Genomic DNA, 68013 nt, shown 5'->3' with positions numbered 1-68013 from the left:
GTGGAGGGTGTAGCTGTCTTTCGTCTTTCAGGATTCCTGAATCCCCCAAATCGGTCTAATGTCTACCTTGATGATGGAGTTCACCTTAACGAACAAGGGCACAGAAAGTATTTTAATAACACCAGAGCTGTGGTTGTTTCAACCCTCAAATATCTGCACAGTGGTGGGTAAAGTTAATTGCTATGATTAGATGCTTATCCTTATAAAGCAGGTGCTAATTATCAATGCATATATTAATGCAAACTATTCTCTTGTTTTAAAAACTTTATTAGTAGTTTAATTTATTATGGATACTTGTTGGTGTATCACCTCTATATGGTTGAGGTTAGCACTGAAGGTTTTTTTAATTGCATTAATATTCCATGTTGAATGTAAGATTCCATTTAACATACCCCTAAATGGTGGGGGATTCTTTAATTTAATTGCGTATTCCTATTCGCAAATTTTTCAATGGATTTTTCCATCCATACCCCTATATGGTCGGGGTTAATTGCATCATATGTATATGTGTATGCTGAAGGAACAACCCATTGTGTGAATATTTTTGAACCCCTATAAAGTCGGGGTTATTGTCCTATTAATACACACATACGCAGTTTATTTATGTCCCGTTGGGCTTTTAATATATACCCCTATATGGTCGGAGTTAATTACATTTTTGCCATATATGTGCAAATATTTCTTAACTGACCCATTTGGTAAAGGTGTTTATACTATACCCCTTTGTCGGCCTATATGGTTGGGGTTATATTATATGCAAATACCCGCTTTTTCACATGCTTCTTCGTGGTTTCTGTTGAAAGATATCCCCCTTTTTTTTAAAGCAAAGTTTAAATCGCATTTATAAAATATTTCCAGATGAATTCCAGTGGGGAAGGTAGGAGAAAAACAAGGACTAGACCTCCCGCAGCAGCTGGATCAGCCACACAGATGAAGGCGATGATGCATGAGGAGGCAGGTTGTAGCTCCCAAAATGCTGGTCAGCCTGGTGATGTTTTACCTATACAGCCTGTTTCAAATTTGCGAAAAACAAAGCAGCGTAGACTCTGGTTAAAAAAATTAGTATAGGTTATGATAGAATCATGGACGATGGCATAATTATTATACACTAATTATATTTTTTTGCGGCCCATTTGACGCGTGCGTCAGTATGTTTTCTGGTTGAAAATATTGCTAAAGAATGTTTTTTCAAGCGTGAAAAGAAAATTCTAGGACTCCTTGATATACGATGTAGCATTTTTGAAATGAATAGAACTGACAGTTCTGGCGATATCTGCTAATTACACCCCCTCCCAAATAAAATAGTAACTAACCTGTAAAGAAGCCTTAAACTTGTTTGGAAAAATGACATTGTCCCACTTTGCAAAATAGACCACAAGATTAAATAGGAGAAAATGAAAGTATTTATTCGGATGCTCTAAAAAGGAAATTAGGACGCACAAGTTGAAATTCAAAGAAAAAAAGGGAAAAAATGATTTTGAAGCTGCTATATTTGAAATTTATGTAGGGACAGTAACTGCATGAGATGTTACAGCGCCAATTGTGGCAACCTCTACGTCACAAGCATTTAATTTTGCTTTGATGTCTTTAAGCAACAAAATAAAGGAACAACGTAAAGAAATAAAGAGTAGAAAACTTCTTTGTGAAGAAAAAAATAGAGACATCTAAACATTTCGCGCAAAATATAGTCTAAGAAATGACAGAAAAAGAAAAAAATTAAAAGAAGTGGTTGATGAATAGTAAAAACAAAAACAATAAGAGAACTAACAAAAAATTTTAGGAACTTGAGAGATAATGCTAAACTTTGCTAACAGTAGAAATATAATAAAACTGCATGTTTAATGAAAATTTCGTACTGGATATTGTTTTATCGATTCTCTTGAGTTTGTATTAAAAGAAATTCTCAGTGGTTTAAAGGTATGAAAATGAAGGGGACATATTTGTAAATTTCAATTCTAGACGCAGTCAAAGTGCAAACTTCAGAAATATCTTTAAAAAAATTTATATTAGAAACTTTCAAAAGCAATACATTTTCAACCCTAATAGCAGATTACATAATTTAGAGGCACAAATATTTTAATCTCGTAATACCATTTCAAAATTGGCTTGGCATGTCTATCTAAAGGCTCTCTTTCCTAATTTTGTTCTTTCTTATGGGGAAGAATTGGGTCTGCGCATTTTATGTCAGACACGTCCTTTATCAATGAGACTTCTCATTAAAGCATCGGCTACCTTTCGAAATCTGGAGAATTCTGTGTTTCTCTCATTTAAAAAAGTATTGTTGTATACTTCTTCGTCGCGCATATGTCTTAGAAGGCTACAAAAATTCAGATCCGCTCCGTCTTGTTTTTCCTTATTTCCACCTCCAGCCAGTAAGCCATTGTTTGAAAATCCATAAGGTGATATTCGAGAATATTTTCCACCCTTTTCTCGAAAACATTGACGGCATATTTAGTGTTGTTTTATTTATGTTTGAATTATCCTGATTTGACATGGGATTTTTCAACTGTTCCTCCGTTTCCGATGTCCTATGCGCGTAGCTAATATATCGGGTTGCATCTCGGGTTTGATGACAAGCTCTTCGCAAGTGTTCAAACCTACACCAAAATCGCCGTAGCCACCTTCATTTAAATTCAGACAAATCACACATTCCCTCAAAGGCCAAATTTTCATTCGCAATCGTTTTGCATTGGCCTATTTGATTTCATGGTGCAAATTATAAACTGTAATCTAAGCTATATTTGGGCGAGAGTTAGAGGGCGGTTTCGACCCGAGTCTATTTCTAGCGGATTCTTTTTGGAACCATGTCATCATCCGATATATTCCAGCAACGAATGTCAGAAATTCTTGGAAACATCGATGGAGCTGATGCTATAATGGACGACGTTATAATGTACGGGCAATCCAAAGAGGAACATGACGAGGGTATAGACCGTGTGTTGGACAGAATTCAGGAGGTTGGGTTTAAACTCAAAAGAGCCAAATCCAAGTTCAGAAAGCAGATCATTGAGCATTTTGGACACATGATTAATTGAATTGGGATCAGTCCTTGTCTTGAACGTGTGTGGGCCATCCGAAAACTTGCGGTTGATTGGTTTCCGATCGAGGCATTCATGTTGCACGGACTCCTTCATGCATGAACTACACATTGTAGTAATATGTTTGAAAAAAAGAAAACATTATAAAATACAAAATAAATTTATTCTTAGAAAGAATTTCTAAGGTAATTGTATTATTTTGCACCGATAGTGCAGCCTTACTTCACGTGCAGTGTCGTTAATACAGCCTGAATCACGTCTGCACCTTTTTGAAAAAACCCCGGTGGCACTACATCCAACATAGTAGTTAAATGATATTGAATTCTTGGAAGTAATGTAATGTAAATTTTGTATTTAGTGCCACCCGGTAAATTCTAAACTTTCATGTATAACTTTACTATTCAAATTCAAATACTTAACAAAACGCTTTAAAATTTTCTTTTTCATTCTTAATTTTGCTTATCTTTACTAGTTTATTTTAATAACAAGGAAGATTCTGTATACACGTTTGACACTGATTTTTTTCAATTTTATGGCCTTTTGACCTATTAATTTTTAAAATATTATAGCCATTTTATTAGCTAAATAGGTGATAATACTTTAAACTGTTTAGCCTCAGGCAAGTCGGTCTTCCTATTTGTATAATTTCTTACGTAAGATTAAATAAAGCTTTAGTGCAAATTTCGGAATAAATGTTTTGTATCACATGACTAAAATAGTGTGTTTTGATTGGATACTTGTTGGTCAGTCGAAATTCGATATGTATACTCGCGCCCAACTTTTGGCTCATTCCATTGCGAGCTCAACAAATATACGTATCGACAAGCCTTACTCCGACTTTGTGTGTTATTTGCAGGTATGTTATAAATTGTTATACTATTTGATATTCTGATCTAAATGTATTATTATGTTAAATGTTCCGTGTGTTACTTTAGGTTAGAATTTGTTAAATTTACAATCATGTTTATTTTTATTATTTATAAGATAGTAAGGAAATTTATTAAAGATAACCGTTTTAGTATTTACAATATTTTCTTTTCAAACTTTTGCAATGTAATGTTTTGTAGTTTTAATACATTTTTGATGAAGCGTAATATTGTTTGATGTTCTGTAAAAATAATTGAATTTCGCGCTACTCTGAAAGCTCTACAGTACAGGAAGATACAAATCTCATAACTTTTCCTATTTCGAGAACAAGTTTAAGATATTGAAATTGTGAACACGATAAATATATTTTTGTTTAGTTATGAAGAATAATATTGCTAATCATTTTGTGTTCTCTTGATGAAAACCTTTAATGATTCAATGAGAAACTTTATTGTTAATTATGATAAGGATATAATTTAGTTACTGAACTCTACTGTAGTGTAATAGTTTGTACATATAGTCTTTTCTTTAAAATTTGTTGATCGATTAGTACTTTGTAGTAAGACGCATAATACTGACACTCTTCTGAGAAATGAAACATAAGTGATATAATTCAATTTGATTAATTGATAAACCATGTTATGTTTCAACTTGAGAGACAGAACTGTGATGATGTTATGTAATAAATTTTTGGTTATTGTCTCAATGCAAAGAATTGCCATGTCATGTACATGTATAATGCATTGTATTAACATGTTGTTTTGTATATTCTTTCCATTGCGAGCTCAACAAATATACGTATCGACAAGCCTAATTCCGACTTTGTTTTTTGCAGCTAGTACACAAAGACAAATCACGTCATTTGCATCGCACGAACAAAACGTCCGGATTATTTGAGCCAAATTCCCGACACAACCAAACAACAAAACTCAACAACAAAAATATATTTTTTTCTGGTGGAGAATCTTTAAGACCCTAACCTCAAAATGAAGCCTACAGACACCAGTACCGAAGACAGAATGACACAAGACTTCAGTCTGCGAAGGAACGGATTCAAACATGCTGATCAAGAAGGACGACCATTCGTTCCCTTTTCTCCCCTACCACCAACCCTGATTGCCAGAGCACTGGACGAGCAAGTGAATCTGGAAATACCTCTACTCAAGCCAGTGGCCGATTAATCGAAATGGGAAATGTTCCTAATCAAACCAGCGGACGATCAAATGTCAATGTGGCGAATACAGTGCCAACACACAATACCATTATTCACAGCCACCAGCATACAATAGACTTACATCGCCCCTCCAATGGTGGATGACATTCATGGCGTACGTCAGTCTGTATTCGCTGACAGATGGACAGGCCCTGGACATCTTTCCATATAACGCCACAGATTTAGTGAGGCATTGGTTTCTCACTTTGGGGGACCAACTCAAGACAAACATGAATGTATTCAAAGAAGCATTCTTATAAAGATTCAGGGAGGACGGCTGTGAGTCGGACCTGGACGTTGTCAAACAAGAAGACCAGGAGTCAGTTGACAATTTCATTCACCTGTTCCAATTGGCAGATTGTGATTTGGACTTGAGTGAAAAGCATTTGGTCAGCAGACTGTGGAACACGGTTTGATGGTTACATCCTCCTCGTCTTCAGTCAACCTTAATGAGGCAATCCAAGCAACAGTGAACGCTGCAATGATCCAGATGGTGATGAACAACACCGGAGACCATGCAACTGTCGCCAGATATGATATATACTGCTGTTGACCTCTTCAGCTATGATTGCTGATATGTACTTGGCTTTCCAAGTTTGAGGTTAACAATATCCACCTATGTTTGCAGGTACGTAGCTAATATATATTTCAGCTATTATGAACATCATATATATATATAAATATTATTTGGGTGGCTAGTTCACCTTATGTCACAGTTGGCATTTTTAAGCGATGTGATTTATATGTTGTCTTAATTCTATATTTTCTTAGAATTTTCAGTGATGTATGTGATTCAGGATTTGCATGATAACACAGGTAAATCCCACTAACATTTACATTATTACTGATTATTGTTCATATTGCTGCGTTTCTCTCAATAGGATGGCGTCAAGACCTAAGCGTAGGAAGACCTCTCGGGTACAACTTCCCAACCCTCCTACAACAGCAAGCAGAAGTACAACACCTGCCATGCCACAAAATATAAACACTGAAAGCATGATCCAATCATGCATGGCACACATTCTTCCCAACACCGAAAATACATTCCGTCAATACATGGAAAACTTTCATACGCAACAAAGGAAAACTGCCAACCGATCTACAGAATCTATAGATGTTAACTGTCCACCACCTACCAGGTACTACTATCCAATCATCTGCTAAAAATATTACTCCCCCATTTGGCTCAGTATCTCTCACTTTGGGCATTGATGTTTAAGGGCTTAGATACATGTTGGGGATTACATAAAACTCTCCTCCCTTCTGCAATCAAACTTGACTACTGAGAATGATAAATACAAATCCGTTGAAAAGGATGGTCAGCTACTCTTTCTTAAATAAAATGAAAAGGAGAGTGTTAAGACTATTGCAAAACGGATGGAGGCATTCCACATATTTGTGGCAATTTATGCCGAGAAACATCCGCAGGAAATTAGTTACTTAATGGATTACGCACAAATTGTATAGCGCGTTTCAGATGCTTGTGGGGACGCAGCAGCACTAATCTATGACGATAAATTTAGGAAATTGGGAGAAAATGACCCTGGTTCTTGTCCATGGCAACTAAAGAATGTCGAACTTTGCCAAGAAGCAGTTTTTTTTGGGCTTGACTACAAATTGAAAAATAAGAAACAGCCCTTTCGTGCCACCCCCCCCCCCCCCCTCCAGACGCACATGTACTGCTATTCATTCAATAATCATGGCACCTGCCCCAAAGGGCGAGCATGTCCCCACCCTCACATCTTTCAGCACTGCCAAGGGAAACATTCCAAACGAAATTGTACTAGGCACCGACAAGCCTCATTCCCCACCCTTACATCTGTCAGCACTGCCAAGGGAGAAATTGTACTAGGCACCGACAAGCCTCATTCCCCACCCTTACATCTGTCAGCACTGCCAAGGGAAACATTCCAAACAAAATTGTACTAGGCACCGACAAGCTTCATTCACTCAACAAGACGGGACAGACTGTGATATAATCTAATAACTTATATTAATTTCATAAAATCATATAACGATTAGGCATTAGCCATTCATATATTTAAGAACATAAACGTTAGACAATTTTACACATACCTCGGATCTAAGAGTTCCACAGATGCCCTAAAGTAGATGTTATAAACAATGCTCACAAGTAAAACCTTGCCAATGATCATTTTGTTCAATGCATCATCAATTGCTGACTGCCTTTCTTGAATTATTTCCCAACAGGTTTGTTTAATTTGACAAAACTAGCAAGACGACGCTGACTCTTTTGTTTTAATATTGGTTCTAATTCACCGCCATGTTCGCTATCGATGGCATTCGAAAATTCGTCGTGTTCCCTGAAAATCGTTATTGTTATCATTAGACAATAATAGAGTCATATAAAATCAAATTATTTGCTCAAAAATCGTTTCGTTAACTGAACTTAGATTGGGAATCATCCGTCTTTTTAAAAAAGTTAAAGAACTTAAATCTACCACTATGCCAAACTGCATTACCGAACTATTCTTTAACAACAAAGAGCAAATTAGAAATATGTGCAATTTTCGATTTATTCCAAACCAAATCGCAACTTATCGGGCCTTTCCGGCAAGCTCGGAAAAACACCTCGAATGTATTACGTAAGCGTCCATGACAACCCCCCTTTTTATAAAACTTGATATAGATACAACATACTTTAATTTACTTATTCGTACAGTTAAACGGAATTAACATTTGATTACTTATTCGTACAGTTACACGGAATTCACATTTAATGACAAAGAAGGTACACAACTGCGCATACGTATAATGATCAGAAACACTTCATGTACAGTCTAATAAAATCGATAAACCCCAAAGGTATACTCAATCGTTCTAAAAGTATTTCAGGTTTATTTATTTGATATCACTTAACAAAATTAGTTATTGTTGTTATTACCATTATTCATTAAATTGTTTGGAGACGACATTTAAGTAATTTCTGCACGAAAAGATTAACAAAAATTGATGGTATTAACCTTTTTAAAGAAAAAGACAGTATACGTTAGTCTAGTTAACTCGGTCATGATTGTTTTCGGGTAAATGTAACTTATCATACGTATCAGACATATATAGAGATACTTACCAAGGAACATTTTTTGTTGTTGTATTATTTACTAAGAAACAATTCTTTAGGTTGAAATAAAAAATTGAGTCCATATTTGTTACTTTAAGAGTATCCATTGTTCTTGCTTATTTGAATAATCAGAAACACTCCACGTGCAATTTAACAATGTTAATAAACAGGTAATTATTGACAACTCGTTCTTAATGTTAATCGGAATCATTTTCAACAAATTCATGTTAATTACAAGAACTTTGTCGTTAAAGGGAAGATCAGGTATAACACATCTCTAGTGAAATAGATAAACAAAACTTTGTTTAAAACATCCACCATATACTTTATCTCATGATTTCATCTTAAGCCATAAAACTCGGTTTAATTAAATCTCCTGCAAGCGCAAGGAGGCTGCTTTGATAGCATCTTTGTGACGTCAGCATACCACTTCCATAAACTGATCCACGTATTGTATAACATTACTCTGCAAGAATGGCGCAAGAAAAAACATTTGGGATAGTACGCTATGCATTTAAACCTGAATATACTGAAGAAGTTGAAAATCTCCCTGCCAATAATAAATCGTTAAGTCCAATTATTCCAACATTAGAGGAATGGTGTTCCTGTAGACAGTTTGAGGTCATGCCCACTGCCGAGGAATGCATGTGTTGTAAACACTGCGATTATACAATAGAAAATATGGGAGAGATAGGTTGTATAACTTACCATGACCAATTTGATCTTCTAATTCTTAATCCAGATGTTCTCCTTGTTACTATTTCTCAATTTATGATGTTTAAAAAACAACAAGGATGTATAACTTCCCTAGACACTGACCACACATGTGAACTGTTAAGAACTGTGAATGGGGTATGCTGACATCACAGAACATTTGGAAGTTATCGGGATGCTGCGATAAAACCCGATGATAAGCCACAACATATTTAACTTTAAACAGTGGAGAGCATCAAAATGGCAGCTCACATGACTTTGTCAAACTTTGATATTCAATCGGTGATTGTTGCTGAATTATGATCATGTTAAGAAGAATTTAGTGGTTGACATTTTTATGGTAAATATAAATATTTCAACTCTTCATTTTTTGCATGACCTTTCCCTTTAAAACGACGTGTTTTATTCAAAACAACATTGAAGGACGCATCATTTTTAACTGCAAAACTATAAGTTATGAATTTTGGAGTCTCATTGAGATTATGAACATATGAAAAGAAATGTTATTTTGCGCGTCTTATAATATTGATGTAAGCAACACTTAAACAACCTAATACAATAAAATAAACTTTAAAAAAACCAAACCTAGATCTTTATTAACATACTATGTTAAATTCTATCTAAATTTGGTTACATGAATAAAATAATACGTTATCATTTGTGAATAAAATTAGATTATAATGGCAATTTGCATACTTTCAATAACAAAGCCTTTAGACAGAATCATAAAAGAAGAAACTCTCTCTGTTTACAAAAATACCATTGTATATGATAAAATAATGAGCGCATTGGTTGTCTGGCGGATACATGATATTTATTGGGTTACGGTTTGTTATTTTTTGGTCTGCGACAAGATTTTTGGGAGATGTTTTCAGCAGAAAATTTGGCAGACTTGGCGATGAGAGGTGCCACTTCAGCAGAAACCATTGTTGCTGTTGGATAATCAGTATAATTGTGTTTGGTCTGTCCACCGAAGGGCTCCTGCTTTCTGGTTTGTAATTTTTATCAAGGTGCCAAGGAGAAGCAGCGAACAATTATTCTTTCCATTTCCTGAACTTTGAATCATGGCATAATTAACTCCACAGGTGTTCGCAATATTCTGAATGGTTTAGGTACAAGTCATTAAACCACCGTTTCCCTGCGGAGATTTTTCAGAGTAAACCGCTGCAAAAATTTGAAAGGTTTCCATTCATTTTGTGATGTTGATGGATATTTTATCACTTTTTTTAAGGGAAGGGGCAGAAGGTACTAAAGATGTTTCAGCTTTAACTCCTGCGAATTGGTTAATCGCCAACTAAAACTATGTATATACCAACCACTCCTGGTTGTCTATTTTGTCTTGCTGCTTTTGTCTTTGTCTTCTTGGAAAACAAATTCACATCTTCCTCCTGGAAAAGGAACTTAAAATGATTTTTTTTTCAAGCTGTAAATCTGACTTCATATAGACATATACCTGCTTTAAATCACAATTATTTAATCATTCAAAAGGTACTTGTGTAAGCGTGGGTCTGACGTGTCATTTCTTTTCATATTGATTGATGGACAATTTCTTTCAACACTGGTGCTTTTGCCGCCAAACATAAGCTAATCATATTATCCATTAATGAACTGTGTCGACAGTTCAGGATCGACAATCAATGCAAGGAGAGGTTGAGGCATTAATCGTACTGTCCACATGTGGAACGGCCCATTACCGCATCAGACGTTATACTCGCACAAAAAATATAAATATATGTATAGAGGAAAGTTAATCTACATGTGGGGCGCCCATTACCGCATCCGACTTTACACTCTCACAAGAAAATATAAATAGTATGCATAGAAGAAACGTAATCTACATGTGGAGTGGCCCATTACTACACCCAACATTACACTCGTACAAGAAAATATCAATATTCATAGATGAAAGGTAATCTACATGTGGATCAGCCCATAACCGCATCCAACTGTACACTCACGTGGGAAAATATAAAATATATTCATAGCAGAAAAGTTCACTACATGTGGAGCGGCCCATTACCGCATCCAACTTATCATCAATATCTACACCCTGTAGCGGTGCAACATCTGCCCAGTGATTATTATTTTTACCTGTCTGTCATGTAATGCATTAACTGTATGCACATCTTCATCACACGTATTGCATAATGTGGAAACACATTGTTGACACCTTTTGATAAAGATGTATATTGTCTCAAATACGTACAATATTTTATATACTATATTTACAGTTAAATGAACACAAGCATACAATTTTTTACCAAAATAGTCAAGAATAATTCAAGGTCATATACATGATTTGCATACCTGATTAAGCAGTCAGTTGGATTTTGGCATTTACAGCATACATGTACAGAAAGAGGATCTGAAAATTTATTCAGTTTTTATTACTGCCTCAAATAAACAGTGTCGTATATTGGCCCAGTTTTCAGTTTCACGCTGCTTTCTCTGTTTTCCCAACTGGTTTTGTCATTAGATTTTGTTGCAATCCTTAACTGTTTGATCTTGGTTTTCAGTTCATCAACTAGAAGTTTTAAAATCATTGCATGCAACTTTTCTTATTCACACACTGTATACTGTATAACTTTTTCATTAAAGTTTTTTTGATATGATAAGTTAACATGTTTTCTGTTAAAATTTAACTGGATAGTGAAATCAAGAATTCTTATGGCAATGTGAAAAAATTTACATACCGGTACATTAACTATACATAATACATGATTTTGATACGTTGGCATTAATCATGGACATCAAGCCATCTTGCTGAACAAAAGATTCATTATTTAGAGTCAAATTACCCTCCTCTGTAATTGCCAAGATAATGATTTTTAAAAAAAATACAAATAAAATTACCTCTACATGTGTATTCTAATTACATGATTTAAAGGGTAAAGATTAAATGCTGCAAAGAAAACCTTTATTCTCTTGTATATGAGATTTGTGGTACATGTACCTTTATTTTGGTCTATTTCTGCAAATTTTCTCTCTTAGGTTTTTTCTTTGGAGGTGCAAACGTATTGATGTAAGATTTTAGCTTTTCTTGATCAGTTTTAATTTGCCTCTGCAACTTCACTAACTTTGCTAGGTTCTTTGTTTTATTGTCATTTTCCATGGCTCCCGCTTTTATTTAAAGCTTAACTGCTTCAGAAAAAATACAATAAAAGTTAGAATGAATTCATGACTTTTATTACAATTAAATTGTCTAAATTGCATTCAAATCAGGTGTAAAGTTGACACAACATACACTGTACATGAATTTCAGTCAACCAATAAGTTTGTCAGCACAGAACATGCAACTTTGTAATACATGTATAAAATTAAAATTCATCATGATGTAGAAGCTATTTGCTTTTGAGTTTTCTGTCGTTTGGTGCCCTTATATGTATTTTAGTTTGCGTGTGTTTATTTTTATTCATATTATCAAATTTACGTATATAGTCCCGACGAAGAGACTGTAAGAGGCTGTAGCAAAATTTGACAAATTCAATTGCATGTGTTGTTGGTTATTCTATCTATCTATCTATCTATCTATCATTTATTTCATCCATCGATCTGTCTAGCCCCAGCCAGCCAGCCATTCATATAAAACACCAAAACCAATTCCTTTTAGTTTGTATTTTTAAGCAGTTTGGTGGAGGTAATATATGGAGGTAATATAATGTCTGGCCAATACACCATGCTACACGTATAAAAAATAGTAGATAATAACGACTGAACTGCAAATTACTGAGCTGCAAAATAAAATTTGGCGAATTTTACAAATTTGAAATACAAGATAATAATCATTGATCACAAGCATTACCTATTTCTATTTCTGTTTTACGAAAGCTTCCTTACCCCCACTTCATTTATGTTGGTCAGCATCCTGAAACATGATTGTGCCTAGCTTATATCGGAACAACCTCTTACAATAACGAAGATGATGCCCGATACCTTCCGAAAATATATCCACTACACAGTTGAAATGATAGTGTTTAAGAGGATCTGTCAACGGTTTATATACTACTGTTTAACTGTTTAAGACTGAACATGCGTTGACTTTACACTCACTCAGGAAAGTACAATGTATAAAAATATACACAGACAAAAACTAATCTACATGCATGTGGAGCGACCCATGTGGAGCAGCAAATTAACGCATTCTATTTTACCCTTGCACAGGAAAATATGAATAATCATAGCAGAAAAGTTATACACATATCTGTAATTGATATTACATCAACTCCTCAGAAATTTTGCAAACATCACACAAAACAAAGTTGATTCTCTGACTTGTTTTAAATTCAAACACACAGCGTGATACCAAGAAATGGCACATCCATCACATTGAACCTGTAAATAAAGCAAAATGTTTACAGTACATCTTAATAAGAAGAATTTAAAAGATAAAAAAACAAGCTTTAAAAGATACGTACATTATTTAAAATAAAATAATCTCTTGTAGAATGAATAAAAATTATTTTATTTTTTGGCCGATAGTCACTCTAATAATACAGATTTCTCCTTGAAATGAAACTTAATCATTTGAATTCAGACAGTAAAATGATATATATTTTTCCCCTGAAGAAATATTGAATATTTGTTTTAATTATTATAAATGAAACGTTTACTCACCCACTTGATGCTTTTCACTTTGGTGTTTAGAGGTTCATGATTGTAGCAACGTCTGCATAAATTGCTAGTGTCCTCATCTACAAAATATAAATCTCAAATAATGCAATTTTCTTTCTAGGAGTAATTAATTATTTTCAAACATAATTACCATCACATTTAACATTTCATATTTTACTCTACAAGTGTTAATTGACAATGCTGAAAATTCATAATTCTCAAGTTAGAACTTTCTTTGCACTTTAAACATTGCATCATTGTCAGTGAAATCAGTAACAAGCAGTTTTTTCTGTCATAAACATGATAAATCCTCAATTCTTTCAATCATGTGAGAGAAGATATATAAATTGCAGCTCCTCCTTGATGGAGGAAAAAGGAAATATTTCAGAAATGATCAAGGTTCAGTGACCCAGGTGTCTTCCTCACAAATTGTGCAAATCTTAATAATTTAACTTCCACATATACAGATTAAACCCTAGCATATGCAGAGTTACGGTTTTACTTTTAAACTGACGATTTTGTAATATGGCTACTTTCTTAACATTTCAGTTCTCTTTTCTTAACTAAACAATGCACTGTACCTTGTTTATTAATGATGGTCTTCATAATGTTGCATCTCATTTCCTGCACAGTGTCCTTCGGAAGATGTAGTGACGTTTTCAAAACAACTGCTTCTGCAAACTTAAGAAAAGAACAACTTTATTAAATGCATAAATCTTTATTTTTAAATCTTAAATGTGTTATTCACATCATTCTACAATTCAATAAATGTCCAATGCTTACTTACGTCCACAGTTTAAAAATTAGCGGGCACGTTGGTTTGTTCTCTCCCATTGGATCAATAATCAACAGAGATTTGTTCTGTTGATCAATAACATTCCAAAGTAACAAAGATCACATATTTATAAGCACACACATACTAACATGTATATATAATTAAACACATTCAATCACATTAAATACTTGTATTCCTGAGAAAATTGTCTGGATTGTTGAGGCATGCCCTTTAATACATGTAGCTGACATATACATTTTGTTTGAAATTTTGTTTGAATCAGCTATGATCCAGTCATAGCCAAAAAGATTAAATTCACTTGATATGTAAGAATCAGTTCACCAACAAAATGAAGTGGATTTCTTTCCTATTAACAATGGCAAGCAACACTTTTTCTTGTTCTTATTAAGGACCCAAAAAAATCACATGCCATAAATTTTGAAATATACAATCTAATTATTACAAAATCGGAATATTTTATATAATATGAATTTAATTTCAGTTATGTTTTCATAAATACAATAGTTTTGACAATTCCTTAATATATTTGAAATAAGGCATATGACCTATTAGACAAATAAGATGTAAACGAGTAACATACATCTGCAACATCGTTTTGATGCCGGGGATGAAAAATCATTGACATCACACTGCACGGCACATAGACAAATTTGTTGCTTAGCTTAAAAAAATTAATTAATAGATAAAAACTTGCATAGGAAAATATGAATAATCATAGCAGAAAAGTTATACACATATCTGTAATTGACATTTACATTAACTACTCAGACCTTTTGCAAATATCGCACAAAACAAAGTTGATTCTCTGACTTGTTTTATATTCAAACACACAACGTGATACCAAGAAATGGCACATCCATCACATTGAACCTGTAAATAAAGCAAAATGTTTACAGTAGATCGTAATAAGAAAAAATTAAAAGAAAAAAAAGCAAGCTTTAAAAGATACGTACATGATTTAAAATAAAATAATCTCTTGTAGAATGAATAAAAATCATAAGTTTTTGGCCGATCAGACCAATAGAAGCTTAAGTAAATCATTCTTATAATACAGATTTCTCCTTGAAATATTTAAATGCAGACAGTACAATTATATATATTTTATTCCCTGAAGAAATATTGAATATTTGTTTTGTAATTATTATAAATGAAACGTTTACTCACCCACTTGATGCTTTTTACTTTGATATTTGGGGGTTCATGTCTGTAGCAACGTCTGCATAAATTGCTAGTGTCCTCATCTACAAAATATAAATCTCTCAAATAATGCAATTTTCTTTCTAGGAGTTATTAGTTATTTTGAAACATTATTACCATTACATTTAAAATTTTATATTTTACTCTATAAGTGTTAATTGACAATGTTGAAAATTCGTAATTCTCAAGTTAGAACTTTCTTTGCACTTTAAACATTGCATCATTGTCAGTGAAACCAATAACACGCACTATTTTCTGTCATAAACATGATTAATCTTCAATTCTTTCAATTATTTGAGAGAAGATATATAAATTGCAGTTCCTCCTTGATGGAGGAAAAAAGAAATATTTCAGCAATGATCAAGATCCAGTGATCCAGTTGTCTTCCTCTCAAATTGTGCCAATCTTAATAATTTAACCTCCACATATACAGGTTAAACTCTAGCACATATATTACAGCATAACATTTGAATAATTTCAACACATCAATTAAACTATCACAAAAATATATTGTAAAGCAACTGTAATGTACACATGTAGAAATATAAATATGTTTCAATAAAGGAGATTATTTAAAGTTATTTAAATCATATCCATTGAGATAATTTGAATGCATATGTATATATTACATGTTTTACTTTTTAACTAATGATTCTGTAATATGACTACTTTCTTAACATTTCAGTTTTCTTAACTAAACAATGCACTGTACCTTGATTATTTATGATGGTCTTCATAATGTTGCATCTCATTTCCTGCACAGTGTCCTTCGGAAGATGTAGTGACGTTTTCAAAACAACTGCTTCTGCAAACTTAAGAAAAGAACAACTTTATTAAATGCATAAATCTTTATTTTTAAATCTTAAATGTGTTATTCACATCATTCTACTCACATCATTCTACAATTCAATAAATGTCCAATGCTTACTTACGTCCACAGTTTAAAAATTAGAGTAGAGACGAAGAATTTACAATCTGATATTTGGCCTTAAAGTTAACAATGTTTTACCTCCTTGCAATAAACTCCACAAGAATCACTGTCCTGTTGCTTGGAGTGGTGGATAGTATCTATTTTTCACCCTTCTGCATCATGTTCTCTATGTGTCAAGTAATTAGGTTAAAAAAATTAATTTAAAAACAATTCTAACTTAACCTTTATTTTAAATCATAAATGTGTTATTCACATTATTCTACAATTCAATTAATGTCTTATACTTACTTACGTCCACAGTTTAAAAATTAGCTGGCACGTTGTTTTGTTCTCTCCCATTGGATCAATAATCAACAGAGATTTGTTCTGTTGATCAATAACCTTAGAAAGTAACAAAAATCACATATTTATAAGCACACACATACTAACATGCATATATAAATATACACATTCAATCACTTTAAATACTTGTATTCATGAGAAAATTGTCGGGATTGTTGAGGCATGCCCTTCAATACATGTAGCTGACATATAAAGTTTGTTTGAACTTTTGTTTGAATCAGCTATGATCCAGTCATCCAAATTTTGAAATATTATACAATCTAATTATTACAAAATCGGAATACATAATATAATTTGAATATAATTTTAGTTATGTTTTCATAAATACAATAGTTTTGACACTTCCTTAATATACTTGAAATGAAGCATATGACCTATTAGACAAATAAGATGTAAAGGAGTAACAAAGATCTGCAACTTCGTTTTGATGCCGGGGATGAAAAATCATTGATATCACACTGCACGGCACATAGAAGAATTTGTTGCTTAGCTTAAAAAAAAAAAATAGATTAAAACTCTAAAAAAGCAAATAAAAACATAATCGAATATGACTACGCAAATCTATCTCTGTCATATACACTTGCAGTGAATTAATTATTAATAAATTACAAATATTAAATTAATTGGCCATTGCTTACTAACACTACAAATAATCCCAAGGTAAGCATCAATTATCTACAAAAAAAACCACGCTCAGACATGCTAGTATATGAATAAAAGGTTAGTAACTAAATAAACAAACATAAAGCTTATATACAATAAATGATAACAAAAGAACAAAAAGAATATCATGAAAAGAAGCACCTGACAACATGGCTAAACAACTTCCTATCTGTCATACAAAGAGATCCCCTTAAATTTCCGAAAATACTTTTCCTGTCCTGTCATGTTCAGAGGAGAATATATTGTCTTTGCTGTTGATAAACACGCGCAATCTCCAGTACTGAATATCTGTAATAGCACAATTGAGTTTAAATAGCTGTATTTAAACAATTGTAGAGTTCATAACTAATGTAATTCGTTGACATCCGGGGGTGATTTGTTAGATTATGGTCGAATTTGGAAAGTTTGTCGTACATGAGTTAGAAATGCCACCAGTCTAGAAACCATTAGTTCTGTGCAGTCATCATTTGTATCCAGGCCCTTTCATCTGCTGTGCACGATGAAGGAGGCGGAACGGTATCTCTGTAATATACTTAGAAACTGGTAAAGATCCCGTGAATTTTGCACTGAGCCGCCTCCAATACATGAATCAAAATATGAAACACTATGCAGACCTAGAATGTCAACCTTTGATGAATATCGGGTATTCCCAATAAAGTTGCCAATTCGAATTACGTGCGAGTCTCACAGAAAGAGCGTAGACATAACACAGTCACGTGATGTTTGTTTACACTTAGAGTATTACACATTTCTACAATAAAAAAAACTTGAGAAACGTCAGTACCTAGTCACTAATCGCAAAATATGTTTTCCTGATCATGCTTATGAATGAAAGCACTCGGGCGGAATAGTTTACGATTTGCTCGTTATTTGCATAACTTATGTTTACAATTGTTTTATTTATGTAAATAAATAAATTTTACTATTTCTGCAATTATTGACATCCCTTCCAGTGATATCTCACGTGTGGAATATTTTTTTCCGGATTGTGGTACCAGAATCGCACAAGTTTTAAAATATCTCTGCCATGGCATACGACATCTCTTAGTTTTAGATCTTCCTGCAATGGCTCTATTTTCCGAAATTTGAATCTTGAGTCCATAAATACTCCCGTGTGAAATAGCGTTGTCCAGAAAAGCTTGTACTTTTTAGCCGGGCTCTGCTGAAAGCAGAGTCCTGGCTATAGGCAGGCAAATCGCCAATGTTACTATAAATAGCACAAGTAAACACAAAACCAAACAGCGTCAAGGTAAAGCTTCCGCTATACCAAATAGTTACACAAAGAGCCACGTTTTGTAAAAAGTGTTGGCATTTTGTTTCTTTTTTTTTTAAATTTCGAATGAATTGTCTATCTGTTTGAGTTTTCTTATTAACACTGTGTTTTTAAAACATTACTTTGCATTTTGGACACATACAATGCGCATGAATTTCCATGAACTACTTTGCTGCGCGATGAAGAAATGGGGATTCAATATATAATGCTTGTTGCAAAATTCAAGGCAGCAACTGTTGAACTTTTTAACTTCTACTAGACAGACATATTTTTTGTTTATAGCCGCTTACAAAATTTGGTCGCTCTCTGATGCTTTGCCGACATTAAAAGCATGAGAGAGAGAGAGAGAGAGAGAGAGAGAGAGAGAGAGAGAGAGAGAGAGAGATTTTCAGTCTTACTACACAATATGCATAAAGACACACCAAAAGAGCCCGGCTTTCAGTACTTCAGTACTTTGATCTTTTCTCAGGACCCCATTTCGTTCGTTTGTCAAAACTGGCTCTGATAACCACATCTATTATTTTCATCTGTGATACATGGTAAACATAAACAAAGCCGACATTCTTCGGAGTTTTTAGAAATTATTATTTCACAAACTCATTCAAGAATGTTTTTTCAAACTCAGTTTCTTTAATGTTATTTTATGTTATTTCCTGCGTTTTCTTGGTACAGTTTGCTTAAATTAGTTTTTGATGGAATAGACATAACAACGAATGCATATTCCGTGTGGAGGAAACATTCGATGGATACAAGTGTTGAGACTAGGAGACCGAGTCCACGAAGTTGAAAGACAAAAGAAAAACTTCACGGAGCAAAAGCCTGAGGGGGTACTTGGAAACAGTACGTCCTAATTTCTGAGGGATTTGGGGCAGTTATAGGCAATCTGGTATCCTCTCTCTTGCCAAGAGCTTGACAACGTTTTAAAATTTTCTTTGTCACAAAGGCTTGTGTTTAGTCAGGCAAGTCGAAGGTTTTATTATGTACATAACAAATGGCTGATATATGCGATGAAATAGGGCCGGGAGAATAATTTTCGATAAATAAATGGCCAATAACGTTGCATATTTCAACTACTGGAATTGGGAGTGAAAGTTGAAGTTTCCAAGCCAGAAATAGATTTCAACTTCTCCGATATGCAATTGAAGATCAGTTTGACAAAGCAGATGCTAAGAGTTTTTGGCAAACTTGTGTCAAATTACTCAAAAGTGTTTCGTACTTTGGTTTGTGTGCTACCTGGAAAGCCTCCTGTAAATACTTTGTCGAGAAGGGCTTCTAGGCCTGAAGACACATCTGTCGCCTGATCCTCTTGTTGCACAGATGAAGGACCTGGTGTTGCTGAACTTTGCTTAGTTGCAAACTTCTGTCCTCTCTTTGTTGCCATGATTAATCTGAACTAAAAGTCAAAACTTAAAAAGGAAATGATATATTTGTTTTTAATTTTCTGACCATAAGAGGTTTTTGGAAACATTATGATAGGTTGCACAGCCAGTTCATAAAATATCTGAATTTTTCCTGTGTGTCAATAAATAACAGTATACAGATTAAGTATCCCAGATATAATCAATTGTAAATTTAATACGAGTCATTATAAAATAATTTCCACCAAGGTCAAATTGTGTTGCTGTGATAACCAGAGGAGAAACACTTTTAAACATAAGGTGCCGGGTTCTAAGTGTACTTGTTTCATTGCAAATGCCCCTACATAAATTGCATGGAAACTTGTACCTTGTGCCAGAAGTCAACCCTATCAGGTGATGAAGTCTGGGTCCTTAATTTGACATTAATGGCCACAATTCTGTTGTTGAGATCCGACGATGAATCCAAAGATCTGTCCGATTGTCACTGTCCTTGTTCCAACACCAGAACAAATGCACGATGCAAGAGCAACAATTTCTCGCACGATAGTGTCTACAATAAACGACAGAACGTCTTTTTTACCAATCAAAAAAAAATCATTTATTATACTTTCATTTATTATACTTGGTTTAGACGCAGTTGATAATCCGTTCTATTACCCTCTGCGTTAGCAACATACTTAGCAACAGGTAACACAACGAATTGTTACATGCGCGAAAATTATGCCCGTACGGTTCACCGCAGAAATCACTTAATTTCTGTATAAAAGCAGTAAAAGTTCTTAAAAAGTAAGACATTCAGTATAATAAAATAAAAAGTGCCTGTTTGAGAGGGTAACTGTTGAAATTGACACCCCTCGAAAACCATTAACGGTTACTCTCCCAAACAGGCACTATTTATATAGTGTCACCCGAAAAGTCAATAAATACCTAGAATTTGTCAAACTTGCAAATCTTAATACACCACGGTCCCGGATAATCACATCGTACTGCTCACGATATCAACGAAAGTTCATTAAGTCAGGATGCGACGTCAAGTATCGTCCCTAACGAGAAATATATCAATGTCCAATGAAACAAATCTTGAAGCGATTCGGAGCGGGATAGGCCATGTTGTGACGAGTCACTCTCCCACGGTTTAAACCGTACTGATATAAATTGAAAAAAAAGTATACGAGTCTACTCTTGAAAAATATTTCTCCACAAAGTCCATCTTTTGTCAAATATTTTCATTTCAGAATTTTTATAAGATATACATTTTTCAATTTCATATTTCACTTTTAAGAAACATAATAAACCAGATAAACATGGAAGTTTGTTTTGTTTAGAACAATAAAACATGAATAGTTTTCCATATAAAATAAGGAAATTCACAACCATATTTGTATCTAGAAGAGGACAATTTCCAAAAATGACATTTGATATATTGAAATCAACTCTTTCTGAAGTAGTATTATAAATGTGAATACTAAACTGATTCCACATAGCTAATGAATGGGAACAACTAACAGAAATATGCTCAATAGTTTCAGTAGAATTCCCACAGAATGTGCAATCATCGTTATCAGTAGCTTTTATCTTCCTCAGATAATTTTTAACTGGGAGAATTCTGTGTAAAATCCTATACTGGAACCATTGAGCAGCAGAATCTTTGGTCACATTAAAACATATTTTGAATACATCTTTGGTGTTTTTTTCTAAATAACCATTAAGTGACATTTCAGAGTTCCATCTGACAACAGAAGCTGGAGTTTTGTTAATATTTTTATAGATAATATTGGTACACTTATTATAAAAGAACAATGGCTCATAATACAATGGTATAACTGGACCAATAGTATAACAATACATTTCTTTGGTGAAACTAAAAAGTCTTAAAAACTTTGCAATGGCACTTATAATGCTATTATATTGCATTGTACATACATGACTAATGTTAAATTTGTTTTCAAACATCTCTTTTTTCCAGTTAATAAAATATATCCCAATTTTATAAATTAAATAAGATGTATTTATAATCAGGGCAATTATAAAGTCTTCAAAATGAAAAAGGCCATCATTCGGGGTAAAAATGACCCACATTTGTCAAACTTTACAGACACAAAGAGTTGATACTTGATTACTTCGTTTGGGAGACCTAACTAGTTTACCCGTTGAACATTGTATGTGTACCTGCAACTCGTACATCTTCTCCTGCTGTTTTCTTTTGTTAGACCCTGTTTCATTCATTTTTGGCTGCAGAAGGTGTTTAAGCTTCCGTAATGTGATGCCAGTTTTTGCAGATGGCTGGAATAAGAATCTTACACAAGGTTTTGCTTTGATGACATAAAGGAGCAAAAAAGTGTGTATATAAACAAAAATCATATCATTTAAATGTTTGGTCAGGATTTGTTTGATTGATGTCTTTAAGCACAGCAGATTTGATTATTTACAAAGACATGTGCTTTCTTACTATAAAATATGAACTAGAACTGCCCTAATGGGAGTAATACCCCCGCAAGGCTAATTTCAAATGGGACAAATAATTGAATTGAATAATAAAGGTTTGGAACACATACAAATAAAAAAAATCGAGAATTGTAAAAAAAAAAAAGTAAACACAGAAAAATTGTCAGAATTTCACTGTAAATACATATGTATAACAGTAATATATTTACAAGACAGAATATACGCAGTTGAAAGCCAAAAGAAAAACTGCATGGAGCAAAAGCCTGAGGGGTTACTTGGAAACAGTACGTTCTAATTTCTAAAGCAGAAGTAATTTCTTAAGGATTTGGGCAGTTATAGGCAATCTGATATCCTCTCTCTTGCCAAGAGCCTGACAACATTTTAAAATGTTCTTTGTCACAAAGGCTTGTGTTTAGTCAGGCAAGTCGAAAATGTTATTATGTACATAACCAATGTCTGATATATGCGAGAAAATAGGGCCAGGAGATTGAAGTCCATTAATTTGTTGAGTTTCACAAAACTGGGACATATTCCTACAATTTAAAATTGGAATATATATTACTTCATCGTACTCTTTAAAACTTTACGATGCACAAGACTATACAGTGGAATCATTAAATTTCGTGGGGGCCAGTTTTCGTGGATGGCTTAAATATTACAGGTTCGTGGGGACGTAATATCGTGTATTCTCATATATTTACAGAAGGAATTCTGACTTTATTACCCTTATCTATCAATTTGTGGAGGATGTTATTTCGTGGATAAGAAAGACGAATTCCACGAAAATTGAGCCACCATAAAATCTAATGATTCTACAGTATTTTAAGATATACAAAATCAATCTTTGGTTTATTCAGTTACCTTTATATGGTTATGCAAGCAGTAGTTGCTGAATTTAAAAAGTTCTCTGTGATCTTACAAAACTTACAGTTCCCCCAAGTCTATCATAACTATGATATCTAATTACATTCATAAAACCAGGTCCCCTAAATTTGAGAAATTCTGTCAATTATTTTCTGAAAGTAATGCTTAAATATTATTAATTATTATGCAACTGCACTCAAGGTGGAGTGTGGAGAATGTAGCTCAGTGGTAGTACATGTAGTTGTTGGCTGGTATCTAAAAGGTCTCCGGTTCGATACCAACTGTGGGTACTTAAGGTTGCATGTTCTGTCATTAGACAAGACACTTTATCTGCATTGTCTCAGTTTACCCAGCTGCAAATGGGTTCTGAAACTGTAAATCGCAAAGAAAATAGTAAGGATGAATAAAAAATCAAATATATTTTATTTAAAGCAATTCTTTTGCTAATCTTGTAATAAGAGACAGAACATATTAAATGATCTCTTATGTCAAAATATAAGATATTGTAGAACTGTAATACAAAACTTCATAATCCATTATCATGACATATGATACAAAATCATGATACATTATCATAAGACATATATGATACAAAATCATATTGCATTATATAATATTTATGATATTGTATAATATAAAATGATAATGTATCATATAATGCAAGACTGTATCATATAACATTATCATAAGATACAATATTATATAATACAATTTCACATCAAACAAGATTATATGATTACAATATTATTTAATATGATTTAATATCATATGATAAAACAATTTGATATGATACAAAAATACAAAATATATAATACAATATAAAATACCATATGATTTAATACGAAAAACTATTGATTAAATATCATATTGAACCATATAATATTTTACAATATCATATTCTATGATAAAATATTATATCATATGATTCAATACAATAGAAATGGGAATCATGATATTATATTTGGACCGGTAGTAACTTAAATAAAATATATTTTCACAGTACAAAATGTTGAAGTTTACAATTTCTTGCATTCACTAAATCCTTTGGACTACATTCAGGTAAAAAGAATTTTAAATGTTGTAAAACAATAACTTTGTTCACAATATTATGCATAGTTAAAAGTATCTTCCACTTCCTGTTTTCACTGCAGTATCTCTGGAAAACTTCACTCAGTTACTTTTATTTCATGTTAGAATTTTTTTTGACAATAGTATGCCAAAATCTTTTGGCGAGTGCCCCCCCCCCCCCCCTTTTTGTGTTACTTTTCTCAATGGCTTTTAGTGTGTTTGTCTTGCTGGGGCATGTTTTTGTCTTTAGAAATTTTGCAAAATACTGTTGAATTTCTTCAATCTCCTCTTCAGTCCACCTTTTTCTACTGCTCTTCGGCTTGCGATCATTTTTTTCAACACTATCAACATCATCCTGATCATAATCATAAATGTCGATTGAATCCAGATCTTCGACATTATCATCGAAGTTGAATTTAAAATTCAGGGGCTCCACTGCTTCGTCTGCACCTCCAATTTCCCCCTGAATTTCCTTTAACACGGCCTCTACAATATGAATTCATAGATGTCAAATTGAATTTCTAATTCCTAGAATTTTAGAGTAAAATTTCATTGCAGTTAATTTTGATAGACTCAATGTTAAGACTTTGCAAAATCCTTTTCTGATATAGATGTATGTCACAACTTAAAGGGATTTTGTTTAATGAAAAAATTAAAAAATTTGATGCTCATGATCAGCAATGTTAAAGAATTTGTTCTATCGCACAAATTTTAACATACATATATATTTATATATGGGCCTGTTGTTTGAAACACTTGATCTGAGTGAGTGTAAGAATTGAACTGCATTTATAGCAGAACATGTTGCATTTATAGTGATTTGAATGGACTGCAACCAGTATGTGCAAGTTCATAAAAGGGTTAAAGAAGCTAGAGAGTATGCAATTATTATTTATATCACATTATTTCATTACTTCTTCAAAATACTTATTTTGCACATGTATCAAGATACGTAAAAGATACATATAAAGTTATATTCTTTTAGAGATTATGCAAACTAACTACTAAACAAGATGATTTTAACTTTTGTGTCAATTTTTCTTATATTTATGTACCGGGTACATGAATAAATATTCCATTATCATTGGCATGTCACATCTCCCAACTTATTTCATGCTCCCGAAACAATCAGTTTTTAACCAAAGAAAGCTACAAACAAATATTTTGATGCTACACAGATTTCAATACCACATTTAAAGTTAGCATTTCATAAACTTTAAGGTTGTTATAATGACCTTATAATCAATTAAGAGGTTTGTCTGTTGGATAATAAGCTTGATACCAATTGTTAGACTGAATTTGATTATGGATTGTTCCATCAATCTGATTAGTACACAAGGCCCATGGACAGTGAGACCAGTAAAAAGAGGGTACCTAACCTTCCTAGAAACCAAATCCGATCTCTCAAAATTCCAGGAGTCTGTGTTTTTATGCCCTGTTCACATATGTTTTTTGAGATTAAACACTATTTGTTATCTTCATTTTTTGGCATTAAACACTAATCGGTAAATATGTACTAGGTGACTGGACCTTACCATTGAATTCTTTGTCTGCAAGGGTTTTCCCTTTTAATTCACTTGTAAGATTCATGCTTGAACAATCATGAGCTTTGCAATCTGAACTCGTTCAAGGTAACCGCTGAGTTGTCGATAGTGGTTTAAATGAAGTGCTTTTGTGTGAGCTAAATCGACACATGCCTACTGCAGCTGTGAATCTGACAAGTTCATCATCTGCAATAAAGATGACAAAATAAGTTATCTATTAAATTAATTTTTGTATCATCTGATTCAAAACTTTTCTACAGAAAAATAGTATAACACTTTTTTGGAAGATAAACAAGTACATTTACTAAGATACCCAAAAATCTTGTATTTAGCCATAAAGAACTATATATGGTACGAGTCACATTTGGCCCCCATAAATGATAATTTACCTTCTTTAAAATTGTTTCAGATACAATAAATTGTTATGTTATTTTAAGAAGATTAATGTTACAAAATATATTTTTAACCTATTTATTTGATTTATTTGCACTTACTGGCAGAATATGACATCAGCTATTTACAGCTATTTGTAAGAACCAGGTAGCCTGAGGCAGGAATGATTCATTACCATCTTGGATTAATTCTATGAAATTTTAGTATGACATCAGATGTGTATAAAAACTGCAAATCAACTGTCACTCACATTAAACAATTGCTATACAATCATATTTCAACAAGAAATTGAAACAAAATAGTAAAGCTAACCAAAAAAAAATGGAAAATCCTAAATTTGAACTGATCTTAATTGTAAAATCAAACTACTCTCAAACAAAATCACATAAATTTGAAATATATCGCATTTTGCAAAATTTTAAATTGGTCATAAAAATATGTTATCTTTTTGAAACTTCTGTCATCCATTTTTTTTTTTAAAGACTAATTTACAAAGATTTTGAAGTCCCACAAGTACATGGAAATTTAACATTGTAAGGTTATCTATAAGAGCCGTTGGCATACCTTGATAAATTCAAAATTGCTTAAATCCCTAGAGATGGCAGTCTTGTCCACCAAACACAAATATAGAAAAGGACAGTGAAAATAAAAATGTAAAAAAACAGTAGAGACAGTCATAATACCAAGGAGGGCTGCTAGCAAATCCTCCTCAGCCATTTTGGATTCTTAAATTTCCTATCACAAATTCACTTCCTGTCACATGTCTTCTTTCCCTTCTTATTATAACCTTTAAAAATTGTCAAATAGTCTTGATAAAACTCTTAAAATGGTTATATATTATAATCCTTTACAAAGAATAGATCCCACTGGAATAACTTTATGGCCAATTCCAATAAAAATACAATTTATGTACATGTCCAATGCTAGCTGTTAAAAATACAACTAATCAGATAAAACTTGTAAATAGTCCCACAAGTTTAGATATGACTTAAATATATCCAATTTAAAGTCTTACTTAACATGCTTATAGTCCCATAAGCCTAGAAAGGATTTGTATATTTCTAAATTAAGTTTCACAAAAGATAGCCAAAGTCCCATAATACTATACAGGAATTATATAAGTCATATACATTAAGAAACTGGGTGTTTTTTTTATTTAAATTGGTTAAGAAAAAATGCTATATCTATGAAATATCTGCCATCCATTCATTTTTGAAAATGGTTGATTAAAAAATATTCACAAAGTCCCATGGTAATTTAACACTATAGTTTAAGGTTGTCAAGAGCTGTAATTTTAACCATTGGCATACCTTGATGAAATCAAGATTGCTTAATTCCCTGGAGTTGCCATCCTTGTCCACCGAATACAACAATAAAAGAGAGCAATGGATATAAATAGCAAAAAAACAGCAGAGACAGTCATAACACCAAGGAGAGCTGCTAGCAAATCAGCCATTTTAGATTCTATCACAAATCCATTTCCTGTCACATGTCTACTATAACTTCCTATCTTAACCTTTGTTATGTCCAAGATACAGAAGCAAAAGTCCCAGAAGAACAAAGTACACATAGGCCCTATATCACAAAAATTTTTGCTTATACTAAATCTTATAGAATTAATTAAGCAAATAAAATACATGTCTATTCTGTTTATAGACACATACCTTGAAATCACTTAATTGCACATTAAAAAGGATATTCCCATCAGATTACAATAATGAGTTACATCCATGAATTCAAAATAAGATTCAAATTCCAAGACACAACTCCACACCATTTTAAAAGTTTGCTGATCAGGCTCATCTTTCACAGTAAGCACACAATTGCAGTTATTATAAAGTACATATGATAACACAAGTATGTAATCATGATCACTTCTAAGCTTAACTTGCAATTTCATTCCATTTTCCATATTAGTAAAATCCCTACAACAAACTGTGTTAAAAAAAACCACTGCTCTGGAATTTGCTATGTTCAGAGTCCAAAAGTACTGTTACATGTAAGTCACATGACCAAAAAGTCCCAAATGGACATGAATGTTTCCGAAAATTTTTTGCTTGAAATTTCTATTTTTTACCAGTTGTTTTTTGCTCCCAACTTTTCAAATTACCCGTAATCCTTTTCTTTTAATTCCCTAACATTGAATTAAAATTGCATAACAGTTATCAATATATTGTTGGACATCAATATAGTCACATAGCAGTCATATTATTGTTTAAAGTGGTTGCCCATGTGGCACAGTGGTAAGAGTCTCTAGAATTAATTAATCTTGTGATTAATTACAAAGTAGGATTTCCCACTAAACATAACATAAACACCTCTCTGTAGTCACCTCTCTGTAGTCCCACAAGACTTAGGCCATATCCTAACAAGTTTAAATAGATTCTTATCTTTCTGTAGTTTCACAAGACTTGACCAAGTAGAGGCAACTCTCCTGCAAAACTTAGCAAAGTCCCTCAAGTTGAGAGGCCATAATTTTTTTTTGGATACATAACCTCAGGAATACATATATATTTATGGACGACGGACCCAATTTAATATTCCATTTGCACAATATCGCGCACCTTAAAAGATTGATTGTTATGAACATTGAATTCTCAATATTACGTCACAATCACTAAAACTCAATGGAAAATCGCTTATGATGCAAGATATAGCTGTTCAACTTCATCAATACACACTTTATATAGTGCAAGTTGTGGCTGACCTTGCTATGATTAAGCAATATGCTAAAATACACTTTTCAACATTATTTGTTTAGGGGATGTCAAAAACTGTAGGGAGTTTTATATTAGCTCAAGTTAATTATAAACACCTACAAAGCTTTTTTTTAACAGAGTTTGAGCCAGGGAACATTAATCATATACATTTCTATTCGCTTCAATACTCGTATTGAAAATATAGGAAAACTGCCCCTGTGCTTAAGTTCTGAAGTATTTTATCATACACAAACGTTTAGCACACTCTGATATTTGGTTTTTTTTTTATATAAATCAACCTCAAAATAATGTACATAAACTTTTCCTTAATGTTTGCGCAGTACTTCTCATAAAAAATTGAAGAAAAATGATGACACACCAAACTTCGGCATGTGCCCCCGTAAAAACGAGGTGAATGACATGGTCCTTTTTAAAATGGTATTAATTCAAAATCATCATATAAGTGTCATACTTTGATTTGGATAGATAATTAATTGCAGAATTTTTTAAAAATTAATTTTTCCCTCACAAGAATCCTTTTCCCCATTAGGTTCAATTGAAAGAGAACCTGATGTAATACAAACATTTTTTGAAATAATCCCTACTACAAATCTAATTCAATTTTTATGTTATTTTTTATTGATTTTAATATATATTTAGTAACTCTAACTCATATAGAATTTTCATGAAAATCATTAATAACTGTAGAAGTGAATTGGGTCTGTCATCCTTAAGATAAGCTATAGATATATATAGATATACGTCCAGTTAATCCTTTAGTAATATCTCAAAACTAAGCCATAGTTTCACAAGTACAGAGTACCCTTAAGAATCGAATTTGTCAATGTATCTTTAGAAAATATTTGAAAGAATTAATGTTTTGCAGTCAAATTCATTTGTAAATTTTGATTCCTTAATAAGATAAACAACATATTTTATCATTCAACTGTAAATATAATTTTGTTTTTTGTGTAATAAAAAGATTTAATCATGGCTTTACGACAAAAAAGGATAGTTGATTTAATTTGATCGAGTTGTTAGTTCTACGATCCCTATAGCTACTTCAAACAATGCAAAGTTTGTTTAAGAAGAGTGATACAAACCATTTCCTATGATATTGTACTTAAAATATTCACTTACCATAACTCTCTATGGCCAACAATAAAAATACACAGCAGCAACAAAACAAAATATTAAATCAAATATGAAAGAAATCGTAAAAAGATGATTTAAACTGATATGTCCATAAACTGAAAAGGTATTAAAAAAATAAGCCAGCCCTTTCAGCAGCAGACTCAAAATTACATGAACACCCCAACAAAATATCTCCCTCTTCTTCATCTTATATTCCTACAGTTATTTCTATAATGTTAATTTCCTGTTAGATGTTCATCACTTCAATTTTGGAATTTAACATTTCATTGTTTAAAAACCAATGGTCAAAGTTCCATAAGTCAGTTAAGAGATGCATCTACTACTATAAGACTAATAGTCCCACAAAACATTGATCATAGTCCTGCAAGTTCACCGAGACATTTTCATTTTCATCAAAATCTTGGGCATAGCCCCACAAGTATAAAGTAACTTTCAAATAATTAATCTACCCATATATCAAATTAAAATATCTATGAAATGAAGATATGTTGAAAAAAGTAAGCTAGCTTGGACTTTCAGCAACAGTAATCTACAGTTGCTTCTACAATCTTTTAAATGCATTAACTATTTCTCTGGTATGTATCTATGTAGAAACAATAACATGGACAGACAACAAAGGTTTTACTTACTTAAAGTCCTTCAAAGAAGAGTAAACCTCTCAACATGAAAATTTGAGATATTGCAAAAAGCCTGACACGCATGGAATTCAGGCAATGAAAAAAAAGTTAAACAACAAAATCCATGTATAAAGATTTCCAAAACAAAAAATCTGAGCAGAAGGTGCATGCCTGTGAGTAGTCATAAGGAGAATAAAACAAAATAAATCCAATGGGAATTTCCTCCATCTTGAAGTCACATGAGTATATACACTTGGTTCCACAAGTTTAGACTCTATTAAATCCCATAGTCCCACAAAACCTAACAAGTCTAGATTTCATCATGTAGTCCCATAAAACCTGACCATAGTCCCACAAAACTAGATTCTATTTAAACACAAAGTCCCACAAAACCTGACAAGTCCAGACTACATCACAAAGTCCCACAAAACCTGACAAGTCCAGATTACATCACATAGTCCCACAAAACCTGACCAAAGTCCCACAAGACTTGACCAAAGTCCCGCAAGTCTAGATTTTATATCACATAGTCACACAAAACCTGACCATAGTCCCACAAGTCTAAATTCTATTTACCAGTAAACAAAAAGTCCCACAAAACCAGACTATAGTCCCACAAGTCTAGAATCTATTAAATCACACAGTCCCACAAAACTTTACTCTACATAAATAGATGCGCAGTCTGTTATAGTTTTATATTTACATCTACAAAGTATTCAATCTAATTAAAATTAGACCTTTCATCTCGCTCTCTGTTATATATGGATACCGCTCGTGAAAGGATCTAACGCAACCCCGTTCAGGTCACGTTCTGGTGACCTTTTGCTCCAACCAATCAGCGTATCGCCTATGAAATGTTCGGTGTGACAGTCGGCTGCGTATAAACAAAGATGGCGGCGTCCATGACACCGCGAAAGGTATACAGCTCCACAAACATATGCTGCCTATGTGGATTTTCCTTTATAGTAAAAGAAATTGACGAGAACGGCAAATCCACTGTTAAGAAGTTTTCGAAATTAAAACTCCGTTTAAGCGAAGAGAAGCGTGCTGCAATCAGTCAAGTGACAACAATACCCGACAATACTGACGGTGTGTGCACGAAATGCTTCTCAAAAGTTGAGAAAGTAATTAAGTACCGGAAGGAGATTTTAGCTATAATATCTCAGTTCGAAGAGAATATGAAACGGAATATGTCTAAGACACCTGGGTCTAGGAAGAAAAGGCTACTCAGATCCCCGCAGGTAACAATCACTCGTTAAAAAAAATCTGTCATTCACGAAAACGCGATTGATCATACTCTTGGTAAATTCCATATTTTGTTCCATTTAAGATATATTCATTAAATAAAAGTTTTGTAAAGCATTGAATTTTCTGGTTAAGGAAGTTGTAAGCATTTTATACTTTAAATAAACATGAGAAATGTGCATTTACCAAATTCTTACATTATTCAATGTACTTTGACAGGCAACTGTACCAGAAGCCAAGTCAGTTCATATTTGTGAAGGGATTGTACCGACCCATGAGATTCACAATCTATCTACATGTCAACACATACCCTTGTTGCCAAAGCCTGAAGGTATAACAATGCAATTTATTTCTTTATTTTGTTTTCCAGATCAGGAAAGGTAAAATGTAAATTAATGTAATTGAGTAAAAAAAATTTACATTTTTAATTGATTTGGCATTAGTGTCATCTTCATTGAAAGATTATTTTCATGATGATTCTGAACGGATCATTTCATTGCCATTTTAAGAATTGAGATGTGAAAGTCTTGTAGTGAGCTTCCATAAACAATTTTAAAAGACAAAAATGCACTTTCGTTGGATAAGATATACTCGTAAGTTTCAAAAATGGTAGAATGACTTTAAAAAAAATATAAAATAACTTTTCAGAGTCGCCATACATCTCTCTGAGGGAACTTCCGGGCATTGTACAGGTAAAATGCTTTGCAAGTAATAGATATAATATGCTTTAATAAAGAAGAAATTTATGTCTCTAAATGAGTGATGGATAAGTTATTTATAGCAGTTAAGTTAATCCTAAAAGGTAGATATATTAAGCCTTTAAGTTTATTAGATACAAATGCAAGCAATGTTCTTTCATTTTTTTAGATTCAAGACCCACATTGCACAGGGATGTTAGCTGACAAAAGCTTGAATGCTGGTATGTATTAGGTACTTGTACAAACATAAAACTTTCAGATGAATTTATATCTCAATTCTGCACATTCCCAAGGTGTATATAAAAGGAAGTTCTTTAGAGTCACATTATTGGATAACTTATAATGTGTGTTTGTTGGATAGTATCAACTATAGGGTCATCTGATCAAGAAACCAAAACTGCTAGAAGATCTCTTGGCTTTAGCAAAGTTATTGAAAATGCTAACAAGGATATAAGTACTTCTGAATATGTAGACGAAGTCAAGGTGCCAAATATTTGCATAAAGTTGGTTTTGAGTTCAGTTTACATATTTTTGTTTTTTGTTTTTTGTTAACAAATGTTATTTTCAGATTTTACATTGAATTTGATTTAGTTTAAATTTAGTAGTAAGAAGAGATTAAATGTTTGTTAAGGATTATAAATGATGGTAGCATTTAACCATTTGGCAATCTATCTCTGAATTGGCTTCATAACTTATAGTGAATTTTACAACCATTCTCTGCCTTACGCAGTATTGATATTTTATGACAAACATATGAATTAAAGTTAAATTGTGTTGCTCCTATTTAGATCTGCATATGGTTTTGTTTCCATTGAGAAACTGTTATGACTTATCAATCAAATTTTACATTTGCATATACCGGAATATGTACAGTTACATGTATGTTTTATGTTTTTGTTTTATGTTTTGTTAATAACTTTCTTTGACTGGTATCTTGTATTTAAAAGGGCTATTATGATCTGAAGTTTACAAGTATGAATAGAATTAACTGCACATATACCAAGCAGAATCTTAAGAAAGCAGGCCAATTTTATTAAAAAGTTTGTGATATTCAGGTGCATAGCCAAAATGGAAATGAAGTGTACGCATGAAATGGCCGGGGATTCTGGGGGTTTACCAAAATTTTAAGTCATTATCCTGCAAAAGATATCATGCTTCATCCCTTTTCTCTAGCAAATGCGTAGCACTGAAAAAAGTTTCCCAGTTTGAGATGGCTCAACAAAGGAGTCATTTAAATACTAGTATTGTTTATAATGGTTTATCGTCAGAAAATACTTTTTTAAAAAATTTATTAAATTGTTCTATAGAATATTTGATATTTTTGCAACCCTTAGCTCATTTACTCATCAAATTTATGGTCTGGATAAACAGTATAACACGAATTAACTGCTGCACTATACATCTAGGCTAGTATGTTTTCTCTTAAATTTTGGAAGAATTTTTGGCAATTATTCAATAAAAGACTTTTAATTTGATTGCACATACTTGCTGCTTATAGATTTAAAATGAGCAATGTTAAAGACATAAAACAATTTGAAACAGGTAGTGCTGGATAGTAAATTCTTTTTACTCCAAATAAAAATAATCTCTCTCTCTCTCTCTCTCTCTCTCTGAATTCCCCTTTCTTTATGAATGATGTGTACACACTTGTTAAAGCACCTACGCGCCTGATATTAAATTTCAATCACTTAGTTGCTAGGAACATAGTGTATATTAATGGCCTTTTTAAGTGATGTTTGTGTTTAGTTTTTTGTTATGAAATTTAAGTTTAAGGAAACTGGGTTGTTTGCTTGTTTGAGCGTCCAGTGAAATATTGTTTCCACAAACCATATTGAAAGATACAAATGAAATTAAAAATATGTTGTTTTAATACTTTATCAAATATACAAAGAGAAAAAACATGATTTATAAAAGAATTGTGATTTAATTTAAATTTTTGTCATTGTAGTTGACAGTGCATTACCCTAGTGGAGAAAAATCAGCATTTGTCAGAGATGATGTCATGAAACAAATCTGTAGAGCAGTTTATAGAAATCAAAATGTTATTAACTGTATTCTTGAAATCATATGCAAATCAGATCCAACATCTATAGCAACAGTAGCATCAAAACTAATCAACAGAGAGTGTGAAGGACTGTGCAAAAGAGGAACTGGTAGTATTCTCCAAGATACAAGTTATAAAGGTTTATTCGACTTCACGTGGGACGACTTTCGCAAGGAAATTCAAATTCAGGCTCCTAACACTTTGAAGATTATCTCGGCAACGGTTTGCAACCCTACAATTACACACACGCCAAAGAAACAGCTCTGCATACTTCATACTTTTGCGTCAGGAGTACATGGCAGATTCCAAGAAATGTCTAATCTACATTACCAGATAGGACTGATTTTGGCACATGGAGGATGTACAGTCAGGGTACATATTTTATCATTAGATTACTTTGTAATGTTTCCAGTGCCATGATTGAAAGCAAACAAAGTGTTATATTAAATATTGATATGTACATTTTATGCATAATGCTATAATAATGTGCATCCATGCCAACAATCAGCTACATGTCTAATTAAGAGAGTGACAAAACCACAAAAGTTTATCTAAGGCTAACTATCAGATTTTAAAAATGTTATATGAGTAATTAAACGTTAACTATAATGATTGTAGGATATTGAGAGACTGTCCAGGATAGGTATCTGTACATCACCACGCTCCATCCAGAACAAACTTTCGTCGTGGGAAGAACACCTTGATAGCGAGATACTGAGTTTGAAAGAGAAATGGGCAAATGGAGATAAACAGAAGTATCAGTTAATTGGAGATAACTGGGATAAGAACATTGTGCCATCATATAGAACCAGTCAGTGTAAGACCTTATCTCTGCATTTGTTTCATATCATAGCAGTTGTTGATTATCCCTACACCTAGACATGAAGCAGGAAAAAGACTTTCTATCAGTGATTACATACCATCCCTGGAAGAACAAGAAATCTTAATCCTACACCTAGTCATGAAGCAGGAAAAAGACTTTCTATCAGTGATTACATACCATCCCTGGAAGAACAAGAAATCTTAATCCAGGAATTAACTTTTCTGGTTGCAACATCAGTTGTCCTGAATTTAGAACAGATCAACAAAGCCATGGCTGACCTATTTCCCATGCATTTGCAGCATGATCACAGCGATAAAGTTGGCATGAAAACTCAACAGGTAAGAGAGTATAAAAATTATATGAATCTTTCAGATTAAGTGTACTCTGTTAGTTGAGGTCAAATAGAATTTTCCACTCTAAAATGTCTAAGGTAATTTCAGTGATGTTTAAATATTTGAAAACTTCTTATAACACAAAACTGGGTACCAGTAATTTAAAATATAGTCAAACATAATTAAAGCCTTCTCATATTCAGTATGCACATTTAACATATAATGTTAATGTCTTTGGGTCTTTTTGACTGCAATGAGACAAAGAATCAAGAGGTGATCAAGCTGTTGAAGTTTTTGACAGAGAAATATGTACCCCTTGATGGTGATGAAGTAATTGATGAAGTCTTCTTTGGAGGTTTGTGTAGTAAAATTTTCAATGCAATTTACATATCTTGAGAAAAACGCAGTGTGACCTATACATGTATAAGTTTCTATTGACTTATAATTTCTAGGAGACAGGTTAACAGATGAGCGTGTTCAAGGGGCGCAACGAGCAATGGAAAATGCAGAAACTTCCAAGGGAAAACTACAAGGTTTTATATCAAAGATTGAGGATTGGCATCGCATGATGAATTTTCTTGAGGTACGTTTATGGGAATTTGAATTGTTTTGAAATACGATTGTCATTTTTTATCATGCTGATTTCCTGTGAAATTTTTTAAAGTCAAATTGACCTCAATAAAAACAGATTGCATTTATTTCTTGTGTGAAATCATACCTGTAATTAATAATAATGCTTAAATAATTTTATTATGATTATGCCCCTAAAATATCTCTTGCTCTCATTTATTTTATGTACATGACCTGAGTAAGACAGCTTTAATTGCAGTAAACTATATAAAATTCTTTTCTTTTTAGGCTATTTGCAAGTCAACGTTTAAGCAGGAATCGTCAGCAGAAAGAGGAACTATGTACTATTTTAAAATCCTGTTGAACGCAAAGAATGTAAAAGGAAAAGTGAAAAATTCATTCCGTGCGCACAAACTACTCTATTATGTAGTATTTGATGCAATATGTTGCTCCTTGTTCATGCAGGAAATGAATGTAGAGGATGAAGATCAATTGTTACCAAGTGATTTTCAAGAGAAGACTGATGAAGACAAAATCAGTTGGCTGAATGAAATCTGCTGCAGGATTGTGAAGAAGTACATGTTTGAAAACAAAGAAGACATGTTCGAACAACTTAGGAGTGTGCTTGATGATCCAGACCACATTGAGAACTACTTTGTAGCAAGTGATAACGATGAACGCTTTCACTGTCACTTCTGCCCAAAATCCTTTGTACAACTGAACAGCGTAAAATTGCATGAGAAACTTCTTCATCAACATACTGTGACAAGTAAGACATCTAGGAAAAGTAATCCAGAAAATGAGGATCAGCTCTACAACCACATTATGCTGATCTTCAAATTTGTGTGCTTACTGAAAAACCTGGATACTTCAATAGATATGGGAGATGGGGCAAGATCAGTTCGCTCTGCAAAGTATGAATTGCCAATCTTCAATAAAACTAACAAAACAAAATACGCCATAGGATGTGTTCATCTAACAACTCTAACAGAAGAAACGTTATCGAGTGAACAAAGCCAGAGGTTAATTTACAACAGAAGCATTAATATTCAGGGAGGCAAGAACAACAATCTGGCTCTAGACGAGTACCTAGAAATGCTGAACAGAGACAGCAAAGAACTTGTGAAGGGTCATCAAACCAAAACGAGCATTATATCTCATTCTAAAGAATTTCCACATCTCATTAATTTTGCAAACCAGTTTGACATTATTTCTCAAATTAAAAGACGAAAAGGCTTTCATCGTCTCCCAGAATACAAGGCCGACGTACGCAAAGTAATGAAGGAATTCAAGGATATTGAAGCTTTGGAACTAAAGACGAGTCGAAAATTGAACTGCAAGGGTTTGGCGAGCAATAGGGACCCTTTTCATGAAACCTATCACAATCTTCCTACCTTGATCAGGAGACATAAGCCATCGATTCCATTCAGTAGACTTAGAAATCCGAATTACTAATCCCACAATTTTTGAGAACATACCATTTTGTCTTTCATATTTTACATTTCCTTTAAATATATATTAAATAATTGCAGCTTTACATTTTCGTGTTGGTGATTATTTTGAAAATCTGTAGTGTATTCTTTCTTTATTATACCTGAGCTGTGTTTTACAAAAGAACTTACGACAAAGCCGTAAATATTTTAAGTCGCATGGAATGATCTTTGATGAGTAATATTTATATAAAAACCATTAATTTATACTTATTTGATTTCTATAATTAACAGCCATTAAAATGACCATTGATTAGTTTGTGATTACTGAGCATTCATTTATTTGTAGGATAAGTTCTTTTGTAAAACACAGCCCAGGCACCCAAAGTTGCCGAATTTTGACACAAGATGTAATCCAGTATTTGAAAATTGCAACAAAACCATTTGTATATATGTTTACATTTATTAAAAATTATAAAGAAATTTGATTTATGACAAAATAAGATGGGAACATTTCCATTATCAAAGTTGAAAAACGATTACATATCTGAAAAATTCTTTACTTTCAATGTCTCGATGAAAGTAAAAACTCAGAAGAGGCTTAGACATTTAAAAATTGTCTGTTGTTCCTTTCACAGCTAAATCATGTTTACCTATTCACATTTAATGCATTGTCTAAGTACATGTATCATGTAAACAATCCAATACAGTTAAGTCCACAGCAACATATCATACAACATATGTATAAATGCATGAGTGAGTTAATAACACCAATGAAGTCAATTAAGACTGCATGGAACAACCAAGAAAGTTTATATATTACAAATAAAAAAATAAATGCATGCATTCTACACAAAAGTAACATATATATGAAGTAATAAAATGGCCAAATGCATTATCATAAATACCCATATCATCTAATGAAGCATAAAAGCCATCATCTGATAATTCATCTTCATTGTAATACAAATCAGTATCAGTGTCACTATCTTCCACCACATCCTCACATTCATTAATCTCAAGTAAGGTTTCTAGCTCGGTCTTTTCACACCTACCACAATTGCACTTAACCTCACATATATCGCAACAGACATGAGAATCATTTTGATAACAGTTGGTTAACTCTTCTAAAAATGAGACAATAGATTCCTCCTTCTACAATCTTTACTATCTAAAAAGTGTCTAACAATGCTTGTAGGAGGACCATACAAAATAACTGAATGACAATATGCAATATCAATACCCATTCCTAATGCTGATGTAGCGACAATTATTTCACTTCACTATCAGACCTTGAAAGTTGTTCTATAATAAATTTCTTTTTTTGTTCAGATGGAGTCTCAGAGTGAAACATTTCTATTTGACTTTTGTTATCAAGCTCAGAATGCAAATAATGAAACACATTAGCAACATCTGCAATGGATTTGCAATATATAAGAATTTTTGGTAAAATATTTGAATTACCAGCAGATACTAACCAATACATGGCAGATGCAATATCATGATCTATCTTCTTAACACATAATTTGATGTTAGGTTTGTCCAGAGACAAAGAAACAAAGTTAATATCACTTGACTTCAGGCACATTACTTTCATGACCCTGTTCTTGATCTGTTTAGTGCTCAACGCCAAAACGGTGGCAGATGGGTGTAAGGTGCGAAATTCCCCTACATGGCGAAACCATCTTCAGAAAACAACTTCTTCTTCATCGGTTTCATCACCACCCCTAATTTAAAGAAATGCTATTAACAGCAATAATTCAATCATTTACTGTAACAGATATGAAGATATGAAAGAGTTAAAAAGTTTCCTTATGAAACTATAATTTTTGTATCATCAAGATCTATTTGAATGTAACAAGCATGTTTAACTACATTTATAGGAATACACGCCTTATGGTGCCTAAAGAATAGGTGCCCCATTAATTTTGTTTATGTTAAATGATTAACACAATTTACCATGGTAAGCTATTTTAGTTCTGGCTACAACTTAGGCATGGAAAAAAAGAGCGTGATGAAATGTCTAATTTTTGTAAAAGTTTAGAGTTGTAAACACAGGGAGTAAAATATAATTACCACGTAGCAATTGTATGAAATTCATCTATAACCAGGAGGCCAACATTCAGCTTCTATATATGAGAACGCCACTGGGGATCTCCAACAAGTGCTTCAGGCGAGGCAAAGATGATGTCAACGTCCCCTGCTTTTATTCTCTCATCTCCCTCTGCGGAATTACCTATTCAATAATTTATATTCAATAAATCAAATATGTCAACAACTTTACTTTTTTGTAAGCGCTCTCATGCCTACAAATTTTCAGGCCCTTAAAACCCTTATAAGGAGTCAAAAAGTGGCCCCTCGGCCTATAATTTTTAAATTGTACTCTTTATTCTGAACTATTAACCGAAAAGATTTTGCAAATCGGATGAATAAAAAAGTTACAGCTAAAGGGCTGTATTAAATACTGACCCCTACAGATCCCTTATTTTTTGAAAGTTTTTTCCCAAGGCCTTTTCCGGTCTGTGCACTAGGTCCCTGATTGCAAATACAAAATATAAAAATATTTGCTTGAAAACTGTTTGAGAAAACGTTACACGCGTGAATTTAATTTAACTTAGAAACGCCAATAGACGATTTTCATCGGCTCATAAAACCGGAAGTACTCAATACTTTTCATTGAAACTTGGAATATATCTTAATTACGTCTATCTTAACAAAATTCATGCGTTTTATAACATTAAAAAGCTTTTCTGAGGTTTTTTGTTTTTTCATCCCCCCTTTTCTCAAATTCGAGGCCTAAAATCTCAAAACTGGTAAGAGATAGAAACTCGTCGCCACTAAACTTTTTGTACATCTGGATAAGATGAATCTAATTGTAAAATTTAAACAAACCTCTTCAAAAAATATAAACAATATATTGATTCTTTTAATTTCTAGTATTTTGCTTGTGTTAACCGGAAGTACCGGAACCGGAAGTCCAAAATAGGACATACGCGTGTCATAAAGAAATACTTTAAGACTTTTACATCACTGTTTCAATATGTCTTTTCGTTTTCAAAAAATCGTTGACGAAAGTTTGTCGAGAATAAGTAAAAATAATAATAAAACAGAACAAAAACAATAGGTCGACCGAAAGTCGAAAAGCCCTAATAATCAGTATATTTCGTTATAAAATAGGTGCGTTTATAATACAAAAATGTAACAAAATAGCCCTTGTTACATGTAATTATATAATCGAACACTGGTGATTGGACTTTATATTTTACGTATCCTATAACTTTGACTATACTGATTGGACGTTACATACTATTATTTGAACTATTTTGATTTGACTTTATCATTTAATTTCAGAATCAGTATAGAATGCTTTCGTTAAGTAAATACCTTTATTTAATGTATATTCCATGTTAATTGAATCACGAATAATTCTGTGTCCATCAAAGACTATATTGCTTTAAAGGAAGGTCAGAGAGAGAGCCAATAGCTACCATGTTTACATATTTATGGGGTATATTGTTTTGAGGTGAGTATCCTTTAATGACCGTAATTAAATCCTTGCTGGTCAGTATGTCTCCAATTTGGACATTATGTTCCCGATTAGTACACAAATATCCTGAGGGGGTAAAGTTTGATGTAAACCAAACAATTACATACATCAATCTGCTAATTGAAGTCAATTAGTCGTTTGATCGGTTCATGTAGATGACAGTAATTGGTCACGATACAGTGACCCACCCCCTAGTAAATATCTGTCGCGACCTTGGTTGACCCTAAGTACACTGATTAGGGGCGGGTTCTTGACTGACCAGCTTGACGCCATCTTGGAGCATCATAGTAACAAGGTGGTGGCGCCCTCTTAATGGGCTTTTCAACACCCAATGAACACTTGTATTACTTTGATAGTTGTTTTCCCCAAATAGTATAAAACTTCCAACTTCTCGCAAGTTAGGTTAATTCCGACGCTCTTTCGAACTCTCAACATCTCTCTCTGACTTCCCCGAATTGGGACTGTGTATTAAGTTTGCTTTTTGCCGAATAAAACCACTATACGATCACTTAAGACTTTTACTTAACGTGTGCACTACTTACGTAAGATACGCGTGGTAGTGTTATACGGGCTGATTGGCGCCAGCGACCAGGATTTGTACCTTCTTTAAAAGACTTTGAATTTTTGGATCTATCCAACCAGTCACGGTAAGACAATTTTATTATTCCTTACTGTCCTGTTTTGTAAGTCCGAGTCTCATCTACTCTTGATTTATTCTTATTTATTCTATTATTCTTTTGGGTATTTATTGTCTGGTAAACATGACTGAAGGTTTAGAACAAGCCACAAATATTGTTGCTGGTACGATACAGCAAGGGTTTACTGAACTTAGTACGACAGTGAATGAGAAACTCAAACAAATTAAAATCGCCATTAAAAAGCAAGAAATCATAATTGATACACCTCCTTTTTCGGCGAAGCCGTCGGAATTCCGGGCTTGGATAAATGCAATAAACAAAGCTTTGGTCTTAAATCCCCATTTGACAGATGATGCAAAAGTCCGTCTTGCTCTTAGACATAGTAGGGGGGATGTAAGTGACTATATCGGCCTGTACATTGAACAGCGCGTGCATGACCAAACTGTAGAAAGGGGATGGGGGCACCTGAAAAACCAATTCATTTTAAGATTTGGGGAATGTAATGACAAACATCACGCATATGCATCCCTTTTCAAAATTAAACAAAAACCTGACGAAAATGTCCAAGTGTACAGCACTCGACTCTCTCGACTGGCCCTCGATGCATTTGACAGCCTTGACCCTCCTGAGGTACAGCGCCAGTTGGTACAATTATTCATTGACGGTATGTCCGACGATCACATGAAAATTAAAATCATGCATCAAAAGCCGACTACGCTGACGGCTGCCGCGGATAGCGCGCTTTCAATACAGAACTTTCATACCGAGGTTAAAATGCGGTTAGGGAAAGAGTTTGTCCCGACGCGAGATCCGGAAGAGGTGGTATTTCCCAGGCTCAGACCTGTCGCGCCTGATCTGCCTAACCCTATCCCAACTTTAAATCCTCAAAAACCCCTCCCTGCCCCTCGCACTATTGTGCCTATGGAAATAGGTCACATGCGGTATAGAAGAAGGCCCAGAACTGAACAATTTGAGAATGCATGCTTTAATTGTAAAAGAGAAGGTCACATAGCTCGAAATTGCCCCGAAAGAACAAGACAGCCCCAAGCTCGAAAACGTCCCACCCCGAAACCCCGTTTAAACTAGAAACCCTCCGTCGCAATGAGGCCGGCGGCGGAGGAGGAAAGGTAAGAGTAGGAGAACTAAGTAATCAATCACCTGCCAAGAAGTTAAAATCAGCTTTCATTAATTTTGCTGGTAGTCCAAATTCTTGTTACGATTCACTAAAATACAAACCGGAACTACAAAGAAAAAGGTTAAATTTAATGGGTGTGGATGGTTCCCCACTAGACATAGATGGGGTGGCTAGAATTTCTTTTATTATTGGCGGAAATAGTGTTATACAAGATTTTTATGTAACGCGCTCAATGTCCAGAAATGTTATTCTTGGGCGTGTTTGGTTGCTTAGTAATGGTGTTAGGTTGTATTTTGACCTAAAATCTTTAAGAATTAAGAATGCGTATGTACCCCTGGAGGAGGATGTGCACATCTCCTCTGTAGAAAAAGGTACGAATTGCAGACTAGCCTCACTGCAAATTAATGATACTATCGTACCATTGGATGATGATTTGTGCATATCTTCCCTGCTACGAACCACGGGTAAAGTTAAAATAAAACCACTAAAGTATGTCTTGGAATCCCCCATGCAGAACAAGAAAATCCAGCTGTGGGCAATGTGTATGGCTGGGAATGACTGTACCGTAGAATATATTGCGGGTACAGAAAACTCTTGTGCTGACCTCCTCTCTCGGATAGATCACTCACTACTGACTGATGACTCTGATATTTGCACAGAGACGGGACTGGATGTAAGCGACAAGACGTACGAGATCGGAGTCCTTGATTCTTCTAATTTTCGTACTAAGGATCATATGGACTCCACAATCGAAGACGTAGGGCCAGAAGCTCTCAATGACAAGTTCCGAGACGAAAGGACGGACTCCTCTGATGAGGATGATATACCACTGGCCGAACTACAGAGACGAATAAGACATAGGGAAGAACGTTTAGCTGATAGGCCAAACGAACTTAGTGATCAGTTGACACTCGACCCCGACGACATTGAGACCGATGAGACTATGAATAATGACATTGAACCACTGACAGACGAGCAACTCAGGAGGGATGACATAAGGTCAAATTCGGACGACGACATGTCAATTGGGGAGGTCAAGGTCAAGAGGCCCAAATCAAAAAGCATAAAGGCTAAGGGTCTCTTGAAAGCACTGTATCAATTTTTGTAAACTCGTATATACCCTCACCACGTGGATTTTAAAATCCGGACGATATTTACGTCTTTAGGTCATAATGACTGACTTAAGCGTGGGAATAGCTAGATACATGATTAAAGCATTGTTAGTAAAGTATATTTGTTTTCTTTGTTTTTTTTTTTTTTTCTTTTTTTTTTATAAATTAAATATGTTGGCCATGGGACGTTTAAGCCCAGCAGTTATTTCCCATTGTTCACAACCTTCTCTTAGACGGATATTCTACGTTTGAAGTTTACCGATGTCATGTCGAGCTGTACACGGTCAAATAACCTTATCCCCATATTTTCGCCGAGAAACAACTGTCAAATTCCCTGAAAACCACCTTAATATTACAATTGTACACACCCTCAACACCAAAAATATTTGGGAGAAATTTCACCGAACCTTACCCAACTTTACCTATTCTACTTATCCTTTTAAATTAAACAAAATTAAACACATTGAAATGGATGATTTGCAAAATGAGCTCAAGTACATGTATTTTCCACCTGAAGAAAAGTTCTACTTACCTCATTGGTCTTTTCCTTTCATAGGGATTTTGGGTATCTTACTCATTGTCGTATGTTTAATTGGTATTAAATGTCGTAAAAGAATCAAGAGTAGAATAATTGGGCTCTGGAATGCAAAGGGGGATAGTGGGGAATATAAGATGTCTGTACTGCCGACGTATGCAGCGGTCAAGACCCAAGGTGGCGACATTCCTACACTATCCACTGCGCCGCCTGCAGAGACTGAACCTACTGCGACCTTGCTACCTCAACAATCTCCAGAGACGCTCAGGATGACTGCTGAACACGGGCCTATCTATCCAAACCTACCAAGATTTGAACTGATTACAAGCCGGGCCTCATCTTTAATTGGGTCAGCTCCGACATCTATTACTGACTAAGGCAAATTAGGACATCTCCGGTTACCGGACATGGGATGTATTGGGCACGTCTCATGTAAATCAACGGCCTTATTTTTATTTGACCTGATCTAGACTTGTATCAACGACCTGGACTTTCCTAAAGAACTTTCCGTGGGTATGTGCTACCTTACCCATAGCCAATAACTTTTAAATACTTGTTACAGCAAACTACAATCATGTATAGTGAAGCAGATGAGGGAAATGGAATATGTTAAACATTCCGATGATGACGGAAGGGTGAATTACCTTCTACTTTTTGTGTATATTGTGTATAATCACAACCAGAGCCGAGGAAATACCGATGATTCTAGAAGTATCCACTTTCTAGTATCACTTCGACGATGTTACCGATGACACCGATAACGACGAACCTACACCAGACCTGTGTTTCGTTTCCGATGATTCCGGAAGTGTCATACGCTATTCGATGAATTCTCCGATAATACCGGACGCTGAACTCTATACAGACTTTTCTGTGTAAAGAGACTGTTTTGTGTAAAGAGACTCTTTTGTGTATAGAGACTTTTTTGTGTAAAGAGACTCTTTTGTGTATCGAGACTGTGCTTAAAAAGTTGCAGTGTATTGAGCAACTTTTTCCCGATGTGGTGGAGGTGTGTAACAAAATAGCCCTTGTTACATGTAATTATATAATCGAACACTGGTGATTGGACTTTATATTTTACGTATCCTATAACTTTGACTATACTGATTGGACGTTACATACTATTATTTGAACTATTTTGATTTGACTTTATCATTTAATTTCAGAATCAGTATAGAATGCTTTCGTTAAGTAAATACCTTTATTTAATGTATATTCCATGTTAATTGAATCACGAATAATTCTGTGTCCATCAAAGACTATATTGCTTTAAAGGAAGGTCAGAGAGAGAGCCAATAGCTACCATGTTTACATATTTATGGGGTATATTGTTTTGAGGTGAGGATCCTTTAATGACCGTAATTAAATCCTTGCTGGTCAGTATGTCTCCAATTTGGACATTATGTTCCCGATTAGTACACAAATATCCTGAGGGGGTAAAGTTTGATGTAAACCAAACAATTACATACATCAATCTGCTAATTGAAGTCAATTTGTCGTTTGATCGGTTCATGTAGATGACAGTAATTGGTCACGATACAGTGACCCACCCCCTAGTAAATATCTGTCGCGACCTTGGTTGACCCTAAGTACACTGATTAGGGGCGGGTTCTTGACTGACCAGCTTGACGCCATCTTGGAGCATCATAGTAACAAGGTGGTGGCGCCCTCTTAATGGGCTTTTCAACACCCAATGAACACTTGTATTACTTTGATAGTTGTTTTCCCCAAATAGTATAAAACTTCCAACTTCTCGCAAGTTAGGTTAATTCCGACGCTCTTTCGAACTCTCAACATCTCTCTCTGACTTCCCCGAATTGGGACTGTGTATTAAGTTTGCTTTTTGCCGAATAAAACCACTATACGATCACTTAAGACTTTTACTTAACGTGTGCACTACTTACGTAAGATACGCGTGGTAGTGTTATAATAACTCATCATGGTTACAAAAAATCGAAGAAATTTGAAAGTTCCAATTTTTTTTTTTTTACTTTCTTTCTGCTTTAAAAAGTCTTTGCACAATTTTCTCAGGCTCATAATTTGAATACATTAACAGTGTGTCCCTAATTATAATAATAAAACATACTTATATTTATTTCAATTTCCGTTTGAAACAAGATTAACTATTCTATGGTTGTTTACAAACAAATCCACAACACGTGCTATCTAAAGTGCTCGACCAAACCAACTGCATTATCGTGTTTATTAAGTGCAACAAAATCTCTAGATAAGTCGCTTACAACTATTTTGGAGACCATGCCCGATAACAAATAAATTTACATATCAAATTTAATTCTGTCGGGCACGGTCTCCAATCAAAATGTAAGCGATAAACTTAAATAATATTTTAGTGAATGTTTGCATTGTACCCTATTGAATTCATCTGCCATTTCTTGATTATGCAAATTTATACTAATGCAATGAGTTGTCAATAACCAGGGAGGCAAAGTCGAATAAAAGGAATACAAATCTTGTAATACGTTTAATACTTCAAGGAACTTATTTTTTATGCGCATTAAAAAGGCGGTGCAGTGCATGAATTTTTGGACGATTGCCAATCCAGACGATCGCTAGAAGGCTGCCGAGCATTAGCTCGACGCCTTAAAAAACAACCATGATGCTTCATGAGAAAACGGACATCATTTTGGACAATTAAAAGCCCTTCTTGGTAGATGTCTGTGGTGCAATATGCAGTCACTTTCTATTATTGTGGGGCTATTCCGACAAATGTCGGTAAACCCCAAACTACCACCCTTCCCCCAGTTTTGAGATCACCTTATAAAGGATGAGTTTACCTAAAATAACCCCACAATGCTATTTTGGCAGAGCATGACAATCGACCCCTTAATGAACTATATTATCTGAAGAAGCCTGCACTGCTACGTATTTCACAATGTCTGACAAGCACCTCATAATGAATAATAGAGCTGAATTTACGTGCACTTTTGCTTGGCAAAACATACAAAAATTTGGAATTTTGATAGCATAACTTTTCACGAAAGCCCATTGAGCTCATTTTCGTAGGTAAAAAAAATATTTTTTTTCGCGAATAAATGCAAAACTCTTGCGAATAAACGCGAACTTTCGCGATATAACGCGTAAGTTTTGCAAATAAAGGCGTTAGGTGTGAAAAAAGGACATCAATCAGCCAAACTCGTCCATGAAATTTACTAGGACCCGACGCTCTAAACCAAACTTCACGACATTTTTTTCTTTGTTTTCCTTTGATACATAATTGTATATATACATAGTAATATAGTAAAGAGTGTTTCGGCGGTTTTTTTTTAGGGACGGGTATTTGCCATAAGGCCCGCCATCTTAGCAATGTACTTTTGTGGTAAACGTGACCTAATGATCACATCGCCTATGCTTTTGTCCTTGCTATAGGCTATAATTGGTTTCGATGTAAAGATTTTTTTGCATCTCGTGTCTGTTTTCATTTCGCTCCAATATTTTAAGATGCGTTTTTTTAATCCTTTGATTCTCGGATAATATTTTGTGACCATAACTAATTATTTTGGAGTTTCGATTTGCTGTATTTTTTATTCAGGATCTCATTTCTGTCTGCTCCAGTAATGCTTGTAATAATAGGGTCTATTTCTGTATCAGAGTAGCCTTTCTTGGACATGTGTTTCTGAAAGTCTTGTAGAATTATATTGAGAGCTGTAGTGCCATTGGTATTTCTCACATGTCTTATACCCTCACCCTTAATAAAACCTTTGAATACCGCTGGGTTGTGAGAGCTTTCTCTGTGTAGATACTGACAATTGTTTGTTGGTTTTATGTATGATTTGATATCTAGTTTGTTGAGTTCTTGGAATTCTTTTCCTTTATACACAAAATGTTTTCTGAACCTGCCAAACAAACAAGAGGACGAAAAATTCCGAGGCTTCTGGAAAGAACTCACCGACGCCATTCAGAAGCAAGCCTAGCGGAAAGTCATAGACTTCCTCTCAAACCATATTAAAGAAAAAGAAAACGAAGCAAACAGAATTAGAACGGAAACAATGAAGAAAATAGGATTTGCCACCCCGGAAAGCTCCTCTATCAGAAAACAGCTGGATAAGGATGTGCTGCAGCTGCATGAGGAAAATACAAAGAAACTTGTTTATTTAAATTAATATATTAATATATACATATAAAAATGTTATAAAGTTTTATCAGATTTATTAATATCTAAATTCAAAAAAGATAATTTTGTCGTCATAAGTCAACGTCACACGGATATTATAATAATAATGAATAATAAGTATTTTATGATATAAAACTTAAACTGTTTTTGTTTTCAATCGTTTTTCTTCATTAGGCTTCTGTATGAAATGGCAATATTTAAATAATGGTTTCGCGTTAATTCGCGAAAGCTTCGCGTTTATTTACGAAAATTACGCGTTTATTCGCGAAACAAACGCGTTATATTGCGAGAGTTTCGCGTTTATTCGCGAAAAAAATATTTCTTTTCCCTACGAAAATAAGCTCAATGGACTTTCGTACATAACAGCTATACGCAAGAGCGTCATTAAGCTAATAGTTTCTGTAAATTTTCTTAAATACAAAATAAGTTATTTGGGAAAATCTGATTAGTGGCCCCTAAAGGCGTGGTTTTTTAATTGTACTGAGATAAAACAAACACAGAATTCCGCTGGAGTAATGAAGACGATATGGTTAGAGTCGTCAGAAACATCATTTCATATGTAAATAAAAGTCGCGAGTCCCTGTCGTTATCCAAATGCATATACAGGACATGACCTTATACGACATGTACAAAGGTCATATAAACCCCAATCCGTTAAAATTGCTAAAGGAAAATAAAAATCACTACTATATTTGTTCCAGCCGGCTATACAGATAAACTTCAACGCGACTTCCTGTTAATCGTGAGTATAAAGAAATTTTAAAAGGGCGCGTTCACGACTGGGTTGCTCAAAACACTGGTGAAGTTTAAACAATGGCGAAATCCCTTATCCAGTGGTTAAATCTTGACCATTGGTTAAACTATGTTGCTCAAATGTTAACCACTTGCAAAATTGCTTAACCAGTGGTTAACTTTGGGTTAAAGTTAACTATTCTGCAAAGCTTGGTTAAGTCTTCTAACCAGTGGCTAAACATGGTTGCTAGGTTATTGTTTGAAATAAACTTCGACATACGATACAAGAAACAGCGAATTTATAGACATTTCAGTCATAATTTTCTGAGGCGAAATATAAAAAAAGGTTCAGGTTTTCCATGGATTCGGTAAGCTTCATCACAGATGTAATGGAGACAGAATTATGTTGCTCCACCATAAGGAGTTATTCCCTGCTATAAATCAAGTTGAAATTGCTCTAAGGTACTTAAGGTACTTTAAAGGGGCATGGTCACGATTTTGGTCAAATTTTGTTTTCCTGTTTTTATTATTTACAATGCTTTTTGAATGCATTTCTATTGATCAAGCGAAATTTGGGTGGCCGTCGATGAGTTTTAAGATACAGGGCTCACAATTCTGCGTCATGTTAACAAGGTTCGTGTCCTGTTTTTGTTTACATAGGTTCAATATGCTAGTAAAAAATCTTTTTCAAGATGATTTGTCAAAATTCTTATTCATTTTAAACATGAATAAACAGTTCCTAACCATTAATACATTCATTTTACGTCTAAAACTGGAATTTTCACTTTGTAAAATTTACATAGCTTTGTTTACAAAGCGTGAAATTGTAAGCTCTGTAACTTGCTCATAACTCAATAAATGTCACGCAAATTTGGGTTGCCTATTAAAAATGCCTTACTGAAGCATTATAAACATTAAAATCGAAAAAATAATTTTAGACAAAAATCGTGACCATGTCCCTTCAAGCCACTTGTGAAAATATGAAAACTGTAACATATGTTTCCCCTAGTCAAGTATATCTTGAAGCATTCGCGATGTGTCGTAGTCTCTGACTGATGTTTCTTCAAAGTTCATCAAGTGGCCCTCTACCACCAAGGAAAAGATGGCCACCAAGAAGGGTTTATATGCTATTGCTAGGTTTCTCGCTGTAATTGGCGCGGTTGATGGTACCCATGTTAGAATTATTGTCCCACCTGAACATGATTTGGTTTTGTTAACCGCAATGGATTTCATTTAATAAACATCCGGGCCATCTATTAACATGAAGGTGAAACAATATTTTAATTAATCCTAAAATTTTGAAATGAAAACGGTAGACAATTGTAAACAAAGAGGCGCTTATTATTCCCAAAACAACACTGCCCTTGAAAAAAAAATACGAAGTCATAGAAGTCAATGACAGCAGAGGACACATCAAGTGCATCCTGTATGATAGGACAAAAGAAAACACATTCCAGAAATGAAACTCGGTAATTTTCATGAATTACTTCTTAAAAATTGAGCCAACCAAAAACTCCAAAGTCAGGAAGACTTCTAACTTGGAAGTCAGTCAAGAACTGCTAGACAGGGCGGAATTAATCGCCAACCTAGCACCGGCAGAGACAACTCCGATCTAAAAGGCAAAGACAAGCCGAGTTAAATCCTAGTCTCCATTTAGGGTCGAGTTGTTTCAGTAATTAAGGTCTTCCGTTTCCAACGGAAGACCTTATTGTTTTTGCTTTGTTTCTTTTCCTCTATTATTATTATTATTTTTTTTTTCTCCCACGTTTTCTCGAAAACGCTTCAGTCGATTTTGATAAAACTTTCAGATCTTGTTTATGACAACATTTGTAAGAAAAGTACGTGGGATTTTTTGGTCGTCACTTCCGGTCCCGAGATATTAAAGATTTTATGTTTTTGCTTGTTCACGAGTTTTCTCCAAAAGTATTTAAGATAGAATTTTCAAATTTTCAGAGATTGTAGAGAGTGAACGGCCGCAGTGTACTACGCATATCCGAACGTCTGCCGTCACTTCCGGTCGTCAGCGGAAGGAAATGAAAAACCTTAATTTTTCAATTTTTTGAACTTGAATTTTTTTTATGTTACTATTCGATAGAGACACTCTAAAAACCTCTGAATATGAAATCTTTTTTAAAATCGATCCATGCATTCTCGAGATTTTGGGCTCCAAAGTTCTGAAGCGAGAGTCCGCGTAGCTCAGTCGTTAGAGTGGTGGACTTGTGTCCAGGCGACCCGGGTTCAGTCCCCGAGTGCCGTTTTATTTGTTCTTGCTTAACTGTGTTTTGTTTAACGATTTTATCTTTATAATGATGGATTTGAATGTTTTCCGTTTTCTTTTTGTCATAAATAAAAACAATAGCGGCTTTTTTTCAGTACAAATATAGAGCTCTTTTCTGTCAACTGCTCGCTAAATTCGGACGATTGTCGCATTGCCAGCATCAAAGACATGCCGCCGAAGCACCCCTGCAGTTCGACCTCTTTAGAGTTCACTGGATCGCTTTGCCGGCATCAAAGAAATGCCGCCATTTCAATGTGGTATACACACAACATTTAGCAATGCACCAACTTTTTTAGTATTTCACATGGCTTAAAAAGAAAGGTTGTTTTGTATTTATTCAAACATTTAGATAAGTACATGTATGCATGTATACATGCGTTTATTGACAAATGTTGCGTTTATATTGAATTCCTGAACACTAAAATTCTCTCTCTCTCTCTCTCTCTCTCTCTCTCTCTCTCTCTCTCTCTCTCTCTCTCTCTCTCTCTCTCTCTAAAAGATCTACTACAGGTAACATGGAGTAATGAGGCTAGAGGCTAATGTACATTTGACGTCAAAAAAAGTAAATACGTATTTTTTTCTAGTTACGGGATATTGTCTACGGATGTTATTTTTTGAAATTCACTGTTCAATGATTTAATAACAAATCTATTGACTGTCTGGGATTAAAAAAAACCGATTTTTATTATCAACTGAATGCTTAACATTGGTCATTTAGACATAACACTTGGATATCGTTTGGATTCGGGAAAATGGGGAATAAATAATCATACTATATTTTTAATGATGTAGGTTATTTTATTTGCTGACTTACCAGAATTTTTTATTATGCAGTTATTGTCGGCAAAGAAAAACTTGAGACAAAAAGAAATATAATTCATATGAAAAAGCAGATAAAACAATTATAAATTTCTTTATCAAATCAAAGACGTAAATGTTATTTATGTCTCTGATCAAATCGATTTCTGATTAATCTCTCTCTCTCTCTCTCTCTCTCTCTCTCTCTCTCTCTCTCTCTCTCTCTCTCTCTCTCTCTCTCTCATCATACATATGTAGTGTTTAGCATGTAAATGTTATGGCATTTTATATATTTTATTTCTGAAAACTTTAAAAGTAAAAAGTAAATCCATAAATTGCGTTTGATGTAAGATTTTAAAAGATTATTGCAAATGTTTCTCGACTTGTTGCAATACTGCTGTTGTCATAGGCAAAATCCCATCGTGAGCTCTGGACCGGTAAATGTCCGAGTAAAAATAAACTGGCGACTTCGAGAGAATAATGCGTATATCTCCCCTATTGTAAGACCCATCAACTTAAAATTCGGCAGGAGTGTATCTCAGACATTACTTTTATGAAAAATACATGCACGTTGCGAGTGTTTTAAGGATTAATTGATTTTTTAGGATTTTGAAGCGAGCTGGTAGTTTTCTATCTGGGTCAGAGTTCGACCTCTTTCTTTATTTATGGTTTCATTGAAATTAATGTTGAAATGGACTTGGCCCCTGTGCAGCCACGTAATATTTCTGTTGCATGTATATTTCTTTTTTTCCGTTTAGTCTGAATCTACGATAGCGTGTGAACTACTTATGAATGTTAGAACTGTGGAAATTACTGCATCAAATTTTTACCGAATAAATTTACGCGTTACTGATTTCGTTATTTCTACATTTATAAAGATTCTGTCAATCCTGCTGAAATAAAACAGTCAAACATAATAGTAAACGACACGAACAAAAATTCTCAACACTGAAATACATGGGTAAAATGCATCAGTCATTGTTTTAGGACTTCCCCTAATAGTTTTTACACGAATCCGAGATCCACACCTCAAAATTCTATTTTCGATTTATTTACGACGAAAATCAAGCTCGGGTCTTTTCACCCCCCTCCAGACAAAAACACGCGTCAATATTTCAAATGACCTCGCACTGTTACCAAACCTAAATAGTCAGACATCTTACACTTTGTTTTTCATCTCATACAAAAACTCAGCTCTTCTCCCGGGCGAAAACGCCCCAAATTCAAACACAAACTAGTGGGTATTGTTTTTTTATACAAAAAAACACATGTCTCCCCTTTTCCCCAACCCCTGCGAGATGATCATGAACAATTCATGATTTTCCCTTGAATGATTCATGAATTATATTCATGAAATGTTCATGAACAGTTCATGAGGATCCCATGAACTTATTATTGGACATTTTAAAGTCATGAATTTTTGTTCATGAAAAAATGTTGATGAATATTCATGAACATACTTTTTCATGAATAATTCATGAACAGTTATATTCATGAAGCTTCATCATTTGATGAATGTCCAATAATAAGTTCATCGGATCTTCATGAACTGTTCATGAATAAGTTTAATGAATCTTCATGAACTGTTCATGAATATCATTATGAATTTTATTCATGCATAATTCATAAATAAAATTCATGAACAGTTCATGAAAATTCTTACCTTCTACATTTTGTATATAAAAAGGTAAAATCTCCTAAAAAATCAAATATAAAATACTTTATTATAATAAATTGAAGAATAATGAGACAATATCTAAGGTATCACATAATTCTTATGTACTGACTTTCACTTTAAATAATCAGCAAGTTTAATAAAGTTGTTTTAAAAAACAACAGGTAATGATATCAATACTAACTCATTAGCTTTAAAGGAATGTTACAATATTAGAATTGACATACCAATATGCAATGATTGGAAATATAAGCGACATTAGAATATGATTGCTAGTTGATAACTATCAATATGTTCTTTATAAAATCTTCCTTTGTTGCATCTTCCTTGACTCTGCTCATGTTATTTTCACTTGTATTCCATATTTTGCAATGTGCATTTACTGCATGGTAGGTAAAATGCTCCATCCTTTAAATGATTATTTTCTACAAACCCAGAGTGTCTTGGTGACAATACTTCTTGGTGGCAATTCTTCAGGCTTCACATATATGGCAGAAGAGTTGTACCTCTGTACTGTACAAAAATAATATGACATTCAAATAGCAGTATAATTATGACATGTCGTTTAAAACATTTGGAACATCAACTAATCATTCAATCATCGCATTTAATTTTTATTTCAAATATTTTTATCAAATGATAAAGCTGAAATTGCACTAGAGCTTAAAGCTATACACGCTATAATTTGCGTCAATTTTGAATAAAGGGGAAAATGTATGTGTTTGATTACTAATAAAAGTTACCTTTATTCTGTTAATTATAATGCTCATTTCGATCACGTAACAAATATATCAAATATTAAACAATAAAACATATTTATTTTCCTGCCAGGAAAGTAATGCCTCCTCGTGAATATCAATCTATCACGTGATATCGACAGCTAAATTTAGCCTATCATACCAAAACTGGTGAAGGGTCAACATCTTCATAATTGTGATAGTTTCACAAAGGAAAGAATATTTTCAGTAAAGCATAAATTTGTCCGATATACGAGTACAAAAAAATAAATAAAAATACAAGCCTGTGAGTAGATATGAATACTTCCTTTAAAAAAATGACGTAGACCTGTGTTTTCCCCAATGTGCTATTTATAGATCCTATAAGTGTTAATGCAGAAGTAAGGGTATCGTGAATGACAAACGTATTTTACTAATTATACATCTATGTATTTCAAATTAACAACTGTTAAGCATATTAAAAATCAAGTTGGATATTTAATTAGGCAAACAATAACGACCACCTAGTTCTCCGCGGACATGCGCAATGAGGTCGGTTTGCTCTTCCTTCATCAATATTCATGAAAAGGTATATTTTCCTGGCAGGAAAATAAACAATTAAAAATCTATATCTTTGTAACGAGATGGAATTCACCCTTGTAATTTACAGATTAAGGATAACTTTTATAAGTAGACAAACACATGCGTTTTCACTGTCATTTAAAATTGACGCAAATTATAGCGTGTATAGCTTTAAGAATGAGAGTGCCTACCCTAGAAAAAGTGATATCGCAGAAAAATAAAACAACTCAAGATGAAACAAGATGAAAAATTCAGGAGAAAACATAAATAGGCATTATGCCTGCTGTTCAATCCATTTCAATGTATCTATATACTTGAATAAAATACTTCTTAAATTAATTACGATGAAACTATAACTGTTTTCAAATTTGTAAATGATACTGGCCATTCTATTAGAAATTTTCAATTACTTGCAATAGCATTTATTTATTACTTACTGAAATTTATGTTCAATGATCACTATCTTTAGGGCTGTCCAATATTCTGGTTTCACTGCATAATTCTAGAGTAAAAAAATTTGTATTAACTTAAATGACATCAGCATATAACTTTACCTTGTAATTGCACTGATTTAGGTATAACAAATGTGTAATTTATTATCAATTATGTAGTTAAAACTTATGTTAGTCAAAAAAGAATTTCACTACAAATTAAAAACCGCCATTTTGAAATGTTTGAAAAAATGAACAAAACTTTATCTTACGTTTTGACTCCCTCATAAAAGTTATTTCAATATACATGTACATACTATATTACCTTTAATACCATTACTTTGAACTACATCTGCATTATCTTCTTGCATGTTCCATGCTTAATTAATCCATCGCTCATGTTGAAGATCCGTCTGCTTACATTCAAAATGCGTAATCACTGGGCGGAAGTGACGTAAAAGAATCAAAACAACTCGCTGACTGTGTATTCCGAGACTCTTTCATTTGGTTATATAATTTTTTTAACATATGTTAATAATAATCAAAAATATCTTTAAATGAAACTAATTTTAAAATGCTTAAGTTTTCATTATTATATTTTCAGAGATTATAAGAAACGTACGATTTAATATCGTTCGGTTTACACAAGTTGTGTCTGTTAAACTTCAACCCCCTTCGTTTTTGAACCCTCAAGGTTTTGGAACTTAAAAAATAATTTACACTCAATTAAATATTCTTTCATACTTTATTTCTATAATATGCATTAATGTTTTAAAGTAATATTTTCATTATTGCTTATTATTAAGTTAATTGACAAATTGAAGTTCAGTGTGTTTTTGTAACGGAGGCGAATCAACATGACACCTCATAAACAATGGCGGACTCCTCGAAACTCGGAGTGTAGTTACAGTAGTAACGGTAGTTGTCCGAGTTTAAACAGCTAATCAAAAATGAATTGTTTGAAGTTCTCAACGGAATATTTACGTAACGGATTTGTAACTTCTTAGAATGAATCGCTTTCAAATGTGTGCTACAGTAATGCCTTTTACAAAGAAACCGCAAAGGTTCTAAACTCGACGGGGTCCAAATTTCAACCGAATGTGCTCGGAACATTTTCTCTGTCGTTCTCACAGGAACACACGCACTTCGTCTTGTGTGTATTTATGCTTCTATGATAGACTGACAACCTACCACGTCTTTAATAAACTTGATATACAATGTACTTCAAACAAGTTGGAATTCAACGTATACTAAATCTTTTTTCCAAAGAAATATGCAAATTTTTTAATTATTTCACTTTTTCAGTTTAGTTTACAAGATTTGTAACAACATAAAACAGTCATAATGTATCATCTGCAAAGACTGATTATTCACTGATAAATTATGTCATTTTAAAAAAAAAATATAAATTGAACAATGAAGAAATTAAGCGTCAAATTTAGGATCTAGTAATGACCATTTGATCATGATGTCCGAGACCTTCGTTGTTGTCAATGAATATACATGTTTCTTAGAATTGAATAAATAATGTAACTATAATATATCACATCTTTCTTTTTCAAAATTAAAGATGCCACATTTATATAGGTGTTTGCATGAATATTCATGAATGTTCATGAAGACTGTGTTTTAATATTAATATTTTAAGATGTATAATTTTTTTCTAAAAAGATAATGTTCTGTATACTAAGAGTAAACTATGTTATTTATAAAAGTATTTGAAATTAATTATATATTTCGTAAATTAGAACTTCATGAAAATTCATGAATGTTCAATACCTAGAACTATTGAATACCAGGTATTTCCTTTATTCTTGTATATTCATAATTTATTCATGAATTACATTTTAAGAATATATTCATGAATAAAATTCATGAACCACCTTTATGAACCAGTTATGAACCAGTCATGAATACATCATGAAACTTCATGAACGGTTCATTAAAGTTCTTAAAATCATGAATTTCATCTCGCAGGGGAAGGATTGTAATATGGGGCAAATTTAAAAAGTGAAAAAGAATGAAGTCAGCTATATGTTAGATATCATCCATATATGATACAGTTTAGAAAATGAATTAACTTGAGACACAAGATTGGTCAAGGTCAAAAATTATGGAGGCGTGCACTCCTTCTCAATACCATCTACCTTTGTTCCAAGTTTGAAGCCTTAATGTCAAAAGGTATCCAAGTTACCACCCAGACAAAATTTAATTATTTTTTCTTAATTTGACCTTGAGTAAAACAAGGTCAAGTTCAAATATTAATCAATAGTACACCTCAGTGTATTATGATTGTTCTTTGTGTAAAGTTTGAAGTCCTTCTGTCAAAGAATATTTAGGAGGTGAACAATGAAGTTTTTTCTAATTTGACCTTGAAATAAATTTTTTAGGTCAAGGTCAAAAATTTTGGTAAGGTTGAACTGGACTAACTACCATCTGTGTATGATACAAGTTAAAAGATTGTATGATTAAGGAGTCTTGTGTTATGGTCCGGACTATATTTTTTATAAAACGCTTGACCTTGAAGAATAGGTCAAGGTCAAAAATTTTGATGGCGTGCACTTCTTCTCAATACCATCTACCTACGTTCAAAGTTTGAAGTCTTAATGTCAAAAGGTATCTAAGTTACCACCCAGACAAAATTTAATTATTTTTTCTCAAGTTGACCTTGAGTAAAACAAGGTCAAGGTCAAATATTTATCAATAGTACACCTCAGTGTATTATAATTGTTCTTTGTGTAAAGTTTGAAGTCCTTCTGTCAAAGAATATTTAGGAGGTGAACAATAAAGTTTTTTCTAATTTGACCTTGAAATAAAATTTTAGGTCAAGGTCAAAAATTTTGGTAAGGTTGAAATGGACTATATACCATCTATGTATGATACCAGTTAAAAGATTGTATGATTAAGGAGTCTTGTGTTATGGTCCGGACTATATTTTTTATAAAACGTTTGACCTTGAAGAAGATAATAGGTCAAGGTCAAAAATTGTGATGGCGTGCACTTCTTCTCAATACCATCTTCCTATGTTCCAAGTTTGAAGTCTTAATGTCAAAAGGTATATAAGTTACCACCCAGACAAAACTTAATTATTTTTTTCTCAAGTTGACCTTGAGTAAAACAAGGTCAAGGTCAAATATTTATCAATAGTACACGTCAGTGTATTATAATTGTTCTTTGTGTAAAGTTTGAAGTCCTTCTGTCAAAGAATATTTAAGAGGTGAACAATGAAGTTTTTTCTGATTTGACCTTGAAATAAAATTTTAAGGTCAAGGTCAAAAATTTTGGTAAGGTTCAACTGGACTATATACCATCTATCTATGATACAAGTTAAAAGTTTGTATGTTTAAGGAATCCTGTGTTATAGTCCAAACTCTATTTTTTATAAAACGCTTGACCTTGAAAAAGAAAATAGGTCAAGGTCATACATTTTGGTGGCGTGCACTCCTTTTCAATACCATCTACCTATGTTCCAAGTTTGAAGTCTTAATGTCAAAAGGTATTTAAGTTACGGCTTGGACAAATTTGGATGAAGAAGAATAAGAATAAGAAGAATAAGAAGAACTAGAGCAAAGCTCGTTGCAAAGCAACGAGTGGGTCTTCCGTTAATGTCGGAAGTAAAGCTGGAAGTTTATGTAAGAAGCAGAGCTCTTAAACCAATAACAAGAGTAACTTAAATAAAAAGATGAAAAAAATCGAATTATTCCTGGTACGATTTAACAAAATCCGAATTTTTTTTTTTAAGTACGACTTAACAAAAACCTTACTAATTAAGTACAACTTAACAATTATTTTTGGTACAAGTTAATTTTACTTTGAACATTACGCTATTTTTTAAACCAAGGACGCGGAATCAAAATTTCTGGAAAAATCGATTTTTAAACCCCGATACCTCTAATGCATCATCCGATTTTAAAACGGCTTTCAGTGTTAGATTAAGCTGAATAAGCTCTACAAAACAGATATTCATTTTTGACTTGATCAAAAAATTCAATTTTTCGAAAAATTTGATTCACTTCCGGTTTTGACCGGAAGTGACAGATTTTCATTTCGAGCCTTATTACAGAGGTAATACGACAAAATCATAACCATTGAAAATTTCAAGCCTCTATCTTAAAGCGTTTTTAGAAATGCTGCGGACAAAATGACTTTTTTAAAAAAAAAATTTAAATGACGTAACGTAAAAACGGAAAGGTCGTTTTCAAAGAAACTTTAGGATCTTAGAGGCATAATAGTTGCACATAATCTCTCAAAGTTTCATTTCAATCGGTTATAAACTTTTTGAGTTATAAAGCCGAAAAGGAGTCAGATACAAAAGATGTCACCTTTGACCTTCCAAACTGTGTGCTTGTTGCACCATCAAATGTCAGAAACTTAGCAATGTAAAGTTTATTATATTTCTGTGAATATTTCCTATGTAAAATTACAATGAATAAACATGCTATTCCATCTAACTGTGAAATAGTTTCTATGCTATCTGTCCATGGTGAATAGTCAACGAAAGTATTCACCGGCAGCATGAGATTTCCCTTTTTTAAACTCGGAACACCTCTGGTATAATCCGATCACAGCATTAAATTCAAAGTCCGATAATTCTAATTTCTTTATCATCAAGAAATTCTGCATCGCCAACAAATAAAGTTTTCTTCAGGATAATAATTAAGATATCTATAGCTATTTACTGACAGAAAGACAGACTAAGACTGTTGTGTTGTGTGAGGATGACAGACAGTTTATTGTCCCCCTCAACAGCAACTATTTCACTTGGCTTCACCCATGAAATAGTGGCTGTCTTGGAGGACAATAAACTTGCTATCATCCTCATACCCAGTGAATAGGTATACAATGTCCCATCCACATAAATTTCGAGTTATATAACCTCCCATTTGTAACCTGCAATTTCACAGTGTAAAGTCAACACAACAGTCTTAGCCTCAAGTTTCACCATTCAATTCTCATGTACGTATTGAACATTAGGGGTTTTCATATTGCATACCAATTCCAACAAGGGAGATCCCTCTAATGATGATCATTAAAATTCATTTTATGAATCTTAGCAACACTCATAAGCCTTCAAGTACAGCATCTCTTAAGGTGGCTCAAAACACCTTGAAATATTTTCTCAAATCAGCAGAAAATTAGTTGATTATGATTATAGATATCATAATTGATAAGAAGTGTTTAAGTCAAATAGGCAAAAAATGTGCAAATTTGGATGAACAATTACATTTTCAAAAATTTGATTCAATAAACAGTAACAAAAGCTTTAGGCGGACTAAAACTCAAACGGTTTAGAAACCCAATACTTTAACCATTAAGCTATGACGGTATACAACCCAATCAAATGATATTAAGAGTTCAACAAAACATTTAAATCGCCATCTTGTGAAGTAGTGTCTTAAAAAGTACAAGTCTAGGTGTAGTGATGTACCTTAATTTTACAAAAATATTAACGGGTACTTTATCCGAATCGTCCCTTGCTACCTTTAACTTAGTACATTTTATGAACAGATGTCTTTGTCTTAGAATAAGAAAGCTAATGCAATTCTGAGAAAAAAGTATACCACATATTGACAATTCCATTGAGGTTTAATAAACATATGGCCATTTAAGTGAACCCACCATTTCCAATTTCTTTTACTCAACACAGATTTACAGGGTTCTCCATAGTAAAACATCTTTACCTGACCTTTTAGAGGTCAATTGTTGTTCAACCACCTTTAAGAAGAAACCTTATTCAATACAACATACATCTACATGATATTATCTTGATAAAAGCATCACATAACTTAGAAATGCCCTTACATGTATACCCACCCCCTATCTTTTGATTTTCATAAAAAGTCATGGTTTGAAATCTTTTACCTAATTTTCTGAAACTTGTGGCAATTTCTATGAGTCATTTCTCACACATATTTGAAAACAATTATCAATGATACTAAAATTTGATCTTTTTATGTTTCTTGAATGATTTGTAGCATTTTAATAATTAAATAGACAAGTATTCCTGCATGTGATTTCTTTTTTCCATGAAAAAAAGTAAGCTAACAATCATATTTATTAAATATCTAATCTATTCTGGTTTCTTGTCTCTTTTTAACCATGCTAAAACAGTAAGATCAACAAGTTCAACATCCACTGGATGAAATATCTGGTTTCAGCGCTGCGGAAACCCTTTGGAAACTCTGCGGAAACTTAAGGTTACTTTAAGTTTCCGACAGGTTTCAGCACGGAAACTTCAAGTTTCATTAAGTTTCCGCAGTGCTGAAACTTAGGCTGTCCATGAATCCAAATGGTTTCCGCAATGGAAACTTACTGAAACTTGAAGTTTCTGCATAGTTTCAATCTCCATATACGTTTGGGATACATATTGTTTACAAATGGTTTCCGCGACGGAAACTTACTGAAACTTGAAGTTTCTGCATAGTTTCAACCTCCATATACAGTTGGGAAACATACTGTTTACAAAGGGTTTCCGCAACTGAAACTTACTGAAACTTTTTATATTTTTGCTTTCACAAAAGCTGAGCAAGGTTTCTACTTTATGTAAAAACAAAACAATTTCAAACAGTTCCAAATTTATTTTGTTCAAAAATCTGAAATTGTTTCCAATAATAAATAAAATACAGCCAAGATATAATAATGGATCCATATGGCAATTCCCTTATTAGGGACTTTTATTTAAAAAATGATAAAATTGCACAAGAAAAAAAACTCCCATAGAAATCTTAACATTTGTATTTTTTTTCATCTCGATTAAATGCCTATAAAATCTCCCTTTAAAAATGCAACAAAGATCTTACTTTTTTAAAAATATGAATGCAATTTACAAAATAACTGCATGTACATGAATAAACAAAGAAAACTTCACTGTTACATGAACATGATACACTTGTCTCAATTTGTTTTGAACTACAATGAATATGTACACCATAAAATAATTTTTGAAAAGTCTAAAGTATCCATCTTTAAAAAAAAAATACACTTCAAGATAGTAGTTGATTATAGAGGTATGACCCAGATTTGATTTGAATATGTCAGTAAATTCCAAAATGAGGTCAAAGTGACCCACTTACAAGTTGGGATAAACCTTTTCTTTGTTAGTACGGTAATATAATCTAATGTTTTACAATAGAACAGAATTTGATATCATTTTTTGATAATCCATTAAGTCCAAAGTGAACTTTTCATTTCCACCCATGATGTACCAACTGATCAGATTTTAATATCATAAGCCTGTCAGTATTTAATAGATGACCCAGAGGGAGATATGGTAAGCTTGTTGGCCAATAAAAAGCTAACAATGGAGCAGTCTGTCAAATCATGTGCAAAAATATGATGAACACATTTAATTAATTATGCTGATTGCAACACACTTCATTCCTGATAAATATTCTTCTTTACACACGGTTTACCTTCCTACATTTCACTACTTTACCTACATTAATATTTTTAAATCTAAGACATGAAGTAAAATATACATTGTTTATATATGACAAGTATTACTACATGTACATGTACGTGCTTTTTGTAGCATGAATGTATAAAATACAAAGTATCACACAGATCATTCACCTTACAATTCTCATCAATACCAGCATTTTACTTAATTATAATATAAAAGCTAATTCCAATTATATATTAGTAACATAACACAGATTAAAATAAAACCCACATGGAAACAACTTTCCATCCGAGTAATTTTGTTATATAAAAATTGTAATACATGGGGTATATGTTGTCTTTATATATTTTCATATTCGACATAATTGAATATTGTTTGGTGTATTTTATCATTTCTATGACCCATGCATTCATCTCCTAATGCAGTGTTTTTACATTTAAGATTGGTTTCTTAATTGTTCATACATTGCTGCAAATAAAAACTAGGTTATCAATAAATGTTTAAACAAAGAAAATGGAAAAAAAGTAGTTCACACTTATCAACTTGGAGGTGTGAGGATATATGTTACATGGAGTCTAATATTTTATGCAATATTTGCAAATACATGTATAACAAATTATTTAAGAAAATGAAAGTTAATATCTGCAAGGTCTAATCAATCATTTAATAAGTCAAAACCATGTGATTTTCTTAGATTCTAGCTTACAGACAGATATTGTAATATACTGGTATTTGATCATATAAAAAAAGTACTTTTATAGTTTATAGGTTTTTTGAAATGAGAATACTTTACAGTTAAAAAGTCTTGTTCTGCAGAGGTTTAGTCGGGTCGTAGAGATGTGTCCATTCGAATCAATAAGTCGTAGTTTATGGAAATAGGCCTTTTTGGGGGACTTTCGAGCATTGTCCAGACCGGTGAAGCACTCATATGATCACATCATGGCTACAGCAGACTTAGTAGTTCTGGACAGTGGTAGCATTAAAATTCTTCTTCTGGCGATTAACTTGTTCCTTTCACTGGGCTGTACTTTATGCTTATTCTATTTATCTTAAACATGAATAATAAAGTTTCATTTAGATTTTTAAACAATAAACATAAGTCATTCAGCCTAACATGTAATAAAAGCATTCTGAATAAAATACTGAATACAGAAGTTACTATGCAGTTGCCAGTTGCTGTTTAAACTATGTCATATAATGACTACAGTAGTATCTGGTCTAAAATGTTTCATTTTATGTTTGAAGCTATGTTATTTTCATTTTGATTCAATTATTGTTTGTTGAACAATGGAAAAACTTATCTACAATAAGTGTGTTTCACCCCCCCCCCCCCCCCCAATCAATTTTCAAGAACTTAGACCTGGATTACCCAAAAATTACTACAGTAAATTATAAACATCCAACACATGTATAAGTTAATGGTGAAAATAATCAATTTCAAAGCAATACCTTGCGTTCACATCGTCCAGCTGGTCAAAACATTCATCCGAATCACCGAACAGAGGATGCAACTAATCACCGGAAACATTGACTTTGTATGCTGTCAATGCTGAAAAAGAAAAACGTGAAAGATTTCATTTTCCGGATTTAATAAATAAATTTTTTTCGTTACATTTAGAGTTTGTAAATTGTATAATGTGCGAATATTCATTGTTCGTCTTGTTTACCAACCAAGCATTCATATATTAGGGACATTAATATAATTATATATGTGTAAATATACCCTGGATAATCTTGATTATCATGCATATAAACTTGGTTAATGGTTAACTTGGTCAAAACGTATATTTAAAAGAGATACGATAATAAAAATTAAAACGCCGAACCAAGTTTGAAAAAATGACGCCATCTTGATTTGATGGCGCGAGATCTCGTTTACAAATGAGATATAAATTAGAGCCTTGAAAATGTTATTGGGAGTATCTATATTTAGAATTAAGTTACCTTGACACGAGTTCTTCGTTCCTGCATTATCTCCTTGTTGTAGAGGCTATTAATGCTTCTCAATTATCCATTTTACAACAGCACCTTTTTGTCCATTTTAACCTTCGCTCGGAATCATAAAGTGCGCCAATACTGACCAATCAGAACCCGCTAAATCTTGGAAAAGTGCATCTTGGGATAGTTTAAAATGAATAATGTTTAATCAAAATTATCATTTTTTACCGAATAGTATACTTTTTACATGTATATTTATTTTAAATAAGAACTGTCGAAATCAGTATTTCCTGGTTAAATACGACAAAGTATTGGTGTGTGTTTGTTACAATTGTATTTGTAACACGTGATTAACCAAAAAAAATGGCCGACCGTTTGTTTACAAATGTCTAATGAAATTAAACAAGTTTTAATGAGACATATGTATCAGATTTTGTCTTTAACTATATTTTATTTACATGTACTGATGATTTTGCCAAACTAAATATGATAGAGCCATATATAGTTTACTGACAAGTTAGTCTTGACTTGTCCAATTTTCACCGCGATTCTAAGCACGGTCATATTCTTATTCAAAATATAGAGGTGTGAAAATATTATGTTCATCACTGAGCAGATTCTGCATGAACACACAGAAATCACAAATATAATTAGATGCCGATCAATTAACGGGGTCCGGTTAACAGCGTTCACCCGTACGGTGAATTTACAACTACGATGAATTGATGGCAATTATTTTAGAGTTACACATGTGCACTGATTGGTCATGCGATGAACATTACGTTAAGAATACTTATGAAATTAAAATACAAACGCGTTAAACAAGCCGGGAAGTAAGACGTACACGTCGGACTGATATATAAACAAAATATAATTTTAATTATTTGGTATATTGTATACGAATGTATAATCAAATTTTAAAAATGGGATTAAAATCACGTGCACCACATGGCTAGTGCTGGATTTTAAACTGATTTTGTAATATAACGTATAACTTCAGTAAAATTATAAATAATTTGTGTTTACAGTACAGAAAGTAAATACAAAGTATAGAAATGCACGAATCACATAGGCGTCGAACCGGGGGGGAGGGGGGGGGGGGGCTTAGTGCAAAGTTAGACTTAACCAATAGGCATATAGCCCCCCCCCCCCCCCCCCCGGTTCGACGCCTATGTGATTCGTGCATTTCAATACTTTGTATTTACCTTGAAAGATTGAGAAGTTGGAGTAATAGGCATAACCCCCCCCCCCCCCCCCCCGTCACGGATTAGGAATTTCATGATTTTTGGGGAAAAAAATGGGTAGGGAAATTTATTTTCGGAAGTATATAGTATAGGTATAACCCCCCCCCCCCCCCCCCCCCCCACGGATTAGGATTTTCATGATTTTGGGAATTGGGGTTTTTCTCAATATTTCTGAGGATTAGCCTAGCCCCCCCCCCCCCCCCCCCCACTTTCAATTTGCTTCCGACGCCAGTGATACATGATACATGATACAGTCAAACATGTAGTAAGGTCTGAAATGCATGTAAATATAATTAAACAATTATTATATTAGACTCAAACTCCAAGTGGGTTTTACTTGTTATTATCAACTGTAGAGTTTTTTTTTTAAAAATTCCTGTGTACATGTGTTGGCGTGGTATTAAAAAGGAAATGAATTAGCTCTAAACTTCAGGTTGTACGAATATTTAGTACGATTTGTAAAAATTTACAACGACTTTACCTTAATTTGTTTGCTTAATTAGTTACTGTACCTCAAGGTTCATTCAAATGATAACTAAATGATTTAAGAAGGAGCTCGAGTCTTACAAAATAGGTATATTGATTTATTTTACTAAATAATTATAATTTACTTATCAGTTTTACTAACTCAGGTACACACAATTTGAAAAAAAATTCCCGCCGAGCTCCAGTTATAAACTCACGCTTCGTACTGTGTATATGTTATGTAACAGTCTTTTGTTCACTCCTGACAGAAAAAACCCTGCAATCCACACAGAATATACAGGAAAATCACAGAGGAGGTCACCTGGACAAAGAATGTATACACATGTATACACGTGCCCGAGTACCTAAGATTAATGATTTCATCATATGCATTAAACAAGACCAGACATCAGTTTTTCTTTTCAAATTCAATTAATTACTTAGTAAGGTTCTTAATCGCCTTATTTGCCACATTTGAAGATAGTTACATGTATACATATAGTTTCAGTCACGCTGAAACCTTACTATACATTTTAGTATGTACGGATTCATTATCATTAGGCTAGAATTAAACTTAAACCTGTTGAAAATGATATCACTATTAAACTAAAATCAATTTTAGTAATAGTTTCAGCAATGCG

At 33.4% G+C, this 68013-nt stretch overlaps 2 protein-coding genes and 1 long non-coding RNA gene across 3 annotated transcripts; 2 read left to right on the top strand and 1 right to left on the bottom strand.

Annotated features, from left to right (window-relative positions):
• Positions 1-12254: 12254 nt before the first annotated feature.
• LOC117687198 (uncharacterized) lies at positions 12255-17477 on the bottom strand. The gene is made up of 9 exons (XR_010711838.1): positions 17434-17477; positions 16528-17281; positions 16231-16330; positions 15486-15562; positions 14902-15191; positions 14313-14386; positions 14107-14206; positions 13529-13605; positions 12255-13246 (listed from the first exon to the last, which is right to left on the bottom strand). It is a non-coding gene; the product is annotated as an uncharacterized lncRNA (long non-coding RNA).
• A 13546-nt stretch (positions 17478-31023) lies between these two features.
• LOC136273648 (uncharacterized) lies at positions 31024-36062 on the top strand. The gene is made up of 6 exons (XM_066078613.1): positions 31024-32111; positions 32335-32446; positions 32764-32807; positions 32983-33034; positions 34762-35229; positions 35476-36062. Exons 1-5 carry the CDS (start codon positions 31761-31763, stop codon positions 34779-34781), a joined length of 579 nt encoding a protein of 192 aa, XP_065934685.1. The 5' UTR covers positions 31024-31760; the 3' UTR covers positions 34782-35229; positions 35476-36062.
• A 178-nt stretch (positions 36063-36240) lies between these two features.
• LOC109620189 (uncharacterized) lies at positions 36241-38119 on the top strand. Its single transcript, XM_066085798.1, has 3 exons — positions 36241-36367; positions 36465-36595; positions 36871-38119. Exons 1-3 carry the CDS (start codon positions 36241-36243, stop codon positions 38035-38037), a joined length of 1425 nt encoding a protein of 474 aa, XP_065941870.1. The 3' UTR covers positions 38038-38119.
• Positions 38120-68013: the final 29894 nt, after the last annotated feature.

Source organism: Magallana gigas, chromosome 1 (assembly GCF_963853765.1).
Source record: "Magallana gigas chromosome 1, xbMagGiga1.1, whole genome shotgun sequence".
NCBI lineage: Eukaryota > Metazoa > Mollusca > Bivalvia > Ostreida > Ostreidae > Magallana > Magallana gigas.
This window is presented reverse-complemented; position numbering and strand designations above follow the sequence as displayed.

Coding starts and splice junctions, on each gene's coding strand:
- LOC136273648 (XM_066078613.1), top strand. CDS start 31,761: ATGGCGGCGTCCATGACACCGCGAAAGGTATACAGCTCCACAAACATA. Junction 32,112..32,334: donor GGCTACTCAGATCCCCGCAG/GTAACAATCACT, acceptor GTACTTTGACAG/GCAACTGTACCAGAAGCCAA. Junction 32,808..32,982: donor AACTTCCGGGCATTGTACAG/GTAAAATGCTTT, acceptor TCATTTTTTTAG/ATTCAAGACCCACATTGCAC.
- LOC109620189 (XM_066085798.1), top strand. CDS start 36,241: ATGTCTTTGGGTCTTTTTGACTGCAATGAGACAAAGAATCAAGAGGTG. Junction 36,368..36,464: donor TGATGAAGTCTTCTTTGGAG/GTTTGTGTAGTA, acceptor TATAATTTCTAG/GAGACAGGTTAACAGATGAG. Junction 36,596..36,870: donor GCATGATGAATTTTCTTGAG/GTACGTTTATGG, acceptor TTTTCTTTTTAG/GCTATTTGCAAGTCAACGTT.